The sequence below is a fragment of the Emydura macquarii genome, unplaced genomic scaffold (assembly GCF_026122565.2).
Source record: "Emydura macquarii macquarii isolate MOO-44397 ecotype Brisbane River unplaced genomic scaffold, CSIRO-AGI_Emac_v2 contig_18, whole genome shotgun sequence".
Taxonomy (NCBI): Eukaryota; Metazoa; Chordata; order Testudines; family Chelidae; genus Emydura; species Emydura macquarii.
Genome location: NW_027130155.1, coordinates 7,546,236 through 7,607,183, shown reverse-complemented (window position 1 = coordinate 7,607,183; position 60,948 = coordinate 7,546,236). Strand labels below are relative to the sequence as shown.

Below are 60,948 nucleotides of genomic sequence, written 5' to 3'. Positions count from 1 at the left end.
GCAAAGATAAACTTAAAGCTACTTTTGCATACACAACCCATGGCCCTCTATGCAGTTTAGACACACTTCAGCATTGAGCTCTGGTGTTGTTTTCAGGGGGGGGGAGAGAAGGGTTTATTCGCTGTTGGTCTTTTTAAAAAAACATTTAAAATCAAATAGAAATAGAGACGTTGGGAATCATTAAAGGGTTATTTAAGAGGCACTAATACAGTTAAGGTAAAGAAACTGAAGTGTAAAGACTGTAAACAAGTAAATTATATTGGGATGACAGCTGGCAGAGTTCAATAAAGATGTAATTCAGGTTGAAATATAAACAAACTGGAGTTTGACTTTTATTTAATATAAAACAAACATTTATGAATATGAAAATAAAATTATAACATTATTGGCTTTGATGGTGCACTCAACAGGTGTTTCTCCCCTTTATTCATTAAGAGCACTATCAGTCCCTTAGTTAAATAAAAAGAAAAGAAATACCTTGTTAATTCAGAGACTAACAAGTGAAGAGAAAACAATAGTGCATCCAGTAGACAGCAATAAAACATTCTTTTTAATATGAGAGATAATACAAGTCACCATTAGGAGAAATAAGTGCTGCAATTAAAAGGAGTCTTGAATGTAACAAAAATGGATGAGCTACAGAAAAATATTATGAATAGACCTACTAGTGAAAGTGTAATACCAAGCATGATTACAGAACTATCGCAATGTAAACCACCTCTTGGGGCTTGCCAGAGAGCTAGTTAATTTTTTTAAAAAGATACTTACTTAAAAGAAAATTAGCCACACACCTCCTGGCACTAAATAAGAAATACATTAGGTTTATTTCTAGTTTGTTTTCTTCTCTCCCTCCTTCATCTGAGGGAAGCAAAATGATAATTTTTTCCAAAAGCAAGAAAAATCCAGCAGGACTTAAGTACTGTTTTTCATTGTTGGTGATGCCTTGATGTAGAGAAAATTTCTATGTGGTATAAAGCTGGTGTAGCACTCCTGCTTTCCCCACGCCTGGGCAGAAATGAGCTGAGATGCAAGGCAGTGCACTCAGGCAATTCTCACTCAGCAGAATGATCCCTAGGGGAATACTCCAGAGGGAGTGATTTAGAACAGCCCTTAGACTGCTTTAAATTACAAAGGGGAATATTTTGTCCTTTAGCTAACTCCACAATTTGGAAAGCTGAAAGCCACATTTTCCCCCAACCTCTGTGGGCTGGCTGGACCTAGGTATCTGGCCCCATGATTTAAACATCAGAATACATATTACATGGATCATACAGCAACCATGCTTTGTTTTGGCAACAACAGCTGTGCTGAGAGGTTATTTCACTTTTTTAATGTAACAGATGATGTTTAAAGTGATCCTTGTGCAGTATCTTCACTCAAAGAGGAAAAGGTACTGGGCAAGTTAGGTGTGGCTACCCGTAGGCTGTGTTAATCAGTAATGATTGCAGGGAATATTTTTGTAAGTATTATGCACTCTGGCTCTTATGCAGGAGTTAAAACAGATGTACACTTGTCTGATGTAAACATCTGCAAAACACTCTTCATCCCACTTCACAAATCTTCTTAAAACTCTTATGTACCAGGCCACCTACAAACAGTGGCTAGGTTGTGGATGTGCTGACACCACAATTTATCATACTGACCAGGGCTGTCTCATTGTTTCCTTGTGCTCCTGCTGCCGTTTGTCTGTACCACCTGTTGGCTCGTCTTATATGTAGACTGTCAGCTCTTTGAGGCAGGGACTGTCTTTTTGTTCTGTGTTTGTACAACAGCAAGCACAACTGAATCCTGGTCCATGACTGGGGCTCCAAAGCACGATGGTAATGCAAACAGTAAATAATAATAAGGATGTGTATGGGCACGATGCAGAAATCCTCTCACCTGCTTTTTGTTATGTAAGCAGAGTAATTGGCATATTGAAAAAGTCTGGATAACTAAACAAAAGGAATGAGTTTTGAGAAAAGTGAACAAGTAATTAGAATAGACTTGTCAATATTATATAAGGCACTCACAAAAATGCCACCCTTAGCCTGTAATGAACATCTGGGACCCAGAAGCAGGTGTGTGCTTCTGAGAAGAGGGGGTAGGAATTGAAAAATATATTTGTTTACACAGTTAAAATAAAAATGCTTATAACCCATAACCAAAAGGAGGAGACAAAATAGTTCTACTCTGAAAACTGACTATATAAAAATGGCAGCATGGGAACCTATGTCTATCTCTCCCTATTTCCATACCTAATTTGCTATGTTTACAAATAAATAAACTGAACAAGTCTTCTTAAATACCTGTGATAGCTACTGCCTAGATCAGTGGTCAGGAAGAGGAGTAGACAGATGGAAAGTGACATAACCAGAGCAAAAAGGGAGGGAAATCATTAACTGTTCCTACATTTTTCTTCCCTCTCTCTAAATATGTTTGCCTATTTGCCTTTGTCCTAGGATCAACTGTAGTTATTGTGCAAGTGAAAGAGGATTACTTAAAGGTACAAGCCACTCCTACACTTGTTTCCAATAATCCTACAAAGAATCAAAAGTTCATCAAAATCAGATGAGTTTAAAGACCACTATATATGATCTATCTTTTAAAATAGTTTAAAAGTGCCTACAATTGTAACAAATTTTTAACCCGGCCACACACTGTGTTCTAGATAAGGGGGAAATATTTAAGAGAGGATTTATGTATGCTTTAATCTTGCTTATGTAAACTTAATTATGAAAGACATCTAGCTGTATACAACGTTTTAGAAATCATTTTTGCCAATATCACAGTGACTAGACAGTGAACACATGGTTAAATTACAGTGAGGCACTGTACTTCTATTGGGTGAATCTGCATCTGGATAGTGCAAAGCAGATCAAGACAGTGGAAGAATTAGACTCATCATTTATATCACTGCTCTCTCATACAACGTTTTATATTTATATATAGAACATATATAGGAAATCAACATTTTTACTAAGTTATAAATATCAGAATTATGAATGCTGATATATATTTTATCAAAATTAAACAAATTATAGGATTACAGTGTTTAATATATTCAGTTCTCTAATATCTATATATTGTATAATAAATATATCGACAGTGCTGATGTTGAATATTAACAAAAATCTGCCCTTTGCCTAGGATCAACTGTAATTTTTGTGTAAGTTAAAGAGGATTACTATAAGTGTTTCAGTACTACAAGAGATCTTCTATTAAGTGCCCAGAAGAAGAAAGAAATATTTTTTGCAGTTAAGTTCTAGTCAGTGAAGATTCACACACTGTATTTCACATTTGCTATACAGATCTTATTTATACTTATATTAGATATATAATTTTATTTGCAATAACAATAAAATAGGGCAATAGAAGCTCTAAGTTACAAAATAAACTACCAATAAGCAAATGATCCAGGCATCTCCTATGTACACTAGATTTTTGTTATGCATTTTAGGAAAAAAGCATGAAGCGTAAGGCTTTTCTCTGTAAGTATATTTCAAGTCCAACAGTGGATTCTATTGCCACACTCCTGCTGATTGGTTCTTGTTCCCAGTTTGTTCAAAAAACATGAAATCCTAAGCAGCAAAGAAAACAGACATGCAATTAGGCCATTTATACAGATCATTTTTAAAAGTTTTTTTTTTTTGTACTAAGAGTAGGAAATCTGATCTGAGCTTACCCAAAGAAAGGACATTGTCAGGTAACTTCCATATGTGTGTTACATTACATACTCCAGACATTACATGCTTGCAGACGGGGGACAGAACCAGATCTGTCAGTCATTAGCAGCAGGGGAATGCCCTGCCTCTTAATTTCTTGAGACAACTTTCACAGCAAGGATGATTTAATCTTTTTTTCCTAAATTACAAATGTCTTAACTATACTGTGTGTGTGGTGGGGAGTTTCTCATACTACCAGAGCATTGGATAATTTCCCCTAGTGATTAAACTTGAATCTCTGTATGTTAATCTTCATTTCTGTTCCGAATGATCCCTCTGTTTCCAAAGTGAGCTGGATCTGTGGACCTCATTACTTGAAGAAAAAGAATAGGAAAATTTCTTGTCATCTTAAGGTCCACAGAGTCATTATAATGGAGACACACTGATGTAAAAATCCCAAAGTAAAAGCAGGATCATCCTTTAAATACAGACATCCAAAGTGAAGCAAATTTTTATACCCTCCACCTTTCCCTTAGTAGAGTTCTGTGGTAGGGAGAATTCAGCTGAAAAATGGCACTGGCAAAGTGATAAATAAATTTTGGTGAATTTATGTATTGATTGGCTGTCTAGCCAATTTCATTACAGAACGCATAATCAAGCTGGAAGAGTCTTAAGTGCTCTCTACAGGATTGGGTTTTGAGATGGAAGGAAATATTTACTTTGGGAGTGAATGCTATGATGGTTGTGAAGACTTTGCTTGTCTGAATTCAAAGTACAATATTGGGTCTCAACAGAGAAAGCGCTCACCCCAAACACTCTCCTAACTCAATAGGATACATCATCTTGCCAGGGTTCAATTGGAAAAGTGTTGTAACACCCAGACTGAGGTTCCAAGCTTGTGCTCTATGATCTTGTTATAGAATCCAGGTGTAACAAATATGGCAATTTCCCGCAATATCCTGCACAAACCTTACTGAGTTAATCTTAATTCAGTGAGTCTTAACTTCTTAAGTATTTTAGAAGTTCATTATATTAAAATACAAATGTTTATGTATTATTGTGGGATTGTATGCAACATTTCTAGCCAGAAGACTTAACTAATGTAAACCCTGGGAAGTGTTATGAGCTTCAAAGAATGTTTTTAAACTATGTGCCAGACAAGAATGAACTTTTAGTTGAGTTTCCTAGGAAATACTTGGGAAGAGGGAAATGCAAATTCCCACCTCCAAACCCAACCTTTTGAAGCCATGCTCTGAGGACAGAACCATTGTCTGGTTTATTACCTATTCTCAGTCTCTGCAGATCAAAGACCCAGGCTGTTTAAAGGAAAGACTAACCTATGCCTGTGTGTGTTGTTCTGTGCAAAAGGTGCTGTAACCACAGAAAAACCCCTGTGAGGGATCTGAAGAATTGACTCCATGACAGCCCTTGGGGATGATCTCTGATAAGCTAATTAGCATGCATGTAGGTTCTTTGATTGTTTTAGTACATTCTCTCTGTAATGCTTTTACCTTAAAAATACATGTGCTATCTTAGAAAGGGCTGTGTGGTACCTTATAGTGGACAATTATGCTGTTGATAACTCTGAGAAGAAAGCAAAGTAGACCTGCTTATGCTGGCTGACTTGCTGGAGAAATGGCACTTCAGGCAGGGAACTGTGCAGTGTGAAAATACCGTGGTCAGGAGGGATAAGGTGTGTCCACCTGAGAGGTGACAGCTGGGGAGCCAGAAGACAGAGTGGGTGCCCTTGGTGGACCACAGAGGGGGAATACAGATGCAGCTGCCCTCTGCTGTGACATAAGGTAACTGCTCTTAGGGAGCATTTAACTTCAAGCTTCCTTTTCTTAAGCACACTGGGAACATGATAGTACAGAGACTTGATCTTTTAGCTTGGATGCTCTTATACTGCCATATTAAGGCACTTCTGGAGGAACTCAGGACTGTTTCCTTTGAATTAATGGCGTAGTGAAACTATGCATTTACACAAGCGAGTAAGGTTCTGTTTGTTAACTTCTTTCTAGAATCAATAAGTGTCAGGATATGTCTACACAGCAAAAACACAAACACACAAAAACAAAACAAAACCACACACCACACCAGTCTTAGAACCTGGGTCACCTGACTTGGGCTTGCAAGTCTAGGTTCTGAAACCCAGTGAGGGGGGAAAGCCCAGACTCCACCTGAGCCTGAACATCTACACTTGTATTTTTACCCCTGCACCATAAGCCTAGGAAGTCTAAGTCAGTTGACCCCATGCTCTGAGACTCACAGCTGCAGATCTTTTTTTCAGTGTAGATGTACCCTTAATCGCCTCATCCAAGTATCCATTTTGGTCCTGGATGGAGAACTAGTTTTTACAACAGAAGACTTCTCTGTGAGGCATCAGGAGATCCAACCCAAAGTTAATCAGGCCTGGGAACTATAGGCTGTTCAGCCAGAGTGGCATGAGCAGTATCACTGCCACTCCCTCCTTCCTATCTATCTCTCATTTGTAAAGTCTTGAGAAGCAGTGGAGAGGGTGCAGAGGCTTTGCAGCTTCCCAAGTGATCATTTGTCACGTCACATCCCAGGTCATATGAACAGGCCTCAGGACACTATTGTTGTTTGCAGACACAAATAGGTTCATCGCCAACCTGACTAACAGCGAGTGAGGATACTTCTGGACGCATGGAACACTCTGCTGAATCTAAATTTGCACCGTAAGCTAGTTTATGTTCTCATTTCTCTAGATTATGTTCTCATTTCCCCCATGAAATCCCCCAAATCCTGGGCTTGGCTCTCTGTGAAGGACTAGGAGCTCTCTCTTTCAGATAAGATTCTCCTGCAGTGAGAAGGACTTACCTGACAATATTTGGAAGTTCTGTGAGATGTGTGGGTCCCTATTTGTATTCCACTGTAGATATGCATGCACCCCGTGCACCCAGAGGTGGAAAATTCTAGAAAGCAGTGACTGATAGTCTGCGCATGCACCTCTGATCTTCTCTTGCCTCCAACGCAGGAGATAAAGGCACAAAGGATTGACCACCTCTCCATTTCCTTCTTTACCATGAATTCAAGAACACTTCAAAGCACAGGGGAAGGAGAAAGGGTAGTGGAATACAGATAGGGACCAGCACTCGAAGAAGAAGAAACATTTGGCAAAACCTACGTGTATTCCATTGTGGGTGACTGACAAGCAGTACTCAAGTAAGAGAAGAGTACGAGGATGTAGGTGGCATAGCTGTTTGTAGACCTACCATCCTCTAGAATGTATCAGTAGAGAAGTCCTGTACTAAAGCATATCATCTCACAAAATGTGTAGATAGAACTCCATGTAGCTGCTCTGCTAACGTAAAGCAGAGGTACTTCTTGAAGTGATGCCACTGATCATGCTTGTGCTCTTGTAGAATGAGTCTTCACTCCATGGTGGAGGAAGAATATTAGACAGCTGACAGACCAAGATCCACGTAGAGCTCCTCTGAGAGGATACAGACTGACTTCAAACTCTCTTTTTTATGGTGATAAACAATTAGAGATTTTCTGATTGGTTTTGTCCTTTGGAGGTAAAAGGACTGGTCTACACTGGGGGCTTACACTGGCATAGCTACTTCTCTCAGGAGTGTGAAAAAACTACATCCTTACGAGACATGGCTATACCAACCTAAACCCTAGTGTAAGCAGCACTGAGTCAACAGAAGAATTCTCCCATCAGCGTAGCTACTGCTTCTCCAGGAGGCTTCAGCTGTGCCACTGTAGCACTTTAAGCGTAGAACTAAGTCTCCTCTCTTCCTCAGATGCATATGGTTTTTTGGGGGGGGAGGGGGGGGAAAAACAGGTCAGTGAATGCTTCAAGTGACACAAACTACTTTGGGGGTGAATTTAGGTGTAAATGTAATAGAACTTTGTCTCTATGGAATACAGTGTAAGGCAGATTCGCCATCAGTGCTCGGAAGTCAGCCACCCTCTTGGGTGAAGTGATGGCTATCACAAATGCAATCTTCATAGATAGAAGAGACATGGAACATGTAGCTAGTGCTTCAAAGGGACGCTTAGTGAGCACTGACAGAACAAGGTTTAAGTCCCATAGAGTAAGTTTCCTTACTGGGGGAAAGGTTCTGATTAGAGCCTTCCAAAAACTGGTAGTCAGTGGGTGAGCAAATACTGAGAAACCATGTGAAGGTGGGTAGTACATACTGATTGCTGCCAGGTAATTCATAAAAAATTGATGGAAAGACTCACTGTTTTGAGTGGAAAAAATATAGTCCAAAAATAAGGGGAATACCTGCAGCCTCTGGGAATAAAAGTTTGTGTTGCTCCCAGGTAAAGAAACACTTCCATTTGTCTGTGTAGCATTTTTCTCGTGGAATCTTTTCTACTATTAGTAAGAATGCTTTGTATAGCTTCAGAACAAAGATGTTATAGAATTTAACACCCATTCAAAAAACCAAGCCCTGAGATGGAGTGCCGGAAGTTAGGATGCTTGAACTCCTGGTTCAGGAGAATGGAAGAGGACCGAATGTTGATTGGCGACCAAGAAAACATGTGTAGGAGACTTGGGGAACCAAAACTCTCTGGGTCAATTGAGGCAGATGATGATGATGACTTGTGTCTTGTGTTGGCAAAACTTCCATAAGACCTGAGGTAGGAGTAATGAGGGAAGGAAAGCATAATTCAGATGTTCTGACCATGGAAAAGGAGAATGTCACCCTGAGAGTGAAGAGCTAGGGCTCCTCTGGAGCAGCAAATGTTGCACTTTATCATTTGAAAGACAAACGTGTATCTTGTGGGGGTTCCCCACAGAGCAAAAATATTGTCTATCATGGAGTTGTAGAACTCCCACTCGTGGTTGATAGCAAAGTGTCTGCTCAGGATATAAATCAAATATCCATGGATTAGCAAGGCTCTACTTATGGCATAGAAACAGAGTGAAACTTTACAAGAACGGGCATATCTGCAATAAACAATTGTATTCCTAAATATATTTTTGTAATTCAAATTGGACCAAATGTAAATCCCACTATCTGAAATAATTGATTTGTCATGCTTCCTAGGAACTTGATCCTGCACCCTCAAAGTCAATGGGAACTGTGTTGTCAAATTCAATAAGTCCAAGATCAAAATTGTACTGGGATAAGACTTAACATACAGATGAACAGAAATGAACATATATTCATAGTTTAAAGTTAGGGAATTGGCAGACTTACGATGAGGAAGCAAGCACCAAGCATGACAGCTTTCATCTTAACATCAAGATCCAGTGGAAACAGGATTCCAAAATTATCAGAATCTGTAAATGCCTCTCTTACAAATCCACTCCACTGCTTAGAAATTCTTCCAACTACAGAACTTTCATCCATTGACTTTACCTAATGTGAAATAAAACAAGATTTCAAGAGCAAAAAAATTCTGCCACTCATTTAAAAAAAAAAAAAAAAAAAAGTTGCATGATAATTTTAAATGCTTGTTCAAAAATTTCAGGATATTCACATTTGTATTGGTTGTTTTATGTACTCAATTCTACATCAGTAAATCATGGGCTCAAGTCCTATGCTAGGACTTGGGCTCATATTAATGTTGGCTACACAGTGCAGCACAGTAATGGAGAAGGTTGCTGGGCTACACTGTTAGAAATGCTGTAAATCAAGGTTCCTTCACCCAGTGTCAGGTATCTCAATGGAAATTAAAAGATCACATGATAGTTTTCCATAGTAGGGGATACGCCATATGTCAACATTATGTCTTTCAAAAACTGGTTTCAGTATTCAAAGCCATGTAAAATAGCTATTCCGAAGAACATAATGGCTACTAAATTTGCTTAGACTGATCTTGCAAACCCTTGCTTAAGATTACTATACATTGTTTTAGAAGAAACTAGTATCTGGAATATGAAAATAGGGTTCATTAACTCTTCATTAGTTTGATCAACACTACAAATATAAATAATTTATAATAAAATTAAACCGTCCAATCACGCTGTCCATTTTGATCATTTATATCAATTACTGGACAATTAAGTCAGTGGTTCTAGAAAGTTGTCATTTAATTAATAACACTTAAATATACAGTACAAAGGGAAAATTATATGCTGAATCTATTCAGAAGTATATACTGAATCTATTTTACTACTATATCTTAAAGTAAGATAATGTAATGATATTTTCAACAGTTATTGAAATAAACATTAAAGAGATTTGAACAACAACACTGAACACAACAGTGAAACAACTGCAATATATTCAAAGTACATTCTGATTGGTGCCAAAAACTTCATTTCAACAGAAAGGAAAAAGAGACAAAATGTTATCTAAAAACATTCAATATCTCATGGTTTAGTAATCTGAAAGTTGATTTATTATGACAATCATTGAAACCTGGGTTATTTACCAAAGTAAATGTTTTCAAAGATTTTCATATGCAAACAGTTGGTCCATCTAAACCCCAAATGTTATTACTGAATGCATTACAATTTAATTTTGTGGAAAACGGACCATTAGCAAAAGTAAGACCAGTTACAAATACTAAACTATTATTGAAAATCAACTAATTAAAAATAGGAGAGAGGAATACAAACACTTTAAACAATGTTACTTACCTCAAAATTAACATCTGCACAACAGCTGCATACAACGCACGGGCCAGTGATTTTAAATACATCTATTTTTGCCTCATTTTGAATAGTAAATTTAGGCAGACAGGGGTGCCAGTTTTGTTTTATGTAGCCAACTGGTGTACCTGGGGGGGCGTGAACTTCAAGCTTCAAAGGGAAAAAAACACCACCATCACCACAAGTTAAGCATCTGCACAATTATTCCAATGTGTTTTATATACTTATAAAATAATCTTTAGCATAGGGAAATATTGTAATGCAAAGGACTGTTACTTATCCTACAGGAACCATAGTACTTTAAGATATCCTGTCCACAAAGATTCCACTCGGTGTGCATGTGCCCCCATGCTCACAAAATCAAAGTTCTCTTGAATAGCAGTCTCTGATGTGGCAAATATGATTTCACCAACTTGGAATCTAACATTGGTCCTATAAATTTTATGCTCCATGTCAAGAGACAGTGTTGATTTGTCCTTATTGATCATGAGGCACAGGGAGGCAAAATGGTTTAGGGTATTCTGGCTAGAGTCTTTGACTTGTGGAGAAGAGTTTCCTATCATCCAAATTATCCAAATACAGATACACCAGGACTTTTTATCTCCTTAGGTATGCTGCCACCACTACAGCAAGGACTCAGTAAAGATCTGTGGCTGTGGACAGACCAAAGGGTAGGATCCTCTACTGATAATGGGATATTTCTACTATAAACCCCATTAATTTTCTGTATGCTGGGAATGTTGAAAAGAATACCCTACAACCTCTTTGCTGTTATCTGATACTTTCTCTCCATATGCTAGCAAGTGACAGTGAGACAAATGATCTTGGCAGGCTCTAGAAACCCTTCATTAACCGGCAATTGTACAACTGAGAGGGCTGAAGAATGTCTAACAATGTGTGCTGCTTCTCCTGGATGATTTTTGAGGAGAATGTCAAGAGCATCTGTCAGCTGCCTCATCAGGTCTTTCAGGACCTTAAGCTTGCCTGCAAAGGGAATGGATGGAGGAGAGGTTGGTTGCTTCATATGGAGGCAAGGAGAAGCCAACAGTTGCTGATGCTCTGAGGAGAGTTCCTCCCTGTTGAGCTTTTGCTCTTCCTTTGCTACGGACAGTTGGGGATTCTGTATTGGAGTTCTTGTACATGTTGCCTCAGAGATGATTTGTACTGTCTGGGCAGCTGGCTTTCTGGCATATAGACTGACTCTCCAAGGGGCCAATATGGTCAGGGATGGTAAAGGTATTGAGAAGATGGACACACAAATGGTTATCAGTTCAGGGGCTGTCTAATGGAGCTTACTGATCTGTGAGTGCCTCCCTAGCATGTCTGCCTATGTTCCATTGGTATGTCTACAGAGGAGATAGCTCACTGCTTGGAGAGGATGGGCTGCTATGATCCTCAGAGGATGATGAAAAAGCAAAGTCCTCTTCCAGTGGAGGGGCACCGTCTTCTGACTTAGTCAGGTCTACAGCAGGTGCCATTGGGTTATGCGATGGATCTGGTCTCTCCATTGTCTCCCTGAGTCTGTTTAGAATCGAGGACTCTGGTTTTGGTCCCACAGCCAAATATGCCAGCAAGCGTACCTGTGCCAATGAATCCATCAGTGTCAGTAAAGCACTCTGTTGTGCTGTTGCCAGCAGCCCCATAGTGCTCAGTGCTGATGAGCTCTGGGTTAGTTTCCTCATGCCAGAGGGATCGGCACTAGGTCTTCCACTACCAGCACACAACATGTCAGTGCAGAGTCAGCTATCTGAGCAGTAGTGGAGACAACATGGTCTCACTTAGGGAAACAACAGTCAGTGCCAGTTTTGCTTTTGGACTTGTGCAAAGCTTAGAGAGAACCTACATCTCCCCATAGACAATGGAGGTCTAAGTTTTCCTTGGTATGAGTCTCCCTGTGGACTTTGTCTCACACCAAAGTTGAAGCAGCAAAGGAACAGGACATGTGAATGTACCCAGAGCTCAGGAGGGCAGTGCGGCTCACAGGAACACTTGAGGAAAGAGATTGACTGGTGAGAGATGATCTCTTGGCTTGCTTTCCTGGGTCGGATGACACACTGAAGTCTCCAAAAGATGGAGACTCAGTTTACCCTTGTTGGACTTAAGTGCATACTTTGAAAAAGCCTTGCACACTTAGCAGCGCTTAGGCATACGCTCCTCACTGAAGCAAAGGAGGCATCTAGCATGACCATCAATAATGGATGTTGCTGAGTCATAGGAGGGGCAGATCTTGAATCCTGGAGCTTTGCCTTCAACCAGGTTGGTCTTGTGTACAGAGGGGGGAGTGTGGGGTCCTATATATGGAGGTTAGGAGGAAGAAACTATCAATGCCCTGTTTCCACAGGGAAATTAACTTTTTCCCCCTCAAACCAAAAGGGTATGCTATCACATTGGAGATGTTGAAATCACATGGTTCAGCCTGAAGGAACTGAGAGGTGGTTGGGACCACCTCGCCTCCTATAGCCTGAACTACAGTGACTGCAAGGGCTCCCCCAACAGACATTGCTATTCAAAAGACTGATCGCAGGTGCATGCACACCAAGAGTGGAATCTATGTGGGGGAGGAGGGGAGGAATCACCTGAAGACCACAACAACTGTTTCTTAAATGATTCAAGGAGGTTTATCTGAACATTCTGTCAGAACTGTCTCAGATGCTACCATACTTTATGAAGAAGAAACAATGTTCCTCCCTCTCACCCCCCACTCCCAACACCACAAAGCCAAAAGCTGCTGGACTCATAATACTACAAAAAATAGTGGGTTAAGTTAAGCCAGTGGAAGCTGTAACTTTTTCCTTGTAAGACATTTAATAGTGGTTTAATTATAGGAATTTCAATAATGTTTTTAATCTACCTGAACTGTATTAAAACTGAGATTTTGCTGAATATGAAATAATTTTATATTCCAAACATGTGGCGTTTAACTGGAGATCACTTTATTTGCATATATAAAATGTATTTGCAGGAGATAGAACATACACATTTGTAGCAGAAATGGAGAACTTGATCAGATTCTAAAACAGAAGATGTAAGGTCTGAGGCCTTGTTTTGTTTTTTGGGCTAACAGTGGCAGCCATATTAGGAGAGACAGCAGCCATAAGCGAAGACACATGTAGTTAGTTACATCTTCACATTCCTGAAATCACATCAAGACAATGCTACTGTCCTAAGAGTACCTACCACCACCAGATAAAGAAACAAATCAAGATGTTTAAAGAAATCTTTGTTTGATAGAAATCTGTCTGGCAAAGAATCACTTATCAACAGTTGTGGTTATAAAATCTACATTTTCTTATTGTTTTATCTTTATGGTACCCACTTCTCTATTGTTTATCTGAATGGATTTCTGTCTGATTCTTTGATTGTTTCTGTTGCATAACTAATTGTGCTTAAATCAATTTAGGTGGTAGGATATGATTGGTTAAAGAACTGTTTCATAATGGGCTAGGATTGGTACTTTGTAGTACTTTAGTTTAAAATGACTGATTAAGGTACAGCTAAGCAGGACCCAAGTTTTAACTATTTAAACTGAGTTCTTTGAAGGAAGTTCTTTGAAACCTAACTGCAGGACTCAGCCCAATCAGAGATGCCAGACTTCAACATCCTGCCAACTAGTTCCTGCCGCTGGAGCCCCCAGATGATCGAATCCTGATTGGCCACCAGAAGACATCTGTTCGCCTTACTGGAAGTGGTGAGCATTGTATGGTTGGCATGTGTATTCTGTTTTGGTAATTGTTAATAAAGAGAGAATAAGGATATTACTGTGTGAGGTTCCTTCATTGGTAAAAAATGCTGCAAGCCCCCAGAACGTTACACCTGGAGCCCTTCAAATTGGGAAAGAGAGAGTGAGCACTTAAATTAACCAGGTTACGCCCGGACCTCCATGGACTGGGAATGGGTGACCTGAGCCCTAGAATGTGAATTGAGTAAGGGTAGGTGCCTTTCCCCGGATCCCTATGGATTGAGAAAGGGCGGGGGTCCCTTAGCTGGGTTATGCCTTGAGCCCTGCAGATTGGGGTAAAGGTAGGGTGGTCCTAGTGTGCAGGTAACAATGGCACCAGTTACTGTGTAGCCTATAGAGCTAGCTTAATTTTATTTTACTCAGCAGTAACACAAGGAACCTACAGGCCTGTATCCTTTAAGACATTAGCTTAAGCAAGTTAGTATAAGTAAAGTAGGCCTATGACCCTTAGCATAGATAAAATGGCCCAAGTTACTTTAGATTTTGGGGAACCTGGAACAGCTGGCTCAAGAAAGGGAGTTGGTACATAATGACACTAGTCAAAAACAGAAACACTGAACTGATATTGGGTTTGAGTATTTTAGGATAGAATCTTTGGCAGACATTTAACCACAAAACTTGCTTTAGCAATAGGTGATGTATATGATAATAAGATAAAAGGCATTAATATGTTAACATATAGGATAAGGGCACCCCAATATTATGAAGGTGAGAAAGTTAGATTTGGACATGGAAGTGTGGTATTCATGATAGTGCCCAGGCCCTATAATAGCCAAGCCACCATGTAGCAGGGGTTAGTTTTCCATCATTAATCCTTCAGCTCTTTATTGTTATCCATCACCGACCTTTGGGGTTCTGGACCATCAGATTCATTTGGCAATCCAGGAACAAGGCAGGTCTTTTGTCTTTCACCACCAGGTCCCCAAGGAAGGGTATGAATATATAAATACATGAGCATATGCAGGAAACACCACCAAAGATATCCCTAATTCTGTATTACTGTTATTTGTTCATGTGGCTTAGAGCTTTCTTATCTTTACTGATTGCTTTAATAAATATGGCTAAGGCTTTGCTTTGCCTTCAATGTGACTGTCTTTGCCATACACCCCAGGGTTCCCTGCAAGATACTGAACTTGTTAGTTTTAATTCTGTGGAGTCTGATTCTGGGATGAGAACCCTATTAACCCAGCTCATTAAACTAGTATCAGTTGGCAATCCATACAATTCTTATTAATCATTAAAAAGGATCAGCCAACAACACTCAATATATCAGTCAAATAGTTGTGTCAAATTCTTACAATGAGGGTCAGGATCCATGGGTCACGAACCTGGTAATGTTTTTGTCCTCTTTTACTTATTATCGGTATTCAAAAAGCTAAATTCCCTCATAACTATCCAAGATTTTGAATTAAGTTGGTGCCTCATTAGGGTCCAGTCCTAAAAAGTGCTGAACACCCACTTTCCATGGAAGTCACAGATGTCTACAGGCATTTAGGTCACTTCAAAGCTTCCCTTCCAGGAAGGGTTCACAGCATTAAGCCCATAGCAAAATCTACACAGGGCAAGAAGTGCCATCAAAAAAGGGAAACAAAAGTCATGAGAGACATTTTCAAAAACCCCTAAAGAGCAAAAAGCCACAGATCCCCACAAAAATACAGTCAGCCTTGTTCCACCTCACTTCTTGACACAAAGAAAACCTCTGTGAAAACTTTTAAAGGTGCAGGAGAGAGAAAGGAATGACTCACCTCCTGCAAGCAGCAAGGACAACAGCATGAAGAGCATCTGAGAGGTCTCTGCAACGTTATCACTTCTTGACCCATATTGTCAACAATCCTAAGGGTGAAAGGTCGTGATGGTCCGCAACAATTTCGGGTACAACAGTCATTTTCCTCCGCTGCAAAGTATACTCTTTGCCCCATGCTGTTTTTGATTTCATATTTGTTGTTAGTTTCAAAACCAGTAAGAACTGAAAATTAAAACATGAAAAAGCTATTTAGTTGATACACTAAATACAAATATTAACAGAAAGAGCAGAGGCCCCAGTCAGGGTCAGGAAGCCACTGTGCTAATCCCTATATAAACACAATAGGAAAACATGGCCCTTTCCCTGAAGATTTTACAATCTAAGAAGATTACTAACATATGGGGGGAGAAGTCATAAGAGAGACATATATATTTGCAATTGTATTATTTTTTCATTATGAATAAGTCGTTAACTATTCCCATTTGCCCCTCAAACAAATTAATGTGAGCTGAGAGTTATTTTAGATACACAGGCACAGGTGAGACTTACAGTACCTCAGGATGGAGAAGGCCTTATGATCCTTCAGAGAGGCTGTTCCATGGGTCATGTGCAACAGAGATGTTTGCGTGAGAAGTGACAAATAAGCAGACAAGATAGGCATCACTGTCACAGTGGATGTGGCAGTGGGGAGCAATGCAGTAAAAAACAAAAGTGGACAGCTAGGAAGGGGCAGATTTGTGAATGAGCATGACAGTAAGAAAGAGAAGTTTTAATCTGATGTGGTGAAACAGGTGGAGCCAGCAGAGGGATCCAGAAAGCAGCATGGTATGGTCAGAATTGTAAACCAGCAAGATTATTTTAGCAGCTGTGATTTGAATGGACTGGAGGGGGGAAATGTATGTGAAAGGGAGACCAGGGAGTAGGTGGTTATAATAATTGAGATAGGAGATGATGAGGGCCAGAACAAAAAGAAACTGATGGATCTCAGAAATGTTAGGGGATGAAAAAGCAGCAAGATTTGGGTGTAGCCTAATTGTAGAGGGTGAGAGAGGAGGAGTCAACAACATCATCAATATTAAGGGCATGAGTGACATCAGGATCATGATGTTATCAAACACGGCAAAAAACAGACAGAACGGAAAGTATTTGGGAGGAAAGATCAGGTAGTTAGCAGTGAGACTTCCAGGAGGAGAGGTCAGTGAGCTAGGCAAAGATGTAGGATTAGATGGAATTAGATAAGAAGCAGAGAGGGAGATCTGAAAAGATGATAGTTGAAATCACGAGTGAGTTTAAAGATTACACTTTTACATTAGAAATTGTCACATTTTATATATCAGTTTGATAAAGATATAAAAAAAAAAATCAGTAAAAACCCCATCTTTAAAAAACAATGAAGAAATGAAGAATTCTATCATTAAATAAGACTGGTGTTTAACAGTCACGTAGAATTACTAGAAACAGGATTTCATTTCAGTCATTTAAAATATCTTCAATGTAATAATCTTCCATTTAGCAATATAGCAAGATATATACCTTCCAGAAGCTCAATCTGCTGATGAACTAATATCTGGTCAATCTGTTACAGTGGTTAAAAAACAGATAAGAATAAAAGTTAAGTTAACAAATGAAAGTTATAATTAAATTTAAAAAATAAAATCTATAAGTATGTCAGTTTTTATTTTTCAACATTAATGCAAAATTATGCAAATTTTGGATGCAAAATTATGAATATATCATTACAATTTTAGATCATCTTCATCCATTGGGCTATGGAAATGGTCTCTCTCAGATACCCGTTTTCATCTGGGATGATCATTCAACACTAAGACTCCAATTTTATGAGCTGCTCTGTTGTGTGTTACATCAATTTGAAAATACTTGATGGTGGAGAAGGGGAATGAATACTAGTGCTCAGAAAAAGTACCACATGGAAGTCATGAAGTCTAATGCGCTACTGATGACCATACTATAATATAAGCTTTTGACACACTATACTAGCCTTTCCTGGAGTCACTATTTCTGCTAGAAAAATATACCATAGAGCCATAGCAATTCTCATTTAATCTTAAATGATCAGCCAAGTGGGGTGCCAATTAATGTTGGACACTTGTCTACTAAAACTGGCACCATGCCGTATTGTTGTAGCCATGTCAGTCCCAGGATATTAATGAGACAAGGTGGGTAAGGTAAAGCTTGTCTCTCTGACCATCAGAAGTTGGTTCAATAGAAGATATTACATCACCCCTCTTGTCTCTGTAAAACCGGAACTAACAGTATTTTTTAAAATGGGCCAATGAGCAGCTATAAAACAGTAATATCATTCAATTGTGATGGATCTGAGATAGATTTTTAATATTTGACCTAGATATAAATGGCTTTGTATCCCCAATACCAACCATGTAAGCCACTTGAGTTCCCAAAACAGATAAAAAGGTACTTAAATGCTCAGTTACCTATTAGCTTTGTATTTTCATAGGAGTAAAAATGGAGAAGACGCTAGGTACCTGACTTAAGTATTCTAATCCAGGTGGACAGTTGAGAGGGGGAGCAGGTGCTGGCATCCAAGCGGCCCCACTGGCCCCAGAAGGCTGATTTTGGACTGGAGGGACACCAGGTGCATATGGAGTTCCTGCGGGATAACCCTGGAAGAAATCATTAGCTTGTCCTGGAGCGTCTAGTTTGTGGGGAGACAAACAAACAAACAAACAATCACACTCACACAATTCTGAAAATTAGATATTAAAAATATAGTTTCAACATATCAACAAATGCACTTCTGAAGTTCTAGCATTTTCAACTATTGAGAGCCTCATTACATAATGAATGATTACATGTAAAACCACATTATATAATTAGGCTTGGCAGAAATAAATATTTATTTTTGTATAATTTCAACAAATAATATTGACATTTTAAAGTTTTTTTTAATTAATCTAAATTTTCACAGTTGTGCAAAATTATTGTTTGTAAACTTTTTTTTATTTTTATCTATTTAAATTTTTGATAGCTGTGGGAAGTTATGGGGAGGTTAGACAATAATTATTTAATGACAGAAGACACTGGAGACTCAAAAGTTAAAGCTTTATGACCATTAAAAAACACTGAAAACTTCATGTCAAAATATACAGAGTAAATATCCTTAAATCAAACTCCAATAAGTTCTCAAGCAGCATTTTTTTTTAACTCTGCCTAGCTGTGCATTTCTGTTATTACAGATGGAAATATTTTTTCATCAGTTTGTGTTGTACAGTGAAATTGAAGTTTACTGTTAAAAATCTAATCCTTCCAATCTTACTCATAATTCAGTTCAGTGATCTTCAACCTCTCAAAGCTGGAGAGCCACTACAACAGCAAAGTGAGTAGCCAAGAATCACAAAGCTACGAATTGATGCCATCACTCTACTGTAACTTTCACATCATGATAATGAATCACTCCAACAGGTCATTATTTACCACTGCAACTCCAAGGCTCAAACATCACAGTAATGTCAAAGACACTGCTTAACTATTACTCTGTGGCTCTTTGACTGACACAGTAACTCCCCTTTATCTTTGGAGCCTATGTATCTTTCTCCTTTCTAAAAGGCTGCTTCTCTGCTCTGGTCTACACTTACCTGGTGATTCGGCGGCAGTTGATGGGAATTACGCAAGCTAAGTACTATGTACTCTATGTAGCTTGCGTAACTCCAGTCGACTGCTGTGCTTCCCTTCTGCACACCATCTTCACTGAACTGCACCGATGGGAACCAGAAAGGTCGATCTAATGGCAGCAACTTTGCCACCGTCAGTGTAGACATACCCCCTCTGTCCCCATGTCCCAATACAGCAACAACCTCTGTCGGTATAACTGCATCCATACAAGAGTCATTGTATGGCTTCAACTATATTGGTATATTTAAAGCAGTACAACTTACGTGCAGACAAGGTCATGGACTGGGAAGCCACTATAGACCAAAAGATAGAGCACTGACAAGAACTCAACAGATCTAGCTTCTGTTCCCAGCTCTGCTATTAGCCTTCCTGGTTGACCTTAGGCAAGTCACTTCACCTCCCTGTGCCTTAGTTTTCTCATCTGTAAAATGGGGATGATGCTGACCTCCTTTGTAAAGCACTTAGACATCTACTGATGTCAAGTGCTATACAGGAGTTAGATACTTACTCTTTTAATAATAATATCTATCTGGAACCAGCTAATTTACATCCTTCACTCTAAAATGAAAAGAAACCCCTCTCACATATACCAATTTCAGATAGCAGGACACCTATAAATAATCTACATATGAAACGTAATGAAAACGAAGCTCCTCACTTGATCTCATCATTATGATTTAAAAGTAATGTCCAGCAAATGAAAGTAGAGTAGATTTGAATGATAAATGAATGTAAGACTGCCACATTGTGAATAGCGATTTGCAAACTTTTAGAAAAAGATTTTTATAGTTCTCTATTTGCACTTATTTTAGAGATAATGTGTGTCTATAAAAGTCAATCTTCAGCTTTCAAGCCAAAAGAGTATGGGGCACATAGTATACTCCCACATATTTCATGAATTTTGTCTAAATAAAGCATGTTAGGAAGTTTGTCACACTGTAAATACATACACAGAAAGAATTGAATAATTGCATATTGATTTTAGCTATATTAAATGAACAATCTCCAATTTATTTTATTTGTCCACACAGAACTCATTATACAATCAGATTCAAGTCATGCCATTTAACACTTAACATTGTGATAGACCCACTAGATGGCACACATGGTCTATAATTTATGTTCATGGATTAAGATATACAGCTTGAAATCTCTCTGAATTCGTAATATAAATTTTACACTACCAGAGGAATGTGTTATCTGTAGCAGTGTTGATAGTATATAAAGATTTATTTATAAAGATAAAATTGAACAAACGTGTATGATGTTCATGAGGGTTACATCTAAGAACTAAAGATGTTAAATTAATACTAAATTTGAATCAAGTCGGTACAATTCCTCCACCTATAGAAAGTAAAAAGCTTAAACTGCCTCCTCTACAGTGAAACAAGCATTATATTGAAACTATGGAGGATGTTTTATGCAGAGTTATTCACTCACTGTATACTTTGCAAGAAATATTGCCACAAACAAAGCCTTAGTGACAGCTGGTCCACCACAAAAGTTTTGCACAGCCTTTTATAGAACTTGAAAAAGGCATCTTTTCCAGTGAAAATGTGGATTACACTGCATCTGATAGCAGTCATTATAATCTATAGAGAAGATTCTTAACTGGTGTGACTGTGTGTGTTTGTACTTAATATCAGGCTCAAACAGTGAAAGAGCAAACTACCTTGATCTCAGAATTTAATCTTTCTTGTCTTAAAAAGAAGAAACTATTTTTCAGTCTTCACAATGCATACGGCATAGATATACTCATTATTATTTGCCAAGTGCTAACTGTTTACAGAACATGAGGGCAGGATTGCTCTGCCACAAAGCACATAAAATCCAAAAGACAAACAGCAAAGGCCAATGCCAGCCAAATATAACTCGATCCTGAAGACATACAAGATAGCCTACAACTTGAACCCTCACACTCAGTGATATCTTATGTTTAAAAAAGCTAAATTAAAAATGTCAAACATTCAGATTTCAGCAAATTATTATTTAAAGGGTGTTTGGAAGTGGTGTGTTCTGGAGGAAGGATATGAATGTAGAGAGTGAGGTTACTCAGCAAAGAGGGAGAGAGGAAGAGTTTTTAAGCTTTTGTGACAGTGTAGAAGAAGAGGCAACAACATGGGAAAAATCATGAGGGCATTCAGATAGGAGGCAAGAAAGACAGAAATAGTAACAGAGATGGAGACTATAACTTCTCCAATTTTTCCTCCAGTTCTGAATTGCTGAAGAAAATTAGTAAAATATTTGGATTTTAAAAAGAGACTATTGACTGAGCTGCAGAGTTCATAAGCAAAGAGCTGCCATGCATAAGTTACTTCTGCAAATGCACCGTCTACCCTGCCATTGCCCCTACAAGAGGGTTTTCCTGTTGACAAGAGATTTTCTATTTCATTTTCCTTCACAGGTAGCATGTTACCATACTAATACCAAATACAGGAAAGAACACCCAACTCTCCAACAAAATAAAGTCTAAAAATTCATCCTGGAAAATTAATAGCAGAGGAATTAGTTCACAGGTTGCTGGCATCTTGGAAACCAAACAATTTTTTCTGGGAACAAAACAGATCAGTTAATTTGTATGTCATATCATAGTCAAATAACTTACTTTGGATAGCTTGAGGTGCATACTGAGGATATCCATAAGGAACTTGATTTCCTGCATAACCTGGAGGGTAAGAGGGGTTTGGAAATCCAGCACCTTTATTTGCTGGAGAAAAAAAAACAAATATTTTTAATCTGATAAAGCAAAAAATTGAGTAAGAATCTATAAAATAAATGTACAAATATTTTATCTACAATGAAATAATGTGAAAATTAGACATTGTGACAAGTTTGCTATATTTAAAGAACATGAAATGCCCTTAAGAACAGAGGGCTTGTTTTAAAAAATGCTAATGGAAAATTTTACATTATGAAAGAATCAGAAAAATTTGGATGCATTCAAATCCCAAAAGTGCTGAAGGAAAATAGGCACTGTAAATTGTATCTCATTAGGAGGTTAGTTTATTTTTATTGCATATCAGCAATTTCTTTATCTGTTTCTATTTTGAGCAAGTTATTGGTACCATTCTAATTCAAATAATTACTCATGAACACAAGTAAACAAACATTCTCCTCCACAGAGAAGAATTAAATGATTCTCCTCTGTTACTTGTGTATAATTTCTTCTCATTTTATTAACAAGCAGCTTTACAAGTTCAAGATCCTTGGGATTTTTTTTTATTTGAATAGTTTCTACTTCTGTGTTGTAACATTTCACTCATAAGGCACCTATTATCTGCACATAAATCCTTATCACCTCCATCCAGGTAATTTAGGACTGACAGGTAACTACTTATGCTGATAAAGCAGTTGAGGTGTGGCTAGGTATCCTAGGATGTTAAGAGTGAGGTACACATCTGTGTTGAAGAGCCTTAATTCGAAGAAGCCCCCCCACTACTACTGTAGTAAATACGTATTGCTAAATTAGCTGTTTAGTTTAGACTCCTGTAAGTGACCCACTCTATCTTTAAGCTTGACATTAGAAGACATTTACCAACATTAATGAAATATTTTACTTACATTGCATTTCCATGGTTCAGTTTACAATTGTGTCTGCAAAATAAAACACTTGTTTCATGCTTTGAAAACAAAACAAAAATCTACTACACAAAACTTACATTTATGGTTCTCTCTTTATAGGTGATTAGCCAAGAATACCCTCAGGGTATATATTGAAATGGGAAAGGTATAGTTTTTTCAATCTTCTTAGTTTAATCGATTTAACTAGTATTAAGAGGGCTTTTCAGTCATATTAAGACACAGATTGAGAGGGCTGAAGCAGTGTTATCTGGCTATTTTGTAGCTAGAAGGCAGCCTAAATTACAACACAGACAGCCAAAATGGCTTCAAATGTGTCAGCCTTCATCTTCTGGGATGTCTTCACTCAGGTTAGCCTAGTGACACTACAAAATAACACTCAAGCTGCACAAGTGACAGGTTGGAGCAGTTCCAGTCAGCACAACTTGTCAACCACAGTCCACATCCCCCCACAGGCCAACCTTAAAAACACCATCGCACTTGAGTTAAGAATGTGTATGTAAGGCAAGGACTCAAGTTGGGGCAACACGCAAGTTGTACTTAACCCTGCAGTGCAGACAAGCCCTTAAAAGGTATGTTTTCAAAAGAGTTAGTTTGGCCTAGCCAGGGTGTTGCCCTTAAGCCCCTTTCCATCCACATGGAAAGATCTCTAACCTGAGCTTGAGAGTCTGTGAAGCTCAAGATAGCAAGCACAGCTGAGGAGAGAGGCTTGAGGTCAGGTTTGCTTCAGCCAGGGCTTGCAACTCACATACTTTGCAGTGAGAATACACCCTAACCAAGCCCAGGCACTGCTAGTTCTCCAATGCTACCCCAGAATTCCACCTGGGCTGTATCTTCTGGTTACCTTTGGACTTTTTCTCATTATAGTCAACTTCTCTGTAACCTTAGGGAATGTCTACATTATACTCTAAACCTGGATCTGTGGGACCCACACTTGTGGACTCTGTTTCCAAGCCCACACTTGAGCATCCATGCTGCATTGTAAACCCAGGTTACAACTGCTAGAGCAAAGTCTCACAACAATGCAAATGCATCCATGCTGAATTAGGCAAACCTTCGGATTCAGGTCTGCAGGTTGAGCCATGGCCACACTGCAAAATGACTCGGAGCTGAGTTTCAGCAGGTCTTGGGCTCAGATTCCTGCCCCCCCGGGGTGGATCCTAGGATCTGGTCTTGAGTACTTGCTGACCCGAATCAGATGTGTGTGTGGATGGCGGCAGGTTTGGGCTCAAACCTAAGTCTCAGCCTGCGTTTATAGTGCAGCATAGGCATACCCTTAGAGGGAAGAAGCAGAAACATCATTAACGCAAGGTTGGGCATTTGACTGGTCCAAAAATAATTGGTCAATTGACCTGTCAAATACTGTCAATATAAAAAATGGTCAAATATTTTAAAGCACTAATTTATTAGAATAGTAAGGGGAAAAAAAGAGGCTGTACTGTCTCCATAAAGGCTCAACTTCAGATAGCTACTTATGCTCAACTACAAAAATCAGATTATGTAACTGAGTTATTTTAACTCAGAAAAAGTGAAACAATTAAATGAAATTCTAAAAAGTGAAAGAATGGCAGCATGATGCAAAAAAAAAAAAAAAAGTAGGCCACTCAGAACTATACGCCTATCTTCAGAAAAATTAATAGCTAGTTAGTTTATAAAGCCTCTTCTCCTCCAAAAATTAAATATCTCTAAACCAGTGGGGGTACACAGAGGTCCTCCAGGGGATACATCAACTCATCTAGATATTTGCCTACTTTTACAACAGGCTACAAAAAAAGCACTAGCGAAGTCAGTACAAACTAAAATATCATACAGACAATGACTTGTTTATACTGTTCTATATACTATTACATATAAAATTTATATTCCAATTGATTTTATAATTATATGTTAAAAATGAGAAAGTAAGCCATTTTCAGTAAGTGTGCTGTGACACTTTTGTATTTTTATGTCTGATTTTGTAAGCAAGTAGTTAAGTGAGGTGAAACTTGGGGGTACACAAGACAAAGACTTCTGAAAGGGGTACAGTAGCCTGAAAAGATTGAGACGCAATGCTTTAGATAGTCTGCACTTGGAAGAAACTGAACCCAGGCAAAATAATACAATGCTGCTAGAAAGAGGCCATTTTGTTTAGAGTTAGGCATGTGTCTCTATTGTTCTTGTGAAAAAACAGCTTAGGCGCCTGACTCCAGGAGACGGTCGTTAAGTGGATACCAAACGGAGATAGGGCGCCTCCCTTCAACCTGGACTTAGGTGCCTAACTCTGGGAGAGGGGTGGCGCTTATGTGACACCCCATCTCTTAGCATCTACTATTGGCAATTTTAGGTGGCTTTCAATCTCGTGTCTCTCTCTCCCCATGCATTGTATAGGGAGTCTAGATGCCTAACTCAGGGGTCGTAGATTCCATTCATGGCTAGTTACCATGACAGAGAAAAATGCCAACTTCCACTTGAGGCTGGCTGGAAGACTGTGTCCAATCCTATCAGACACAGATATGGCTATAGAATTCTATGCTTCGGTGACCTCCAAGCTCAATTATTGCAAATCAGTCCATGAATGAAGCCATAGATAATAAATCCAAACAAAGAAGAATACCCCATTTAACAGAAACAAAGTTCAACAGACCATTTGCTCAGGAAAATCCCCCCAAAAAACCTGGTTATCATGAACCTGACCCTGTTGCTCCACTTCCTACACTGACTCCCAACTGATCTAACTCCCAACCATCTTAATATTCAAATCTCTAGATACAAGTAACACTAGCTACCTAAAAGATCATCTCTCCCTCCATATCCACAGCCTCCATCAACGGCTGTTCATTTCTAGAGCTATAACTGTTCTATGACTAAAGGAATTCATTTCATGGCTACTTTCAACCTTTACTCTCAACCTTTCAAAATTTTGGATTTTATTTTGCCACTGCCAGTTTATTTAGGAACCTGCAAAACTTAATCTGAGACCAGTGGATTAATCATAAATCGCTATCCCATTTTCCTTTAATCTTAACATACTGCTTTGAGTCAACTAAGAGGATTTATACTATTTTCTAGATATTGAATGAGAGATATGTAGTATGCATATTTGAAAAAAAGTGATTTGAAGTCCATTAAATATTTTAACACAGATTCCATAGATAAATATGAAGTCAGCAACCTAGAATACGACCTCTCTTCTGTCCAAAGATGACAGTCTTCTTAACTCAGGCTGATGTGTACTTATCATTCAAAATTAAAACAAGATAGGTCTGATACATAGGTATTTAAATTACTCTGTCCAGTAAAGATCTTTGGTTAGCCTCCAGCTGTGAATTTCTGCTTTCTACCATTATCTAAGCTATGTTATCCAGCTTGTTGGAGCTTGTCAGAGAGGCGAGGACAGGTATTAGCAAATCTCCACCACTCCCTTAAAGTATGTTTTTAGATATGGAGGGCTGTTGCTAAGAAACAGACTGGCTCTAATCAAGTCCTGACTAACAAGCTGCAGTGGCAGAACAACATGCTTTCTGCTTCCCAATGCAAATTAAAACCTCAGGTCTTTGACATATCAAGGCACCTGTTTAGTTCCATTGTCTTACTCAAGCAGAAACGTTATCAATGTAACTGTCAATACGAATTAGTACCAATATTGTTCTGCTATCATTGGAGAGATCCACACTTCCAGTACTTAACTATTTCCAATAGACAGATTTAGCTGAAATGCCTCAGGGAGATTCAAAACATTTGGAGGAGTAGTTCAGGAAACTACTGCTTTAAAAGAGATCAGGCGAATAGGGTGGTACTGTATTATTTTTAGTTTGTTATGAAATTTATCAAACAAGGAAATAATATCCCCAAATTCTGCATATTAAAAACAACAACAACAAAAAACATTCAGCAAAACATTTCCATGTTTCCTCATACCTTTGTTTTACCATTATTTTGCAGCCAGCTCCAGATCTCAGTTATCCTGGTGTAAATCAGAGGATGTGCTCTCTAGATTAACATTAGCAACCATAAAATCAGATTCTAGCCCTCAATCTCTGTAGTAAAGTGCACTTCAAGATTTTCTCTTCTATTCTGAATATAATTTAATGCAACGGTCATCTCCTTTCATGATGACATCTAAGCAGCTCTATAGCTCTGTCTGGTTACGTCACAGAAAATACTGACATGCACATATTTGCTTAAGGCCACAAAAGTAGTAACTATACGCTCAGCCCCATGGAAGAAGCAGGTATTAAAGCAGACCATTCCTTAGAGAGTTCACGGTATAGAAAGCAGACAAACAAAGGTAAGTTTCTCTGGGGGATCCAGAAGGACTTTACCTTAGATATCTGGGAGTGACTGTTTCTTTTTCCACACACATTATGTTAGATTGTATATACAGATCCTCAACTTCAGTCTCTACTGCTGACAAACCACCACATCTCATGAAATTCACATGAAAATCAAAAAGGTAATAATTAAATAATTAAGAAGGGCACCTCAAAAATCTCTGGTCCCTCCACAAGGAAGCAAACAACTATTAAAAAAAAAAATCTAGATGCCCCCAAAAGGGTGAAACATCCAAAGGAAATATCTTATTTTATCACCCTCATCTATGTTTCTGTGTAGATACCTGTGAAGAGAGAAAGCTGAAACACCAAACTGCCCAGCTTTACAGAGTAGTTGTAGCTGTGTTGGTCACAGCATATTAGAGAGACAAAGTGGATGAGGTAATATGGTCCAAAAAAAGATATTACCTCACCCCCTTTGTCTCAGTTTTATTCTGTAAAGCTAAGAACAGATTTTTTGTAAATATATATTATGACACCCTGTATCCCATGTGACATCTTTCTCCACTTTTATATAGTTAATTTGTACAAAGTATGCCTTGTGAGCTAGATTTAGAGGTAAAGGGGAAAAAAAACAAATTTTGAATTCACAAATTTTAAGGCCAGAAGGGGCCATTTGATTGTCTAGACTGATCTACATAACACAGGCCATTTCACCTAATAATCCTTTCATTGAGCCTAATGACTTAGATTCACAGACTTTAAGGCCAAAAGGGACCATCATGATCATCTAGTCTGACCGCCTGCACGCTGCAGGCCACAGAACCTCACCCACCCATTCCTGTAATAGACCCATAACCTCTGGCTGAATTACTGAAGTCCTCAAATCATGATTTAAAGACTTAAATTTACAGAAAATCCACCATTTACACTAGTTTAAACCTGCAAGTAACCGGTATCCCATGCTGCAGAGGAAGGCCAAAAACCCCCCAGGATCTCTGCAATCTAACCCAAGGGAAAATTCCTTCCCAACCCTAAACATGGCAATCAGTTAACTCTGAACATGTGAGCAAGACCCAGCAGTCAGACATCTGGGAATTCTCTGCAGTAACTCAGAGCCCTCCTCATTTAGTGTCCCCTCACTGGTCATTGGAGAGATTTGCAACTAGCAGTCACACCTGCCTACCATGACATGTAGCCAGTCTCATTATACCATCTCCTGCATAAATCTATTGAGCTCAATCTTGAAACCAGTTAGGCTTTTTGCCCCCACTGCTCCCCTTGGAAGGCTGTTCCAGAACTTCACTCCTCTGATGGTTAGAAACCTGTGTCTAATTTCAAGCCTAAACTTGTTGGTGGCCAGTTTATATCCATTTGTTCTTGCGTCAACATTGACATGTCACATAACCCCTCTCCCGCCTTGATATTTATCCCTCTGATGTATTTATAGAGAGCCAAACATATCTCCCCTAAACCTTCTTTTGGTAGGCTAAACAAGCCAAACCTTTGAGTCTTCTCGCATAAGGTAGGTTTGTCCATTCCGTTGATCACCTTAGTAGCCCTTCTCTGCACCTGTTCTAGTTTGAATGTCTCTTTCTTAAACATACGAGATCAGAACTGCACACAGTACTACAAATGAGGTCTCACCAGTGCCTTGTATAATGGTACTAACACCTTCCTGTCTCTACTGGAAATACCTCGCCTGATGCATCCTAGGATTATATTAGCTTTTTTCACAGCCACATCACAGAATGACTGAGTTGCCAAAGTAATCAACCAATACACCCACATCTTTCTCCTCCATCACTTCCAACCGATAAGTCCCCAGTTTATAGCAAAATTCTCGTTAGCCCCTAAGTGCATGACTGCACTATTAAATTTCATCCCATTTCTATTACTCCAATTTTCAAGGTCATGCAAATCTTCTTGTAAGATATTCCGGTCCTCCTCCAAATTGGCTATACCAGCCAACTTTGAATCATCTGCAAATTTTATTAACACACTTCCACTTTTTGTGCCAAGGTCTTTAATAAAAATGTTAAATAAGATAGGTCCCAAGACCAATTCCTGAGGAACTCCACTAATAACGCCCTCCAGTCTGACAGTTCACCTTTCAATATGACCCACTGTAGTCTCTCCTTTAACCAATTGCTTATCCACCTTTCAATTTCCATATTGATCCCAGTTTTCTCCAATTTAACTAAGAATTTCCCATGTGGAACTGTGTCAAATGCCTTACTGAAATCCAGGTAGATTAGATTTACTGCATTTCTTTTGTCTAAAAAATCAGTTTTCTCCTCAAAGAAGAATATCACGTTGGTCTGGCATGATCTAACTTTTGTTAAAACCATGTTGCATTTTATCCCAATTACTGTTTACCTCTATGTTCTTAACTACTTTTTCTTTCAGAATTTGTTCCAAGACCTTGCACACAATTGAGGTCAAACTATCAGGCCAGAACTTTCCCAGATCGCTTTTTTTCCCTTTCTTAAAAATAGGTACTATGTTAGCAATTCTCCAGTCATGGGGTATGACTCCCATGTTTTCAGATTCATTAAAAATACTTGCTATTTGGGCTTGCAATTTCATTTGCTAGTTCCTTTAATACTCATGGGTGGAGATTATTGGGCCCTCACATTTAATCCCATTAAACTGTTTGAGTTTGACTTCCATTTCGGATGTGGTAATTTTTACTTCTATATTCTCATTTTCATCAGCCCCCTGCCACTATTCCTAAATTCCTCATTGTCTTGATTAAAAACTGAGGCAAAGCATTTGTTTAAATGTTGGGCTATGCCTAGATTATCTTTAATCTCCATCCCATCCTCAATGTTTAGCAGTCCCACTTCTTCTGACCTTGTTTTCTTTTTATTGATATGGCTACAGAACCTTTTACTATTGGTTTTAATCTCCTTTGCAAGGTCCATATCTGCTTTGCTTTTGGCAGTTCTCACTTTTTTCCCCTATACTTTCTGATCTCCAAAAGATAGCCGACAAGGAATGGAAAATGGGGTGGAGCTGCAATAACCTATTTGAGATGCTTGCTCATCCATCTTGGTCTGCAAACCTTCCTTATGAACGTTTTCCCCCTTATTTAGGATGCAAGCTTCAGACAGTTTCTGCAGCTTTGACTTAAAGTAATTCCAATCCTCCTCCATATTCATATCCTCTTTACCTCATCATTATTATACAATACTATTCCACCACCTTTACTTCTGCTTTTCTGAACAGCACATACCTTTCAATACCCATACTCCAGTCACGAGTACTATTCCACCACGTTTTTATTATCCCTATAGCTGGTTTCAGCTCCTGCATCAGCAGTTCTAGTTCCTCCATTTTGTTATCCAAGCTTCTTGCATTGGTATACAAACATCTTAGTTGTTTCTGCTTGACTTCACCCGGATTCCTCATTTAATTGGGCACAGTCATCTACTGCCAGTGTCGCCTACCTGTTACTGCCAATACCAATTAAGCTTTCTTTCTTCTTATTGTCCATTCCATTCCTTTCTTTCTTGATTTTCCTTCCAGTCAATATTAGACTCAGGAGTGGAGATTACACGAGCATCTCCCAATCATCTCCCTAAATTCCTAGTTTAAAGCTCTTTTAATCAGTTGTGCCAATCTCCTTCCCAGAAGTCTTATTTCCTTCCCTACTCAGGTGGCATCCATCCCAAGAGAACAGTCCTCGATGCCTCCCAGTGTGGTCTGTTTTAATTTTTGATTAAAACGTATCTTTCAAAAAGGCATCCTGAAAACCTCCAGAGATGGAGAATCCATCACTTCCCTTGGTGGTTTGTTCCAATAGTTAATTACTCTCAAGGTTACAAATGTGTGCCTCATTTCTAATTTGAATTGTTTTCAAAAATACATCCAGAGATTTTTTTTTATGCCTTTCTTTACTAAATTAAAGAGCCCTTTAGTACCTGCTGTTTTCTCCGGTGAACGTACTCTCAGTCTTTTCTCATAAAGCAAACAGATCAAGCTCTTTATGTCTGTCTCTCACTAGAAGGCATTTTCTCCAGACCTTGACTCGTTTTTGTGGCTCTTTTCCGCACCCTCTCCCACTTTTCAGCAAACTGCAGACACCAGGAGGGCCTCTCTCCCTCAAATCCCACAGTTCAGGAAACCAGAGTGGCCCCTGACTGGGGGCGTCTCCCTTTGCAGGGAGCCACTGAGAGACACTTTAAGGCAGGCACCCGCAAACAGAGTCCTTAGCTCCCCTTCCCCTCAATCACGAGGCACTTTCACAACCCCTGCAGCAGTTGCTCCCCTTTTCCTCGCTAGCTCGGAGTGGCGGACAGACACACAGACCCCAGACAAGCCAGGGCGCTGGGAGCCCCCGTTCCCAGGCCTGCAAAGGCCGTTGATGGTCGCTAGGCGCGCCCACTCCCAGTCCCTGCCTGCGCAGGGGAAGCGAAAGTGAAAGCGTCGCTCCCCAGAATTGCTGAGGAGGGGGCGGCGAGGAGGGGGCAACCTCCCCGCCCCCATCGCCGCCATCCCCCAGCCCCCGCGAGAGGCACCGTCCCCTGCAGCTGCCCGGGGGGGGAAGACCCCCCCCGAGCACCATGGGGGGGCAGCTCCCCCCTCTTGCCCCCGGGAGCGGGACGGGGCAATCCTCCTCCGGCAGTGCCGGAGGGTGGCCGGCCAGCCCCCCTGTTCTCCCCCTCACCTTCGGCGCCGAGTCCGTAGGGCGGAGAGCGGCACAGGCACCCCTGGCTTTGCCTCCGGCGTCCAAGTTGCCCCACCCCGCGGCCGCGACGGGACGGTCTGGGAAGGAACCGAGACCCGCCCCTGAAACCCGCCCTCCCGCGGCCGCCTCCCAGCCAAGGGGGGGAATGGCGAGGGGGCGATGCAGGGGCGAGGGAAACGTGGGAAAGGTTTTACGGGGGTCGGAGGGAGGCGAAACTCTGCTGCCCCGGGGCCACCTGCCCTGAGCAGGACCTTATTGTAAAGCAGCCGGCCCAACTGCAGCAGCTCTGGCCGATAGGTATGCAAATATATGTTAATGAGTGCATTTGTGGGCCTGTGACCTCAGCCCTGCAGGGCCCACCATAGGCCAGTCTCCTAGGAGTGCCTGCCCTGGCTGCCCCCCCACCCCCCCGCCCCACCAGCGGGGTCAGGAGCCTCCACAAAGGACAGCCAGTGTAGCCTCCTTCTCCCAACTCATGGCCTATGTCCCAAGAGCTTACAATTCCAGGGCAGGATTCTCGCTCTCATTCTGCCTTTTTTGTGTTTGTACAGCACCTAACACACTAGGATCACAGTCCTGGTTGTGATCTTTAGAAGAGCCAGGAAATCCAGGAAGTCCACTAGAGATTTTGTTATTGCTCTGGATTTGGCATCGCATGCCCTCCGATACTACAGTGATGGACAGCAGCATCAATGCTAAAATAGATACTGTGTATATATAATCATGTAACAGCATTGTAGACCTAGCCCAGTCCTTTCTTGTTTCTGGGGGAGCGGACAGTTGGAGTGGAATAAATCTGTGTGAATTTGATAATCACTATCAATTCCCCTCAAGTCCTCACAGATACTGTACAAATTACATACACCATATAGACATAATTTCTTTCTGCCTTGTTTAGTTAGGAATGCCGATGCAAACAGCTGTTCTTCTGAGCTGTTGTGAGTATGACTGGCTGAGTTAAACAATAATATTTTAAAACTGATAGATTGGTGATCAGCTTCTCACTACTCAAACACGTATTAATGCTTGTCTTTCCACTGTCATTTTTAGCAACTCACGCTGGTCATTGATAGGATTGAAATGAATTATATGCCAAATAATCTTTAAACACTATAAAACTGTAGAGCTACACTTTACTTTGTGATGTATATTTAGAGTCTTTCATTTGCAACCATACAATTAACCCAGCCTGTCTGTTGTTTTACTTTTCAATAACTCCCATCTCTTCCATATTATCAAGTTCAGTTTTGACTTTACATTTGAATTTGGAGACACTGATTTGTCTTCCAGAATATCTGTTTTCCTCTCAGATATGTTAGACCTGGGCAGACATCAGAGATTTTGCCTAGCTTATTGTCTTGTGTTGTCTGTATGCAATTCTGTGGCATTTGCAAGAATAATTTGTTAAACTAACTTCAAGCCTAGGCAGGACTTTAATCCTACAAAAGTGGTACATCTCATGAATGGAAAGTTGTAGTGATTCCTTGCCCTTGTTCCAATATTTTACATCCTGAATATGAAACCTGCTTTAGATTTCTGCACCTTTTCCTTGGCTACAATATTTTTTTTTCTTGGACTAACATGTCATGGTACAGCAGTATCCTGTTTAAAGGCTATATCTGCCATTGATGTTTAGCTGTATTTGTCAAGGTGAAGAAGTTTACTGTACAGTCAGTATATCTACAAGGAGATCTCTCTGAAGCCTTGTTGTTCTCCAAGAATAGACTGGATATTGTAACTGTGCAATATACTTCTGAAAAATGATTTGTCTCTTTGTATTGGACTATAGTTCTTGGCTCACGTTCACCAGCACCTCCATCAAATAGGAATCTAACTTTCAGAAAATTTTTGTTTCTACTTTGATTGCTATTTTCATTTCTTTCAACTGTATTTTTTCCCTTATGAAATGATGCCTCCTGGAATTGCTGCTTGCTGGGTCACCTACAGCCCCCGTCTATATTTCACTGCTTCTGCCAATGTGTATGGTTCCGATTAAGGTTAACTCATGCTCCCTGCAGCAATCATTGTTTCAGTCTTATTTTATTATTCCACATGCTTTCCTGTCTGTTTATTAATGAGTCAAAGTGACCCATATTCACATCTTTGAGCATTGCCGGTCACATATTTATTATATTATATATTTGTCATTTATTGAAAATAACAAATTTCTCTCAAAAGTAACATTTTTCTGGAGATACAGTACATCTAATTGTTTTTTATAGTCCTTGCAAAATCAACTTTATCATCTTCCTCCTCCTATGTACAAGTATCGTAAACTTGCACTACTACTGGGTGTGTCCCATGAAGACAGTCATAGACAGTATTTTAGGTGCTTTCTCTGAAGCCCCTCTGGCAATGAGAACAGCTATCTAGTTGTTGCTTAAACAGATGGAATTTTTCTGCATGATTTTCTTGCAAAACCAGAGCAGTTGAGGAAGTAATTGCTCCATCTTTTTTCACTGTAACTTCTGATATCATATAATATCTACTAAGTCACATATCAGCCTAGTTTGGGAGAAGACTCAGCACTTTTATTAACTGAATAAGCCGGTAGCTCAGACTGAGACTGCTAAGGATTCTGGAAACCTCTGATTCTCATTAGGCACAATCAAAAGTTTAGCAGAGATGTCAATGTAGTTACTCATATAATAGTGTTGCATAATTTTATTTGCATAGTGATGCTGAGTTGGAACAGGATATGATTTGTAAGAACAGGTTTATCAACTATTGACATCAAGTGTTGTTTAACTTGGTTATTTCTAACGTGACTAGTTTACAGATTGACTTTTTTGATATGTGAAACATTTTTCAGATTGATGGCTTACACAGTGTAGTTAAGGTTGAGAAGTCCTTTGCTTTCTATACCACTTTTTTGAGTGACTTATCTAAAAGTTATTTGTTTACATTATAAATTCTTCATGAACCTTCTTTTATATTTGTGTAATGTACTGGGACTGCACACACCTCAACATTGGTATCTATAGCAATAAAAGCACAGGTCTTTCCTTGTCACTGGGCACCTCTGTCACTGCCCAGGGAATCACACTGCATAGCCAGTTCAGGAAGTGGTTTCACAAACACACCACACACACAAAACTGTTTATTTTTTCACCAAGGTCTGTATTGATTCTTCTCTTACATAGTAATAGCAAGCAATGCAGGCTTACCACAAGAGTGGGCTTCCCCACCCTTACTTCACTCCTCAGCCCGGGCTCACACTCTGAGCTGCCTTTACTTCCTGTTTCCTCCCCTTATATTCTCCCAATTACCTTGTTAGCTCAGTGATTGTCACCGAGGTGCTCACAGTCCCCCAACAGAAAGTGTATAATTGCTCTCAGCTGGGCCTGCAGCCTTTTCCAGGCTGCAGCAATATCAGTGATCAGGGTGCTGCTAATAGCATCTTCTCACACTCTTACTAGAGCTCAATCAGGTAAAAATATATTGTGGGAAGAGACCAGGGACAGACCCCTTTTCTATCTGCTTCCTGAGATACCTTTCTGTCCCTCCTCTACCCCTGTAATGGAGCTGTCTAGATTTTAATAGCCATTTGGTAGGAAGAGCTGTTATTTCCCAATGGAAAGACTTGTTTTCTAGTGAGCTTCAGTTTATCACTTTCCCCACATTTCCTTTCTTTTATGATGTTTAAAATTAATGCAACAACAGGTAGCTTGAATAATTTGTTAATTGTGCTTTGATTTTCCACTTTGAGAAAAGGAAGAAATATGGCCCTTTTTAAATGCCAGCAACGCAGAAGGCTGGCATTCACAAGTTTAGTGTCTTTGCACCAAAGTCAAAATTCCCCACAATAAAAGGAGGATGTAAAGTCTTTTTTTCTCAATGGTACATTTAGTCACTATTATCATCCAGTTAGAAAGGCTGAGGGATAAAAATAAAGCATAGCCCTGCTTCCATATTATTCCATATTGAAAGGTTTACTGAGAAGTGCTGTACTTTGGACTTCCTATGAGAATACCCCTTCAATGGGAGCTGCAGGTGCTCAGCACCTCTGAAACTCAGACCCTATATTAATAAAAAGAGGAAGAGATTTTGTTTTTTGAATGAGTCATGTCTTTTCCAGGTTACACACACACATTTCTATGAAGGGCTGAATTGTAGTCAAGGGATAGGAGAGAATGTCACTGTGGGAAATAGAGGATTTTGTTATTTCAGCTATACAGAGTGGGGGAAATAATCCACACCATTCCTTCTAGAGAGGAGAGGAAAGGGGAAAAAAGCTAAGGATACAAAAACTGTTACAAATAATATTGTATTGTCACTTGAGCAGGTTTTCCTTGTTTAAACAGTATACAACTATTATTTCACTAGCATGTGAAGGGTGGTAAGGGCAAACTATTGTAAATATATTTACTAAATATTCAGCCAACTAACCTTGCATTTAGATTAGAAACCTATATAGTCCAGATGGGGCGAAGAGAGTTAGGAGGAGAAGCAGAATGGTCATTACTGCTCATGGTAGCTCTTCAAGACAAAAAAAACCCACAACATTAAAATGCTTGAAGTAGTTTGTGAATGTCAGTAATGCACCTGCCTGAGTGTTCACTAATGGAAGAAGGGAACATGCAAAGAAATCTCACAATAAGCAAAACAAAGACAATTATCAGGAGAGTGAACCTGATAATGCTGGCTCCCAGGCTGGCTATCTGGTAGTCCACAACCTCCCTTTTGATTTTATGAAATCACTAATCGAAAAATTTAGACATAGGTATATTCCCACTCGCCCTTCAGTGCCCCCACCCCTGAGTAAAACAAATAATCACTTCTAATAGTTTTAAACAGCCAAAAAAATCTGGACGTTAGAAACTCATGGCATCCGCAGTTAAGAAACACAACGGTATCTTTGCCCCTTTTCAGTATCCCCAGACAAGCTGAAGACCACATCAGCTGCCTCTAAATAAATAAATAATCCAATCAAATCAAAATAAAATGGTTAGTTTTGAGTACAAGGCACTATACTGCAACTCAGAAGACCTGGATTCTATTGTGGCCTTTCACCCAGATTCCCTGTGGACACTGGGGAAGTGATTCCAAGCCCCATGAAAAGGCATTCAAACTGAGCGGAAGGCAGTGAATTACTCTGTACTGCTGGTGCAACATGCAGAGAAATGGGAGATGCACTGGTCGAATCTGAGTCCCTCCATTTATGTCACAAGACTTGGGGAGAACCCTGAGGAGGCTGCCAAGCAGAGCTTACTCACTGTGGCTTCCATTTCCCCTCCATGAGGATTGGCGCAGAAATAAAGTCTCCCCTTGTCTGTGGCGTAGTCTGTGGACAGCATAAAAAGGTGGAACTCTGGATTGAATATCAGTATCTGAAAGATGTGGGCAAAGGTTAGTGTAGTTTCTTGAATGCACCAAAGGTAGCAATGGTGGGAAATTTGAGGGGAGTAGGGGGTCTTGTCTCTGACCTATATTAGGTGTGGATGAAGATGTGGGGAAAAATGAAAATATGCTCTCACCTTTAACTTTATCTTACTGAAGTTTTTTGTCTGGAAATTTCTTTAGTGTTGTGTAAATATTCTTAGGTGTTAGTAAATTGGCAAACAAAATCTATTCGATGGTTTTGCCTTATGTAAATATCAACCTATATAGTTGAGAGTTTACACAAGTCACAACCATCAGAACAGATTGTGTTTGTCAATGTATGAACACCTAAATTTCACAGTGGATCATATGCACATTACAGGTTCTGCTGATAGAGTTTGTAACACTTGTGGTTTTGGTTCTTGGGGGACTGGGTGTTGCCAGTATGAACAGAATCTTATCTGAGACTTCAAGAAAGCTCCAGGCTTTGCCAGTAAAAACACTGGAATCACTGTGAAACTCACTTTTCACTCACATTTCACTGATGTTATGAACTACACCAGCATATTCCATGGGGCTCTTGGCAGTTATGGGACCTGCTGATGTAGTGCTGACAATGCTTAGAACTTTCTGGAAGAGTTCGGGTTTTAAAAGTCTCAGGAAGACTTCATATAATTCAGAATTTAGAAAATCCTTGTTGGAACCACTTTGATATACCCTTCTTTGACTCTGCACTGCCCAGTGTATCCCGAGCCTCTGATTCTAAGGGCTTTGAGGGATGCTTTGAGAGCAGATAGGCAAATGATGGAATAGAATTTTTGTTGAAAATATTCCATCTAAGAGCAGGGAACTGCCATTTTGCTAATCATTGTACATATCCATAGAGGCTATCTAAATAGACAAGATAAAGGAAAGTAATTATTATTCCTTTTATTATTAGAGAAACTGAGAGATGTGATCTCACTGGAAATCTGTGGGAGAGGAGGAATTGAACCAAGATCTCTTGAGTCCCAGTCTAATGCACAAGACTAGCTTCCATTTTTCAGTAAAATTATCAGGTCTCTGTCACTATGATAATCAAAAGATTTATTCATGGTATTTAATTCATGATATTTAATCAGCTCTATGTTTATAAAATATTTACATCTATGGTAAAAAGGACTAACTTGGTTTGTTTCGTTTCACATCAAGTCACTCACCAAGCGTGCAGATAACAGATCAATTACCTGCTCTAAGTATTTTTTAAAATGCTCTTTAAAAAATACCCAAAACTAATAAAAACACCTAGATGAAGCAGTGGGTTAGTTCTGTAGGTCGCTTTGTTAAATCAGCAGCTGGATAATAGAAATGTATAGTTTTGAATTCCAAACAACAAAATACACAAGCCCTTAGTTTTAAACATATGCTGATCTTTAATGCCCCTTGTCAAACTGCTACTAAAGAGTCAATAGGAAAAAGGGGGTTGAAAATAATCACTTAAATTGGAAAAGACATTGCAGCAGTGAACTTCAGCCATCATCAAGATACAGAATCATTGAATAACCCCAAGGAAAAACAAATAAAGAAAGCATCTTTGAATGTTTCCCAACAACAAAGATTTTGCATGAAGCTGCTTTCAAGCTTTGATTTGAAAAGAGGGGGAGGGGGAGTTTTACTGTTGCCAGTCAGAATCTATTAAAAAATGTCAGCCCTGCAAATAAACCAGAATAAGCTGCTTATGAGGGGAGGAGAAGGGAAGGAAAGAAAGGGGAACCACCCAACATAAATTATAAGAGGCATTACAGTTTACAGCATTTAGGATTAACACATTTATGGCACCAAGACTTAAAATGTAGTTTGTGCAAATCCAGTTTTCTGCTAACTGGCTACTGATGTTACAAATAAATATTCAAAGGGTAACCAGCCATACAGAAATATTTGAATAACATATTTCCTTTCCTTCTTTTCTTATTTTGACAGCATTTTTTTGCTTTTTGCGTCTGTTATCCGATATGTACACTACTAATATCAGAAAGGTTGTGTTAAGAATTCAGCTGTGAGCATAACAAGGAAAGAAAGGACCAGCCTATTATATTAAGAGATACCAAAGATCTAACATACTGTGGGTCCCATCTAGGCTACAGGGTTGTCTATAGAAGACACTCAGGAAAGTTAAGGCAACTCAACTAAAAGGCATAAAGTCAGTACACATAAATTAAAGCCTATTAACCCTCCCCTCATGTTGTTATTAACAATATCCCTTATTCCCTTTCCCCTGGTCTGTTGATAGTTTTTAAGGAGGGAAACCAAAAGCCAAAACCTATGACATCTTTTTGATGGTATTAAAGATGGTAGTAACTGTCCTTTGTGGAAAAAGAGAAAAAATTAGTTGAGATGGACTGGAGCTCCTATTGTTGCTGCTGTTGTAAAAATCTTATTCTGTTTTCTAGAACATAAAGACACACACAAAAGGGCAAAGAAAGAAAATACAGCTTGTCTTTAGTGCTGATTCACCTGCAAACTTAATGCTGGAGAAACATAGACACAGTACACAGTCCTATCAGGTACTCTGAGAGCTTACAGACTTGAATCAGCATTGGGCTATTTAGGCATTACTTTTAGCTGCCTCTCTGGTCACAGGCTTACAGCAGTGCTGTAAAACAGAAAGGCTTGGCCAGCTAACTCAGACACTTATTAAACAGAAGGCAAAGAGAGAGAGATGAAATAAGTTAGGGAAGAGAAAGGTGACAGCAAGAACCAAAGTCTCGGAGCTCAAGTGGTATTGGGATTTAGCCAGAGCCAGTGGAGGTAGCAATGTCATCAGGGTCCCTCTCTCCTGCTCAGTCTAGTCAGGACAGGTCTCAGGATCAGGATGAAGGTTCAAGGGAGTTGCAGTGGACCTTGGGGGTCCGAGGAGATGGTGGGCTGGCATCCATGATGGTGAAGCTTGCTCCTTTCAGTTCACCAGCTCCCTGCCAGCCAGCTCATTTGATTTTTCCCCAGAAGTCTCTTTTCAGGGACTCCAAAAGGGAGTGAAGGGCAGAATAGCCCATCCTCTCATTATTCTGCTCCCCAATGACACCTAATTTCCCACACACCTATTCAGGTCTGTTGATTTCCCATCCCATACTTCTGTCATTTACTAGGCATAATTTCCACACAATCCTTGAGTTATGTCAGTAGGCCTTTTTGTCACTCTATCTCACTTTTGTACCTTTTCCTATTAACAGTTGTTATAGGTGATTGGAAAAATTTGATAAACATTTATATACTTTCCCACAGTTGAGTTCAAAATTAACTAGGCCTGTAAGACCCCAATTATTACACAGGTCTGAGGTCTTAACCTCATGGCCACGAGCTAATATAATATCAGATCTCTTAGCTGTCATGAGGAGTTAGTGCTAAATCTGAGTCCCTAAGTCTCTAGTATGCTTCTTAGATAATGAAAGGGATAGGTGACTGGTTGTGTTCCTGAGAAAATGATGATTTTCATGTTGCTGAAATGTAATGTAATTGTATTTATGGTATAATTAATTCTGTTCAGAGACCAAGAGTCCTGATAAGCATCTTTTATTTTAAATCTAAATAAATAAAATAAAAAATAGCAGTGCGGATTACCAAAAGGAGTGCATCACACTAACAATATTCTTCTTCAGTTGATAAGGTAGTTTCACTGTCGTCTTTGTTATAGTGTGCAGTTTATGTCTCTCTACAGCAACTCTGGTAGCCAGGCTGACAAAAAATTAAAAATAAACAGAAGTATAAAAGTCCCAGTCTAAGGTCCATTTGATTATCCCTGGATGGTATTGGAGATAATCACTTATCAGCTACATGATATTGCACGTAATCACTTATCAGGGTGTATCAGCTGTCACTGGAAATATTTAGTATGTTATTGAAAAATATTTGATTGTAAACCAGACAGATTAGAATGTTCCATGAGTACCATGAGTATGGTTCAATGCAGGCATCAGATAGGCTGACACAACCATTTCCATTCTTCATGATGCAAATATGCTTTTCCATGTAAAAAATGACAAAAACATGCACAGGAAAATTACTACTTGCCAGAAAAGTCACAGTTTCCATCAGGAAAAGGGAATTGCCCCTCATGCATTTTTCTACAATATCAGATAAAAAAATTGTAATAGCCCAAATACATGTACTTACCTGTTGATGCTAGTAACCATCTATCCCATGTTTGTCACGAGTCTACTAAAAGGTGAACATGCAACCTTAGTCAGAAGGGAAAGAGTTACATACATGTCCTGGCACCTCCCTGCATCCTTTTCATCCAGAGCCTCCTCCACCCCAAATATGCACACTTGCGCACGCATACACACAGAGATAGGGAAGAATACCCTATCAGATTACTCAGGTCTCTATATCTTCATCCAACAGGCCCATCTACCGATCAGTTAGCTATTTAGGGGGCAATTGTTCAAGGCATGTCCAAGGTTCCTTCATGCCATCTGCCTCCAGAACGCCTTCTTTTTGTGCATCTACAGAGGAGCTAGTGATGTGGTTCCATAAGGACAATGTGGAAAGATGAAGTTTGTCACAAAGACAGTTTGAGCATCTAGCTGAAGGCCAAGAGGAAGTTATGAATATGTTAACCGATAAGCGTGGTCAGCTAGGCGTGGGCAAAGTTTTCTCTGAAGCTAAATAAGGTAGAAAACCGCTGACTGTCTCTTTCTTTTGACTGAAGTTGTATTTTTCCAATTTAGCAATAAGCTATGCGCATGCCTTCTTTTGTAACCAAATACAGGAATGTAACCAAATACGGGACGTTCCTTGTGCAACTGTATACGTGACACTGTTTGTGCAACTCACCGTTATTTCTTCTTTGTATTACACATGCTTAATACATTTTCCTGTATAACAATGACTTGGTAATAAGTCTGTATAAAAACCCTCACACGATGCAGAATGGGGGCACAGTTCAGCTAAAGCTGTTGCCCCAGGTAATTATCTTGTAATAAAGGTCTTTTTCTTGCCCACCCAAACAGAAGTGAAGACTGTGTTTTCTTCTACAACAACTATCCAGCAAAGGTCACCTTCACATGTAGATCCCTTCTATCCAATAGTTCCTCTACAGCTAGCATTGAATGTCTGAATAAGGGATTCCAATCTGCCTTGCCCCCATCCCCACCTCTCTTTGGATGTAGTGGAGGATGGAATAGAGGAAGATTTTCAACCCCTCAATGGAAACGATGAAGTGATAACATGATTGCTTCTCTGCTACACCTGGAATGGGGGGGGATAGAAATGATATAGACAGGTCAGCCTTAGGAGACAGGCCCACTCCTTAGTCTCTTTTGCGGATGTTGCGAGACAGTAGCTAATATCCAGTGTAAGCAAGGTCTGAGTGTCGGAGTAAAGGGGGGCACATTATTTGCATGGGCTTTGTATCTGCATGAGTACAATTAAGTACTTAGCATAATTTACCTAGGTGCGGAGCATAATGGGAAATGGTTAGCAGGGCTGGGTTTGGGTTACAAACCACTTTTGTGTTAACTGCTGGGGTAATGAAATGTTGTCCTTCAATTGTATGAACAGATGTCAGCAAAACTGTGTTTAGTCTGTTATGATAGAACACTTCACCCTAAACTAGGCAGAGCTCCCCAAGGGTGGCAGGCCGATGTCCCAGCCTGGAAAAGGGGGAGGTAGAGGAGTCTCCTATTGGGATTGCAGGGACCAAGTGAAAGGGCTGCCCCAGGCAGGGAGTGACTCTCACCTCCCATTGTTAAAAGATAGACTTAATGACTCACCTTGGAGTCTTTTGTCTCTTGAAAGCAGGAACATTTCCTGTATGACAGCAGAAGGTTTACCTATGAGCTGAAATCATTAGGAGCTGAACTTTGCCTGACCACTAACAGAACTGAGTGGGCAACAGGCAACTCTGGTGGGAGGCTAGCACAGTCGGTGCCAGCCCAGTCAACAAGGGGGGTCGGCACGATCGGTGCCAGCCCAGGGCAGCCAGCGGTCGGCGGAGGGGCCGGCACAGTCGGTGCCAGCCCAGGGCGGTTGGCGGAGGGGCCGGCACAGTCGGTGCCAGCCCAAGGCGGCCAGCGGTCGGCGGAGGGGCCGGCACAGTCGGTGCCAGCCCAGGGGTCAGCAGAGGGGCCGGCACAGTTGGTGCCAGCCCAGGGCAGCCAGCGGTAGGCGGAGGGGCCGGCACAGTCGGTGCCAGCCCGGCCAGTGGTTGGCGGGAGCCAGGTGCGGTTGGTGCCCGCAGTTGGTGGGAGATCGGCGTGGTCGTTGCCAACAGTGGGGGACTCAGTGAGGCCCACAGGCGATAGGAGACGGCAGCAGAGGGGGCCTGGACAGGCCTGTGTTGGACTGGTGCGGCATACGGGGCGGAACCACACCTGAGAGGTGGATATTGCAACTACGACGGTCAGTACAGGGGGAAGAAGGAAGGGAGAGGCGCAGGACACGCCCTGTACTCTGGGATGGGTTTGGGCTCATTGAGTTCATGAACTCTGTTTGCACTGTTTCCCAAACCAGTGCGGTGTTATCTCTGTTGTGCTATTAAAAGGTTTCTTTCTACACTCAGACTCTGTGCTTGTGAGAGGGGAAGTATTGCCCTTTGGAGGGCGCCCAGGGGATAGTGTGTAATTTCCCAGGTGACTGGGTGGGGGCTCGAGCCAGTTTGGTGTTGTATCATTTACAGGGACCCCTAGATACAGAACCCGGCCCTTGCTGCTGCCGACTTGGTCTGGCAGAAGGGTTACACCAGCACAACCATTCTGCCTGATGCGTGTACAATTTGAACCGGATAGACTCCTGGATATAATTCGGAGCATCTTCATACATACACTCTAAAGTGCTGGTTGTAAGTCTGTAGGTCTCAATGTCCCATGAACTGATTTCCTTTACTTCTATCTACAATATCATTGGGGTATTTGCATTATTTCAGTGCTGTTAATTACATTGATTATACAGTATACAGGTACTGTGGGAAAACAACAGCTTTTAACTCTCTATTCTACTCAGACTGATGCCTCAGAGGCTAGCAAGAGCGTGTAAATAATGGATGGTTCTATGGTTGCACAGGGGATGCTTTGTAAAGGATTGGTTTTATATATTTGATTAAATGTAGCAAAAGTCTTTTACGTTATCATGACTAACAATGTCACATTATATGAGTCATCAAGGGTCAGGCTGAGAACAGGAAGTTGTTAAACTTCAAAAAGTTCAAGTTCATATATTTCACAATAGGCTCAGGAGAAAAAAACAACCTGTGTATATTGAGGGCTTCATAAAAAAGATGTTATGAAGGCAGAAGAATCACCACCGACAGACCCACAAGAGTTCAGGATTTAAACTCAAAGACTAATACACACAATGATAATAAGGAAAATATGGTACCAGTTAGGGGCTTCTCACTGTGAGGGCTGTGAGCACGTGGGAGATTTGGAAGTGAGGAAGGGAAAAACATTAGGTATGCATAAGCTTTAGCTGAGATATGAATGTGCATTTGTTTCTTTAACAATCTATTGTCATACATTCGCATGCATGTGGGGGGCTGAAAGCAATACACATTATGCTTAAAGGACTCCTTACTATGTACCTTTTTGTCTGGAAATCACAGACATGCTTCCTTCACCATCTCTTCTTCCAGGGTGAAAGCTGTTTCCCCTTTTTGAGTTGGCCTGTGTGAAATTCCCAATTACAATAAAACCATGGGGGTTATACTAAAACAAGGTTTATTAAGAACTCAGAGAGAGAAACCAAATAAACAGCAGGCATAATGGGCCAGATCCTCCCTACCTTAGTGGGTTCTTGTGTAATTCTTCTAGCTATCTTCTACATCAAATTAATCAATTTACCTCCATAACGTAGATGGAAGATGCCTGGACTACTTCATCCATGAAACTGGTTTCTTCATGCACTTAGCCATTACCAGAGTTTGTCAGACTTCAGACCAAAATGAAGGTGCACTTACTATTATCTTTTAGCCCTTAACTAGGAATTTTATTTATTACAGAAGAGAAGGAATGTTAGATCAAAACAGCTATTCCCTACAGGAATTTTTTTTTGGCCTACATAATAGGCAGTTTTATCGTTTATGAATGTATTTATGTTTGAATTACTATCTAATTGCTGTAGTGCCTAGGAGCCTTAGTTATGGACCAGGACCCCATTGTGCTAGGTGCTGTACACAGAACAAAAAGATGGTCCTTGTCCCAAGGTGCTTCCAATCTAGGGCTACACTAGGAAGTTTTACCGGTAGCATTTCTGCTGACAGTGTAACAGCCAACAATGCAAGTTTGTCAGTGCACATGCACATTTGAATGCCTTTGCTGGTACAGCACGTCCCTACAGCAAGAGGTTGTATTAACAAAAGACACACTGCATTGTGGGTGGGCATCCCAGGGCACTCCACATCACCATCCAGTGCACTACCTTCTAGTATATTTTGGAAGGGCATTGTGGGATACCAGCACCCCCTTGGGAAATTGAGAGAGCATGAGGTCAATTTTCCACCGTTTCCTCTCTTCCATCCCATGAGTTTCTCCTCACACAGTTTTTTTTTAAATTCCCACCATTCCTAATGCGGTGGCAGAAGCATCGATGCCCAACAGATCAACAGAGTTTTTGTGTCTGTGTTAGAGACAGGGCACCTGATTCTTCTGTATTTGCAGTACTTTGCCAACTACCACAGCAGCCGGTCATGCAGCAGTGAAGAAACTGAGGTGAAGAAGATAAAGCAGATGAAGAATGATGGGTGCCAGCTGCTGCAGGCATTCATTGACCAGCTGCCACATCAGAGTAGTTCTTCTGGGCCTGTTAAATGAGTACCGAGTGATGGGGGATCTGTGCATGGAGCTTTTCCCACCTTCCAGCACTGAGACACCAAAATTAGAGGTGCCTTGAGAGTGGAGAATCAGATGGCAATCACAAGGTGGAAGCCTACAACCCCAGATTGCTATCAGTTTGGTGTTGGCTAATCTACAGTGCAGGAGGTCATCTTCGAGGAGTGCAAAGCCATTAAGCCTATTCTGCTGCACAGAAGTGTGACTCTGAGCAGTGGCAGGAAATAGTTGATGGTGGAGTGGTGGGGTAATAGATGGGATGCATATTGATTCTGTCCCCTCCTACCCTTTGCTTCTAGTACATAAACAGAACTAGGGACTTTTTTATGGCTATGCAAGCACTGGTAGATCACTGGGGACAGTTCACTAATATTAATGTACGTTGGGTCGGAGAAGGGGCATGATGCTTGCATTTTTAGGAACACAGGACTTCATGAAAAGCTTCATGTTGGGACATTTTTCCCTGACTGGCATATTCACTTTGGTGAGATTGCAATGCCAATTATGATTCTTGGAGACCCAGCCTACCCTTTGCTTCCCTGGCTCATGAAGCCACACACCAGATATGCAGCAAGAGAAGATTTACCTATTGCCTAAACAGGTGCAGGATGACTGTTGAGGGTGCATCTGGTAAATTGAAAAGATGCTGGAGATATCTCATGACTAGGTTGGATCTCAGTGAGCCAAACATTTCTACTGTTATTGCTGTATGTTGTTTCCCCCTTTGCTTGGCAAATTATGCAAAACACATTACTGCCAGGGTGTAAGGGGAAGTGAAAAGACTGGCTTCTACTTATGAACAAACACAAGAACAATTATAAAATGGTGCTAAGGTTCTGTGTAGCTGATGGAGGCCTTGAGAGCCCATCATGACAGTACACCATAGTCAGTGTGCTGCTTTGTGTTCATTTGTCTCACTTCATAATTAAACTGCAATTGGCTTGGTATGAATAAATTGTTAATGTATTTATTAATCTGGTGATGTATCATGGACCCAGCCTCCCCCCACCCCACTTAGGGTGAATCAGGGCCCTGTACTCACGGAAGGTCAGCAGTACAGGTGAATTTCTCAAGAGTTTACTCTTTCTGAGGTTATTAAAAGTCCTACAGAAAGAAGAGGGAAAACAAAACAAAGCACCAGTTCCTCAAGGAGGCTCCAGCAGGCTGTAGTTCCACTCAGTGTCTTTGTCAAATCACTAGAAAGGGTTCCAAGATAATTACTCAGAGTCCTCCCCATCTTCCTCTTTGGGAGCTCAGACTGGCTGTGGTCAGGCAACCAGTCCTTGTCCTCAGCCACACTCCTGAACCAGAAATGAGGTCTATTCTTCTTCCAGGGTGGCTGCTAATTGAACTGGGCTTCTCCATTTAAAGTCCTTTCTCCAGGCCTGACATATCTTGCAGGTATGGCAGGGTGGAGCTGCCTGAGCTCAGAGCATCTCCTTAACCCCTTCTTATGCAGTGCAGGGTTTGTACACCCCGTCACAGGAGGTCACATGGTTCTCTTGCAAGAGAAAATAAATAAATCTTGATTTTCACAAAACAAAACTTTATTGAACAATAATAGCAACAAAAATATTTCTACAAAACATTTAAACCAATTAAGAAGAAAGTACAAGATGATGACTGCTCCTGCATGAATCACAGTTCAGTGTAAGTATAGTCAGAGCTCTTCTCCTTATTTTCCACTGGGACTGAATGGCAGGGACAGAATGGCATGCTGTGCTGGCGACTTGGTGGGGTGGGGGCTGTAGTATGTGTGGGTCAAGCCCCAGAAAAACAGAATTGTCCTTGTACTGCAGTGGTTGCTGGGGTGCAATGTTTTGCATCTGTGTTTGCCGGCAGAGGAGCTGTATAATGTCTTGGTGGACTTCTTTATGCACCTCCCAGTACTTCTGCTCTCCTTCAGCCTGCACTCCCTTGCATATCCTCCCTTGTCTGTTTCTTCTGCCTCCTGATCAAGTCAGTCTTTCAGCAGGTGCATGTGGAGGGCCTCTCAAGGACACCCAAACCAAGGCCACTGATAAACAATAAGACTTAAAGGGTCTTAGATTTAAAAGGTTAGTGGACAGGAAAAGACAAGTGTGAAAACTTCCTAAAATATCCCATAAAGATAGTCATAAAAGTAAGACTTGCTTCAGGGCTGCTTGCTTTAGGACAATTCAACTGTTCCTAGCATGGTCAATATATAGGAGCCATTTTTCAAAACCTGTAGCTGTGAGGAATGGGGTGGTGCTCTGCCTTCTGTCCCAGATAATAAGTGGAGTGATAATGCAGGACATGTTACTCAACTTATTACATCAGTGGTGATAAGGGCTCCAAAGGCCGAGAGAAAGCAACTGTTCGAAGCAGCTGGAGGCCGCATTGCCCTGTGTGCTGTAACTCTGTTCCTAGTGTAGATGCTGCCAGACCTCATTGTGGAGCGGCGTGGGAAAGTTTCCTACAGTGATGGAAGAAACAAAGCAGCCCTCCCGGGAAATGTTCAATAAAAATGTAAAGAACACCTGCTGACAAACCTTATCAAGATGGTGCCAGATGACAAACAGAATCAAGGTCAATGCAATATTCTGAAAGAGAAGGAGGTTGGTTTCCATGCTTGGCCTTGTAAGCTAATTCAGAGCCAAGCCCCCTCAGCCAGCATCAGACCATCTCCACCTGTTTCTACCCCTGATTCTAAGCATAGCATGCAAGTAATTTGTTATTTGGACTTGAATTCTCAGACTGCAAAATCAAAGCATTGCATTTTTTATATTTATAAAACATGTTTAATTACAATATGAGCCATAAAAATATTGTAGACAATGCCCACTTACTGGATTGCTGCAATGTTTATTTTAAATTTTCTACATATTTTACTGTATTTCTTTTTCTGCTTCCAGTGCATCACTTTATGTTGCCTTCTCTGGCAAAAGCAGGCATTTGGGAAGGTTTTTGTGTTGCTTATAATATGATCTCTCTTCTTTGTCTATGACTGCCAGTGCATTTTGTTCAAATAAATCAGATACTTCAAAAGGTAATTCCTTTATTCTCTGCCCACATTTTGAGAAGGGTGGAGGTGGGACAGGGAGGGAGACGTTGCAAGGCCCATAAAAAAAATAAAAAAGCATTTACACATCTATCTGATCTCCCTTCTTCCTCAGCGGGTTCCTTCTCAGCTTCTGCATTCCCTCTGCAATTAGTTGGAAGGTAGGCTTGCACTGTTCCTTCTCCCAACAGGCTGAAGAAATCCAGGACATCTTTCTGTGCCCAGGAAGCAGCATAAGATTTACCAGTATGTTTATATCGATCCATACCTATATGGTTGCAAGATTTGCCAAGGTCAGACGGCAGGAAGAGAGGCATTTCAAAAACACACTGGGTATTCTAAAGTGGGAATGGCCTTCTGGTCACTTGGACCCTGGGGCAGCAGAGTTCAAAATTGGGACCAGAGCATTCATTGTCATGGGAGCAAGGGAATTGTGGGATTGTTGCTGTAGGACTGTTTGTACTGGTACAGGTTATGCAGTATCCACATAGACTTTGTACTGGTGGGACAGAGTCAGTACAGGACTTATGTCATTTGGGAGGGTGGTTTAACCTGATTGGCAGAAAGTCAGGGTTTTACCGACTGGAATCAAAACTGAACATAGATGTATGGAAAGATGCGCCAATATAAGGCAAGTGTTACTGGTAAAACTTTGTAGCATTGACCAGGCCTAAGTATAAGATAAGAGAAAACAGGTGGATACAGACAAACTGGCAGGGGGAGGAGAAAGAAACAGTATTGGTCAGCATATTAGGCAGTGTCTCAGCGAGCAGAAGCCCAACTGCTAACTTTAAGGCAGTCATTTGCTCCGACAGTAGCTAGTGAAGATATTTTAGATAAATAAATTAAATTTCAGGGGTTATGAACAATCAGCTTCATTCACCTCATTTTTTCAGGATGATATTGGGTTACATTGGGCCTACTCCAGAAAACTCCTCATGGCAATGGGACTCTCCACCTAGGTGATTGAAGAATCTGACTTTGTCCAAATTTCAGCACTGAAATTCTGGCTGTAGTTTTTTCTTTTCTTTTCTTTTCTTTTCTCTTAAGAAGCAGTAATTAATCGTTTATACTTGATTTCCTTCATACAACACAGCCCCCATGTGTTTTTCTAATGTGCACCTTCTTTCTTCTGCAGGAAGTCCAGAGTTTGAGGAGTCATTCCCCCCCCCCCCCCCCCCCCCCAAACTGTTCTGTAGAACATGATAATCCTGCCATCCTATGTATGTGTTTCGAAATCTATGGTTTCATTAGTGCCTGGAGGGTTTGTGAAATCTCTTGTGAAATTCTCACCATCCTGCATGAGTTCCTGACAGCTGAAAGCTAATACTACAATTTCGTCATGAAAGTGTGACAAAACTCACTTAGTTAACTCAGGTTTTTTTTTCTTTTTTTCCTGTCTTAAATTCCTCCTGTAAAGGAGTGTTTGTGTCCTGATAGAAACAGCATTTTTTTCTGATAGATTCAATGCCCCATAGTAAAAGTGAGTCTACCCACAAAGCATATGAGCCACCCCTCAAATTGTCAGTTCAACATCTTGATGAAGATGAAATGCCAGCCACAAGGAAAGAAACACAGGGATAGAGTACATTAAGAGGATACAGTAACACAATGGTCTCTTTACAGCCATACTGTTGTCATACATTGGGTTACCATTTTTCCTCTGTTTGATTTAGTTATTTTAAAATCATTCCATTAGATTAAAAAAATCTAGGCTATTAAATTACCTTTCCAGAATGTACTGGAATATAATTCGTTTAAGATAAATTGAATAAAATGCTAATCTAATGTGAAATATGCCAATTTCAATAGGACTGTAAAGAAAACACTGCACCCTTGAGTCCTCAGCTATAAGCACATCATTCATATTCTAGTGTAAAAAGCCCTCATTCCCAGACTCCATCCATTAAAACAGGTCCACTTATAATCAGGCATTATGTAATTAGAAAGCAATAGAGACGTTGCCAGGAAAGTTGCTCTTACCTTATGATCATCAAAATGAGAAAGCCTCCTTGGTAACGTGCAGTCTCACATCCTGATACAAGTACAAACATATCATCATAATTCACAGCAGCTGCAGTGATGCTTTTTCTCTTGCCAGGGAAGAGCACCCCAGCAACGCTTATCGCCTATGCCGGTTCTCAAACTGGGGAGCAGGCAGTGTAATTCTGAGGGGGCATGAGAAACTTTAGGAAAAAAGCTTACTGTGCACATTTTACCCACTGCCATGAATAACTAGCCAAGCTGCCCCTCCAGACAGATCAGCTCCTCAGCTGGCACTGCATTGGACTCGAGATGGCGCTGTGCGTTTGGACAGATTTCTGTTAAGCTTGCATAGCATTATTCAAAGTCATTGCCAACTGTACTTTAATCCATTTGCTACGACGCGGTGTGCACATTTAATTGCAAGCATCGATCACCAGGGCAGTTTTGGTTTGGCTCTTATTACAATGGATTGTGGGCTCTGTTTCAATCAATGCCTTGCTGCTTTACATATTTAGTGAGAGTTGCATGTTGGTTTTTCTTTATTGGTATGTGTAATTGTGTGGCAGGGGAGGGGGCGTAAACTACTCCAGACACAAAGAAGGGGGGGGGCGTGATCAAATAAGTTTGAGAAGCACTGGCCTATGGCATATCTCTCTGCAAAACACATCAAATCAGATACTCCCACTGCTTTACATTACGCTGGTGGCATAAAGAAAATGAAAAACTAACTGAAACACTCCCTGGGAAATACCCCTGGTGTAAGGGGGACGGTAGGTGGTGTATTGCTGCTGGAATGGCTCCACAATACCTCCTCCTTCACAGCCCCTGGATAGGGGACTAAGGGAGTATGACCGGGATGTTGCACTTTAGTTATCCACAGCTGGGAATGGCTTCTTTGGGGCCACTGAAGGTTAATGTAAATAAGAACACCACATGATATCTTAAACCAAGGCAGCTCCATGGCAGGGCTGTCAATATGTGAGGCTTAAAGCCATCTCTCTCCCTCCCTCTATTCTGTGGCAATCGTAGCTCAGGAGGAATGAAGACTCTGACCCAACTTTCTTGTGATGTCCCAGATACAATCTACTTTGTACATATGGTACATTCTGCTGCTCTGATTCTGTCATGTGGTTCTTGGGTTTTTGGTGTGCCATGCCTGTTGTTTATTTGTTTCACCCAACGGCCCAAATCGAGACTGAGACCCAATTGTCTTGGAAACTGTACAAATTACCAGTAAAAGATGGTTCGTTCTTACAGTCTCATTCCTGGCATGATGTGACACACAACAGAGGGAAGGGGGAAGTTCTCTTGTTGATGACACACTCCCTGACTGAAGTGACAGAGTTCACAAGGGAACTAGGTAACTCCATTTAAATATGGCACACAGAATGCGGTGTTTGTAGCTATGGAGCTGATATTATGACTTTGTTTTTCTGCATATTGCACCATTATATTTCCAAGGAGTCAGCCTGTCTGTAGGGCTAGCTGCTAGTATGTGAGGCAGAACCAATGCATCATGTTACAAACGGGAGACATGCTGTACTTTCCAATGGAGACTTTTGTTCTTTCTTGCTTCATTGCGCATTCTTGCAGGAATCTTTTTCTCCACTCAGGAGCTGCAAAACTTCAGTGCTCTTTTTCTCTCCATCTTTCTGACACTATATTTCACTCTATTCTCCATTACATGTTTACACTGATAATAGCTAGCCACTCTTGCCACAAGCCTATACTTCCACAGTATCTATGAGTTTCAAATGCCTCCATCACTATATAAGCTAATGCATGCCTCTGGTTGGCTTCTGTATCTTAAAAAAGACCTCTAGTAGCGTAGCCACTTCAGCATTTCACAGTACTGGTCCCAAATATTATAACATGAACAACAGTTTTGGGGATATAGAATACTATGGCTTTTTTTTTTTTAAAAGGCAAGGCCCATTCCAGCTACTATCAACAGTAATTCTAGCGCTGGTCAAATTATTTTGCATTAAAAGTTTGTTAAAGAATAATGAACTTTTTTATATTTTTGACCTTTTGAATTTTTTTCAGTTCAATGAAATTGAAGCACAAAATTTAGTGTGGTTGTTGTTTTCAACTTTCCAGTTTTTCTCCCTTTCTGGTCCCTTAAGCTCTTTCCTTTCAGAATCCTACTTTCCTTTGCTGGCATTTTGTCCAAAACCATAATTTTCTATTTTTGAAAACAAAGGGAAATTTTTTTTTTAAATTTAAAAAAACTTTTTTGGGGAAAAAAATCAGTCTATTTTGAACCCTGTGAAATAAAGACCATTTAACAATTTAGAAATTTTTCACAAAATTTTTTTTTTTAACAAGATCTAACTATTTCTATGGGTATTTATGAAAAACAAGCTCTCTTTATTTCAGAATAGTCGCCTTTGTTTTAGGGGAATGCCAGATTTTATGGGTGCCTCTAAAACATGATCTTTGTGCTCCTGAAAGGTCAGTGTACTAGGGCAGGATTCTCTGCATTTATTATGATAAAATTATTAACTTTTATAGTGGTGTATAATCTGTTATGGAAAACATAGACAAGGAAATGCAGGACTGCATGACACAATACAGTACAACAGGATCATTTTAAGGTCTTTGGGACAAATCCTGTTCTTGGATGCATATTATTTCAGAGTAGCTAATTCACAGAATCAAGACATTAAAGTGGCCTATTATGTATTCTGCACTGATACTTAAAATAACCATTAAAAGCCAACCCTTGGGAGCCGAAATGCACAACAGAATACAGCGTTCTGGGTTGCTATTGAACTCAGAAATCTAATATTTGAGACAGGGGACCCCAAAAAATTCTGATAAATTTCGATAAAGACTCATACCAAAAAAGGCTTTGATGAAGAAATTATTTAAATTTAACACCTCTGACCCACATTTTGCACAAGTTAAATTTTGGATGAAAACTGACTGATAGGCCCATAATGCAAAAAACCCCAAGGTTTATCCCTTTCATTCAAGGAATTACTTGATTTCACCTTCGCACTTTCTTCCCTCTCCCCAAACCTCCACATCTTTTTCATGCAGGGGATTCAATTCAATTTTTTTCTTTTACTGTTCCACGATCTACAGTACCAAGTGCATCACAAAAGTAATCAAACATGTCATGCAGTAAATCAGTAATTAAAGACAAAGTGTCAAGTATGTCAGAGCTGTTCAGATGCTTTTAGTTTATCTTCATTTTCCATCAAAACTACTTCTTTTAAACAAATATAATGTCCCATAAAGCAAATAAAAGATACTGAAGCAGTATAACTTAAATCTGCTGGCAGTGTTTTCAGAATACACTAAATAAATTTGTTCTGCGTATAAGGTTCATAATACTCTTAATTCCACTGAGCACATATTTGTGCATAAGCCCTGTAAACATTAGTTACTAGAAAACATACTCAGCCACATTTATAATCAATTCTCTTAGTGCTGAGCATATTTTACTTCCTCTTGAGCAGTCCAGGCAAAATATCCTGCAGAGTATGCTGGAGAAGAAGACCCCCCTGTGGTGGAGTTTTGAAATATGCTCTACTGTAATAATGGCTTTAACAATGCATTCATGGGCAAACAAATGCAACTTCAAATTGGTCCCTCACAACTACTTTTAAACACCCCATTTCCATGTTGTTGTTCTTATCAGCACAATCACCCCTTGGCTCTGCAGTCTCTCTCCACTCCTTGCCTTCCCTTTGAGCCCCAAGTGACACAAAACCCCTCCCTCCACCTTAATCACCACCTCTTCCATTGATCGCAGTGTAACTTTTCTTGCACACAAGTGAAACAGTTCACGCTGCAATTAAAACATAAGGCTTAAATTTGCCTTAAACAGGAGTTAGTCATATCCAGTGCAGGGGAGAGAATTGGGCCCCAGGATTTTACTAGGCAAGAAATTATGCTTATGCTTTTACAACATGCTGTTTCCTTTAAATGATATAATCTAACATCAAATTATATTTACGCATTTTGTTCATTTGTATCATGAAATTTGAGATAACTTCTAGACCACAACTACTAATCTCAAAGGCCTTTTCTATACTAACCTTATTTCTGAAAAACTCCCTATTCTTCCTAACACTGGCGGAACTCTGCTAGACTTAATGACAGACTGCCAGCATAAAAAAGATCCCACTGGCCGCTGGTGTATTAACCAAGTTCTCAGACCTGATTTGAGCAGGCTTAGATGACACCATAGATAAAATATCAGAACCTGCTCTACTAGTGGGAAATCTTTCAGAAAAAAATAATCTAGTTTAGAAACAGGCAAAAGTTTCAAAGAACCAATTAAACTGGAAAAGTATCCAGTAATCTCAATGCTTATGTACAAATCCACTGGCAATATAGAGCAAACAGCCTTTCTTGTAGGACTTTGGCACATCTGGTTCTAGATCAGTTGTTTTCAATCTTTTTTCATTTGCAGACCTTTAAAAATTTTTGAATGGAGATGCGGACCCCTTTGGAAATCTTAGACATAGTCTGTGGACTCCCCAGAGATCCGCAGACCACACATTGAAAATCACTGTTCTAGATTAAACCCAGAGAGGGAAAAAAATCTTATCCAAACATTTCAAAAGGTTCAGTTTGAGTTCTGTCTAGAAATGGCTTTATGTCTCATGTGCTAGGGATTCAGGTATTTTTTCCCATGCTGGCTTCCACATTCCTTTGAACAACTGACATTTAGAAAGACAATTATCAAGGCTGCCCAGTGCAAAATTTGACCTGATGTTTTTCTTACATCTGTTTGCAAAGTCAATGTAATTCTTCATGTCTGAGATAAGCATCAGATAATAGTAACAAAATAATCATTGCAATCATTCACTTTGTTGTTTTTTTTTTTTCTTTCTTTACATATAGCTGTGCCAGTGGCTCATGAGTAAATCATATGATGGAAGAAAGAAATTCAATAAGGAATACTGCAGATGGAATTTCCACCATATTTGCTAATTTGAAAATTCAGTGGAACACAATTTTGAAGGATCATTTGTCAGTACAAACAAGCAGCAGTAGTCACCTGCAGAGTCCATTTGGAAATGTGAGAATAATTTAATGCAAGTGCAACATATATAGCCAATGTATCTTATGCAAAACTAAAAAGGAACTAAAATAACTCTAGAGTAATCTCCAGTTTAAGCAAATAAAGATATGGAAGCCATATATTAATGTCAGGAAGAACCTGCCAAAATTGTCTTGAAAACAAACATTCAGTGTATTTCCTGTTTGAATTCTTGGAACTACTATGTACTCTAGATGAGAACCAAAAAGTTCAGATGTACTGATGGATGCACTGGGTTATACATAAACAAAGAATGTGTGTGTGTGTGTGTGTGTTTAACCTTTTAACAAACAGAGCTATGATAGCATTTTAACTTGTTTAGAAAAAAAGCAGTAATATTCTCACACTGCCACCTAGTGGTATGATGTTTATTTCTCATTACTCATTTTTCTGTGGTACCTTTTCCCCCATTCTCCCTCACATTGAGCCTGATCTTCAAACCTTTAATCAAGTGAGGAATTGCACATAAGCTGTGTTCATGAAGTCAATAGGACTTCTCAGTGAGCAAGGACTGTCCACTTGATTAAGGTTTTGCAGGATCAGTTGATGACTTCCTGTTGGCATCTCTCTTCTTCTCAATCAGTTGATTGCTCAAGGCTCAATTCTGCAAGCTGCTGAGTTCTCTGGCCTTGGTACACTTATGCACATCCTTATCTTTGAGCACGTGAATAATCTCAATACTCACATGCTTAAAATTAAGCAGATGTTTAAGAGCTATGCTTCAGGGCCAGAGGGCTAAGCAAAGTTCAGGATTGAGCTCCCAAAGTGTGCAACTATTAATAGACTTCTGCAGGAGAGGGAGATGTGGGAGCTGGCACAGAGTTAGCTCTTTTGCTCTTCCCTATCTGTCAGCCACTCAGACAACATTTGAACTGGACACTCCACCTATGGAAGCTGTATGGACAGTCAGTGGCCAGGCTAGGTATTTACAGACTTGATCAGAAAAGCTCTCCCTATGGTATGCTGAATTCTCCCCAATGGATGCGAAGGCAAGCAGCTACCCATTTCAGCTAGGACTTCTTCAGTTACTGACAGTTCAGCGGCAACTTTCAAACACTAAAACAGTCCCAACATCTTGTGTCAAAGGTTTAATATCAAACAGCAAACAAAGTAAAACTGTTCTCTTCAAAAGGCTAAAAATCAATTGCAGGTTAAAGCTGTCTTGGGTGAAGATCAGACTCTGTGGAAAATAAATATTGAATAATGAAGTGTTGCTGCCACCTACCGAGCATAAGTATTATATAGCACATCGTTTTACTATTTGTGTAATGGTTGGTAGTGAAACTAGTCACCTTACTAGATAATCTAAAAGATGTGTTAGTAGTTTGCCAGCATCCATGGACTAGCTCATGCAAACAAATCTCAGCCTATGGATTTTTGTAAACTGTTCACTTAGACTGTGCACTTGGTTATTCTTTGTGTGTGATTTGTCTCCTCTATTACTTGTCATTGTTTCTGCCACCTGAATAGATCACTAAGATTTTTAAGCAAAATAATAATGTATAACAATTGACAAATAGCAAATAATGTACAGTGAATATTCTTTTTAGTGCACAAACACTATTGTTTACATATAAATATACCCATATAAAAATATAAATATAGCTATTTCTACAAGGACAGCCATTCCCCCAAACACTTGCATAAGCAAAAGCCTGATAATGTGAATGTTTGTGAAAAGCAAATAGTAATGTATATGAACATGGTAGAAATGAACAATCATTCAAAATCTGAAAAAGTGGTTATGAACACTCTTAGCAGGATGTAACTAGCTCTGACCTTAAGGTATATTTCTATATTGCAATTTACATCTATTTGAAGTGACGCTAGAAAGTGTCTATAGCGCAGTAATATCACAAAAAATACTGGAGTCTGCCTGTTCCCAAAAGCTGATGCTTTGGTTTATATGGTTGATGTTTGGCTTTTGTTATCTTCAGAAAAGTGCAGATGGAATTAAAAAGTTAACAGTATTTGCATAAGATGTGGATTAAATAAAGAATCTTTTCCACAACGACAAGGTGGGAGTAAACTTCTTGAGCACTTTAAGTCATTGCATACTTGAAAGTATTGTGTTAGGTCTCTCTCCCACTCTCTGTATGTGGCTAAGAAATGCAAAAAAAGCTTGCTTGACTTCAATAAAAACTCTGGATGCTCTGAACTTTTGAAAATAGGTCACTTGTTTATAACTAATCATGGACTTAGTAACTTACCTTGGTCTCCCATTTTTGAAAAAATCTTTGCCACAAAATCATGTGATGCATAAACCTTAGCTGTGTTAAGTATCTCTTGAACCAAAGCAAGTTGTTCCGCCACCTCCACTGTCCCCACACAAACAGATACCCATCTTAAACTTCCCCATTTGGCAATGTCACTACATTGTTACTGTTATATTCAATTTGTTACTATTAATTAATAGTAGATCCAAAAGCTGCTTCTGGAATAATGGGAAGTCCCACCCTTAACTTGGTTAATACATAGTACCAGGACTTGCAAAACTTCAAAGGATTCTCTAAACATAGACTTTTCATCAGTGATTCTGCAAGCCTTAGTTCTAATCTTTCATGCTTTCACATGCAAAACCATCAAAAGAGAAAAAAAAAGAATAGCAGTTTCAAAAGCAACATTTCTCTCTCTCTCTGTTTAGCCACAAGTACACAGACTTTAAACGGGGGAAATTATTTACATAAGAGATATTTTAATAAATACTGTCAACTTTTTTTCTACAGAAAAACAAAAATAAAAATAAACCAAACAGATTTGTGCAGTAAAAAATAATGTCTAAAGGTCAAGGGTTTTGTGGAAGAGAATGAAAAACAATTAGAAAGTGTCTAATGTAGAAGCCTTCAAAAGCAAGAAGATCAATTCATATTCTTTCTTACTTACTTAAACACATTCTGCATATTTTATTGTTTCTGTCATCTTGCTTGTTATAATCCATCCAATGAGTTCTCAAAGAACATTAAATCCTACAAATAAATAAACTGTGAATGTTAAGGAAGATACAAAAAGGCAACAATTAAAAGCCTACAAGTCTGGCTTTTTATATTATTATGTAAAATAAATATATTAGTCAATGACTTTCTGCCACTGAACAATGAGAATTACATAGGAGGAAATTTGAAAATCGTAAGTGTCATGAGAATAATATTTCTAAGCTTGTTACAGCCAAGAACTAGAATAAAATATCAGAATCATGGTTATTTTTTTTTTCAGAAATACAGTCAAAATATCTTTGTCTGTCTTCCTGTCTCCTCTGATCAGAGAATCTAAGTAGGTTTTTGAAATCATTATGTAGCCATCATAGCTGTGCTGATGTGTAGCATAATGAATATAATGCATAGGGAAAAATAAATCAGGCAAGAGACAAAAATGCTGATTTGCCCTGATAGTTGTGCACCTCAAATCTATATACAACCCTCTTTGCCCCATTCTTATATGTTTTAAGTTTCAGTGTATATATTTATTTCTTACACAAATGGTTAACTTTATAATAGAATCTGTAAAGGAAGAAGCATATGGGCTAGGGAAAACATTATGACTTATTGGGCAGAAATATAGATGCGCTGAATAAAATGAGTAGCTGCGGATAAAGTAAAGGATTTACCTTTCCAGAACCCTATTCTCCTCTTCAGGACACAAATAACTCTCCTGTGAAGTCAATAGGAGTTATTTATATCCTGCAAGGGCGGAATCAGGCCCAAGATCTTGAAACACCAATAAAGAGTCTGTGTAATTGCTATTTTCTCTTGGTTCACAGACATGGCAACAAGTTCAAATTCAACAATTTTCCCTGTTGCCTCAGATTTTCCAGGGTGCTGTTAGGTTCTGCCAGGATTGAAATATTTGATCACATCTTTTGTGACTTTGTGAATATCATTTAAACTGACAGGATGTGGTGTAACTTTATGATAAAATGAAGAAAATTTTAAAGAATTTCATATCAGTAAAAAATAAAAGAAAAACCCATTAAAGTTAAAAGTTTTCCAGTTAATTATCTTTTAGGTATTGATGATTTTAGGTGCCAGGACATACACAAGGGTCCAACCATTGGGTCCTGTTGTAGGTCTGGGGTCTTACCATAGATTATGGGTGCTTTGGCCCCACTTTACCTAGCTTGGGGTGCCTTTTCCCTCCAGTTTTGTGTACTCACTATAAGGAAACAAGCTCCAATCATTATAGCCTTGATCTTCACGTCAAGATCTACAGGAACCTGGATCCCAAAGTTAGCAGCATTGGTAAAGACGTTGTTTACGAATCCAGACCAATATTTGGAAATCTTGCCAATTGTTGACATTTCATTAAGAGTTTTTACCTACACAAGAGAAAATAAGGATTAACATATAGCCACACTAACTTATAACCTCCCCCACTACCTTCCCCGAATAATAATAAGTGCCCTGCAACAGACTAGAAATTATTCTATTCTTAGTGGACCAGATCTCTGGTGGTATAAATCAGCACAGTTTCATTGATTCCATTGGTGCTTCCCCATTCACACAAGCTGAGGATTTGGCTTAAAGCGTGAAATGAAATTCACTCCCATGCAGACAACCAGCACAAGGCCAAGCACCGTTTATTTCCTGCCTAAATAGAATTTATTATTTTAATCAAAACACAGAAATGTTTTCTATTTTGAATAATTTTACAACCCCTGCATTTCACCTTTCCAGTGAAATTTTGGGAAGCTTCTCCCCCAGTCCCCCAGGAAGGGTTACTCAAAGCATGTGAATATGGAACACACCATTTTTATTGTTCCTCCATCTCTCCTATCTTCACCTTGACTTACTTGTCTCATTCAGCTCTTATGTCTTGTCTTTTAGACTTTAAGCTCTTTGGGGTAAGGACTGTCATTTTCTGTGTTGGTACAGTGTCTAG

At 39.8% G+C, this 60,948-nt stretch overlaps 2 protein-coding genes across 6 annotated transcripts in view; both read right to left on the bottom strand.

The window, feature by feature from the left end:
• Positions 1-302: 302 nt before the first annotated feature.
• Positions 303-32,032, bottom strand: PLSCR1 (phospholipid scramblase 1). 3 transcript variants are annotated; one of them, XM_067555376.1, is made up of 10 exons: positions 31,863-32,032; positions 23,995-24,215; positions 22,923-22,955; positions 21,967-22,068; positions 18,215-18,384; positions 17,244-17,286; positions 15,712-15,932; positions 10,216-10,377; positions 8,828-8,989; positions 303-3,560 (listed from the first exon to the last, which is right to left on the bottom strand). In XM_067555376.1, the coding sequence occupies exons 3-10, from the start codon at positions 22,933-22,935 to the stop codon at positions 3,501-3,503; spliced, it is 933 nt and encodes a 310-aa protein (XP_067411477.1). In that variant the 5' UTR covers positions 22,936-22,955; positions 23,995-24,215; positions 31,863-32,032; the 3' UTR covers positions 303-3,500. The 3 variants fall into 3 exon arrangements, with proteins under 3 accessions (XP_067411477.1, XP_067411562.1, XP_067411651.1); XM_067555461.1 differs by lacking the exon at positions 31,863-32,032 and adding an exon at positions 26,838-26,910; XM_067555550.1 differs by lacking the exon at positions 23,995-24,215.
• Positions 32,033-57,146: 25,114 nt separating this feature from the next.
• PLSCR5 (phospholipid scramblase family member 5) overlaps positions 57,147-60,948 on the bottom strand; it is a 19,114-nt gene continuing 15,312 nt past the window's right edge. For 2 of the 3 annotated variants that reach the window (XR_010918404.1, XR_010918424.1), the window contains exons 7-9: positions 60,151-60,385; positions 58,957-59,039; positions 57,147-57,253 (exon numbers count right to left, since the gene is read on the bottom strand). Coding sequence is in view for 1 of the 3 variants with exons in the window: in XM_067540420.1 (XP_067396521.1) it covers positions 59,001-59,039; positions 60,224-60,385 (201 nt within the window). In the remaining 2 variants the exon portion in view is untranslated. The remainder of the gene's footprint in view (positions 57,254-58,956; positions 59,040-60,150; positions 60,386-60,948) is intronic. The other variant, XM_067540420.1, reaches the window with a different exon arrangement.

Bases quoted from the DNA above. Each gene is read 5' to 3' on its own strand.
- PLSCR1 (XM_067555376.1), bottom strand. The intron at 15,933-17,243 runs GTATATATCTTG...TTTAATTTTCAG, and splicing joins GCAGATTGAGCTTCTGGAAG to TTCTTACTGGTTTTGAAACT. The intron at 10,378-15,711 runs GTGAGTCATTCC...TTCCCTTTGAAG, and splicing joins GTCCTTGCTGCTTGCAGGAG to CTTGAAGTTCACGCCCCCCC.